Raw genomic sequence first — 72089 nt, 5'->3', positions numbered from 1 at the left:
TATTCGTCTAGGACTCTTGTTATCCTAGGCCTCTGGTACATTATATAAACCGAGGCTAGGCTAGTCGATAGATAGGCTAGATCATTACGACATTACTCATCATACCTCTAGGGTTTATACCACAACATATGATCTTGTGGTAGATCAACTCTTGTAACCCTATATTCATCAAGATCAATCAAGCAGGAAGTAGGGTATTACCTCGATAGAGAGGGCCTGAACCTGGGTAAACATCGTGTCCCCTGTCTCCTGTTACCCATCGATCCATGACACACAGCTTGGGACCCCCTACCCGAGATCTGCCGGTTTTGACACCGACAATGGTGCTTTCATTGAGAGTTCCGCTGTGTGATCGGCAAAGGATCAATGGCTCGACTGCAGATCAACTGTGATGTCGGCTTCTTCGTCACCGGCTCGACTAGTCTCCTTGGCTTGACCGAGGACTACACCCTACCTCTGATCGTCATGTTCAGATGAGGGTCTTCAATAACATCAACTCTGATCTCTATCAAGATCATGGACGAATCATCCATGAAGCTCGGGGGCTCAACGTCAACATTGCCCTCGGGCGTCCGTGCTATTTTTCTGGACAGCAAACTTGTATCCGCCGCCACCGCCTCCTCAAGTGTCGTTTTAACGATTGCTTTGGTGGAATTGTGCGGAATTGAGTCTACAACAACCCTGGGAAATTTCGTCGAGTTCCAATGGAGAAATCTCTGGCAATCTACGATATACCGGAGCCCTGTCAAATCTGGACGGGAATCTGGACGAGTTTAGGGCGTGATCTCCAGAGCCCAGCTCGGAGGTCCTTTGGAATATCCAGCCGTTCATCTACTGCGGAATTCCCATATCTACCACCGCTCAAAATTTCAGCTCGATCCGACCGTCCAAACTCCGGGAACCTTCCAATTAGTGCATCACTTTTCGGATCTGTTTTCTGCGCGAGAACGAATCCGACCCGAATTCATCTTTTTTATAAACGGGATTTCGGACATCCTTTTTGAAGGAAGTTTTGTATGGGGTATTGTGTTTTGTTCCTAAACACATCCTGCTAATTTTAGAGTCTTTTCCAATATTATCTTCACCATCGCGCCGGTGTCAAACCAGCCCGACAACGTTGCTCTACGGCTGCCGACCTGCGCTAGACACGTCGTCACTTTGTTGAGTCGAGGTCAACTTCTTCAGATCATCATCTCGGCAAGCCGAACAAGAGTTCGGCATCGCAAAGGATAAATCGTCGCCAACATCGCCGCCCCACGGATTACACGGATCGGGCACACCGGCATCGCCGCACAGTCACTTCATCAAGCCAACATTGACCACGTCACAAGTTACGACCTGCATCAGCATGGCCGAACCGTTGCTTTATCGAGTCGATGTCCATCACGCCGAACTAATTCAACACCTCGGCTGACGTGGCAGCTGCAACATCTCCTCACCGACCTGCTCTGTCTCCTTGTCTGGACAAGGGGCTTCTATCGGTGTCAAAACCGGCGGATCTCGGGTAGGGGGTCCCGAACTGTGCGTCTAAGGCTAATGATAACAGGAGACGGGGGACACAATGTTTACCCAGGTTCGGGCCCTTTCTATGGAGGTAATACCCTACTTCCTGCTTGATTGATCTCGATGATATGAGTATTACAAGAGTTGATCTGCCACGAGATCGTAGAGGCTAAACACTAGAAGCTAGCCTATGATTATGATCGTTCTCGTCCTACAGACTAAACCCTCCAGTTTATATAGACACTGGAGAGGGCTAGGGTTACAACAGAGTCAGTTACAGAGAAGGAAATCTACATATCCAAATTGCCAAGCTTGCCTTCCACGCAAAGGAGAGTCCCACCCAGACACGGGACGAAGTCTTCAATCTTGTATCTTCATAGTCCAACACTCCGGCATAAGCATATAGTCCGGCTGTCCGAGGACCCCCTAATCCAAGACTCCCTCACTAGCCCCTGAACCAGGCTTCAATGAAGATTTGTCCGGCGCGCAGATTGTCTTCAGCATTGCAAGGCGGGTTCCTTCTCTGAATACTCCAAAGAAGATCTTGAACACAAGGATCGTGTCCGGCTCTTCAAAACAAATTCCACATACCACCGTAGAGAGCACAATATTCCACAAGTCTAATCTGTTGACAACTTTTCCATAGCGTGACATCACGCCCCGGCCCAGTCATTATTCAAACCGTTTTCTCAACCTGCCTCTACACATTTTACGAGGCGGTTATATTGGCACATCTTGTCGAAGCACAGATCGTGTCCCTCTTATTACGGGATTCTCATCAATACGGGTGTGGGTAACCCAACCATCCCATTGGTACAACTCCTTGGTTTAGGCAAGTTCCAAACGGCCGCGCGGAGGATGCTTGATATTCCTCCTCTATATAAAGAGGCCAAGGTCTGTCCTTTTCTTTCCACGCCTGATCCTCCCCCTCCCTCCCCTCGAGTTCCAACACCCTAGGTTCAGTCCAAGTGCTCTGGACCTTCAATCATGTCCGGATCCAACCTTTAAGGTCAGTGGATGGCCTCTTCTGTTACAGAGGAGGACATCAAGAAGCTTAGGGAGGCTAGGTATCTGACCGCCGAAATCCTTCACAGGCTTCCTGCTCCAGGATAGGTTATTCCTACTCCCAAACCCAACGAGAGCGTCGTGTTCATCTCCCACTTCCTCCGAGGGCTAGGCTTTGGTCTTAATCCCTTCGTTAGAGGGCTCATGTTCTATTATGGGCTAGATTTTCACGATCTAGCTCCAGATTCCTTCCTTCACATCTCGACGTTTATCGTTGTGTGCGAGACCTTCCTCCGCATTACCCCACACTTTGGCCTATGGCTCAAGACCTTCAATGTGAACCCGAAGATGATTGACGGGTGACACGCGGAGTGCGGAGGCGCTATAATAAGCAAAGGTGTCGATGCTTCATGGCCAAAGGGCTCTTTCCCGGAAGTTTCTGACTTATGGCAACGAGAGTGGTTTTACATCACCGCGCCTCGAGGGAGTAAGTGGGAGGCCGCCCCGGCCTTCCGCTCTGCCCCTCCGCTGCAGCTTGCATCATGGGTCAACAAGGGGCTGGACTGGGGATCGGTTAATGACGTGCCGATGTTGCAAAGCCGCATTCGGGATCTCCTCAAGAGGGATATTAATATCATCAAAGTAATGCAAGTAATGCTAGTTCGTCGGGTCCTGCCATGCCAACGTTGATCTCTCCGCATGTGGGAGTTTAACCCGGAAGGACCACAAAGCATTCAACACTTCTTCGGCGTAACGCTCGAAGGGATGTATCGATTATTCTTCGGATCACGAATAAAGTGTCCGGACACAACAAAGGATGCGGGCCTCAACTGCAACCATCCAAACACCCAGGTAAGTAACTCCGTGACATAACATGTTGTCATTATATTTGTTACAACATTATTCTGAAAAACCACCCTCGGCCAGGACTGGATAAGAAAGGCGGGAAGGATCAGGTGTTCGGCCCCTCTTCCCGAAGACTCGCCGGATCCTGTACTAACCAGGATGCTGGCTCGCGCACCTTATCAAGTGCCATCAGGGGAGGATGAGGAGAGGAAGGGGAAAGCCAAGAGCGTACTTCATACTAGAGGTACGTTACGCATCCTAACCGGGGAAATTAGCACCCCCCATGTCGGAGGATGAACGGGGAGGATATTTTAGCATCCCCTCTCCCCACGGAAAGAAAAGGACCGGTCCCGAAGACCTGGAAGCAGAGGTCTCCAAACGAGGGAAGAAACCTGCATCAGGGGGCCCTGCCCCAGAGGGCAACATTACTGCACAATGCCCACAGGGGGGCCAGCCGTTAACCGAGCCATAAGTGAACAAAGGTGTCTAGTAAGCATACCCCATTATTTTCTTGAGAATAACGACTGAGACATATGTTTTGTAGTTCGGCTCATAGCCTCCCTCCACAATGTTCGTCATCGGGGGATCTTCTTCCGGAGATGATGGAGAGCGAAACACCTCCTCGCACCTCTCCGCCTGATGAGGCAGATGATCCTGAGGTGTCGTCCCAAAGGATCTCTCCCGATCCACAAAGACCAGATAACTCTTCGGACACCCAAAGCCTGGGGTTTTTGGATCCTAGAGAGACCAACAGGAAAAGCCCCGAACTGTCCGATATACAACCAGACACATTGACAGGTCTTCTGCAGCAGGCAGCTATCTCAGAGGCACATCGTACCTTAATGGGTACGGTGGTTAAGAAGATATCATCCGCAAAAAGCGGGTTGAATGAAGCTTTTATGAGCCTACTAAGAGGCTTTGAGGTACGCAAAGTGATATATTTTTTATTATTGTACTGTACACGCAAGGTGTACATTGTATAGATAGTATCCCCTGAGACTCTGGTTGCCATCCGGACGAGGCGAGCAGAAGATTATATTCTCAGGTAATGATAGCGTTGATTTTGTACGCAGGCGGTTGCAGATCCGGCGGCTGACCGGACTGCTGAATTTGCCGAGCTGAGGCGGCAACTTGACGTGGCGGATGCGGACATCACGCTTGTGAAGAAGCGGCTTGACGAGGCACATGGTATGTATATTTAAGTGGTCAGCAAATATTAATAAGAGCATGATGCTAGGATTTATAATATGCTTTGACTGCAGATGGAGCTGCCGCCGTGGAGACCCTTCGGGCAAAACTTGCCCAGACCAAGAAGCAAGCCAGGAGAAGTGATGCGGCCGCCCTGAAGGCAGCCGAAGCTGCTCATCGCCAAAGTAAGGATAAAATAGCCAACATGGCTCTTGAGCTACAAAATGCCGCGAGCCGATACGAGCTTCTCGAAAGGGAAAACCAAACGAAGATGGCTGACCTAAAGAAGGCCTTGCAAGTAGCAAAGGAAACTCGCTCTGAAATTAGAGCAGCGCAGGAGGAGCTTCGGCAAGCCGGTGATATCGCGGCTAGGAAGCCCTTTTTACTATGAACGAAGTTCGGCGATCCGAAGTATGCCCCTCTTGATCAATTGTGGAGTTCTTCAGACGCATACTTGGATTTAGCAAAGAGTGCTGCTGATGCGACGAAGTATTTCAAAGATCAAGAAGATCATGAAGCAGAAAAATTGTTCTGGTCGCAGTTCAGTAATCCAAGGCGTCCGCTACTGTTGAATGAGCAAATGGCCGAATGGGCCGAGCTCCATAGGTTATCCGGGCTTGCCATGAAGGCCGTCATGGACCACCTGTGGCCAAAGGAACCAAGTCCCGATAGTTATTTTGGTTTGGTGCAACGATTTATTCGTGTTGTGCCACACATCAACGCTGTCAAGAGGTCGGCGTGCATAGAGGGTGCGTGGATGGCCCTTGCCCGTGTTAAGACTTATTGGGCAAAGATGGAGGCCACCGATATTGCAACCGGGGGTCCGCCCGGGGGCCAAGACTCGCTCGAGCACTATTTTGAAGAAGTCTTAGAAGGTGCCCGTTTAATAGAGGCTCAGTGCTCAAAGAATACCATGCTACAGTGACATGTATTTTGATTGTAAAAACAATGCTTTTGATAATAAAGGCTATATTTATACTTTTGTCCATAAAGTATTGTAGTGCCTCTAGTGCGGCCGTTTATGTATATATGTATATAACCTGAAAGTTTGCAGTCGTCAGCTTCAGCTCCCTCGCATATAATGCGGGGGTGTTCGGCAAAGCGCGTAATCACACTTGATCCAACGTCTTGGTCCGTTAAGGAGGTGGTGGCACGCCAAATGAGGCAATCGGACTATATAGCTTTAACACTTTCACTTAGCCATAGGACTTTGACGGTGGGGCTACTATATAGCCCCTGGTATGTCCGCGTTCATCCGAATATGGTGTGTGTCTGTACGTGATTGGAAAACTGGTCCTTCGTTAATGCGGAGGAATCACGAAGATTCCGCTGACTCATCGAGTGGTTGGCCAGTCTCTCGCTTTATCATGACAGTTAGTTTTCGGTTTTCTCTACTGAGGTGCTCATCCAGATGAACCAGGGCACAATCGTAGTAGTTCTCCCGGTGCTGCCTTAGCCGATAGAGCGGAATGTAAGGTAGCAAAACACGGGAGCCGGGAAAACCCAACTATTGACCAAAGACATGATTCGGAGCTGATGCATATAAGGCCAAACTCATGACGCCGAACACTCCCGAAGGTATTCGGACTTTTCAACATATACTGGGCTGAGTACCGCCCTCGATAATGATCCCTGAATTTTCGGGTACATGCATTAATCTGGCGTGACGAAAGAGCGGCTGTGGTGAGGGCATAAAACCCAAAAACACATTAGTTGCTGCCCTTATGACATCGATTTTAGATCGGCGAATCATAAACTTGCCAATAACGCCAATATCCCTCTTGGTTATTTTAAGGGGCCAATTCCAGTTCTGCCCCTAACTCGAACCCACTACTCAGTTTTGCCCCTAATTTTTAGGTATGCTCAGTTTTCCCCCTCCGCCGTTAGTATCACTTATAGAAATGCCCTTTTGCGTCATTACTGTCTGGTCAAAGGACTTTGACCACCCAGAAAAAAATAGCAAAAAATATCAAAAAAAACTGAAATTTTGTGGGATCGAAGATAGTCATGTCCGCAAGGCACGTGCAAATTTGTGTGCCGTTCGGACACCCTACAGCCTTTCATTGAGAGCACTACAGCCTTTCTAATAAGTATATGTGAGTGACATATTGTTGATCAGAAATGATGTAGAATTTTTCTGGAAAGCATAAAGAAGTGTTTGAAAGGAGTTCTTTAAAAGAAAGACCTCAGTAAAGCTACTTACATATTGAGCATCAAGATCTATTGAGATAGATCAAGACGCTTGATAAGATTTTTCAATGAATATATACCTTGGCAGGTTTTGAAATAGTTCAAAATGGATCAGTCAAACAAGGAATTCTTGTCTGTATTACAAGGTGTAAAGTTGAGTAAGACTCAAAACCCGACCATGGCAGAAAATAGAAATAGAATGAAAAGTCATTCCCTATGCCTCAATCATAGGTTCTATAAAGTATGCTATGTTGTGTATCGGACCTATTGTATACCTTGCTTTGAGTTTAGCAAGGGAGTACAATTTTTGATCTAGGAGTAGATCACTGGACAGCGGTCAAGAAAATCCTTAGTGATGACTAAAGGAAATATTTCTTGATTATGGAGGTGATAAAAGAGCCCGTCGTAAAGAGTTACATCGGTGCAAGCTTTTACACCGATCCAGATGACTGAAGTCTCAATCTGGATACATATTGAAAGTGGGAGCAATTAGCTAGAGTAGCTCTGTGCAGAGCATTGTTGACATAGAAATTTGCAAAATACATACGGATCTGAATTTGGCAGACCTGTTGACTAAACTTCTCTCACGAGCAAAACATGATCACACCTTAGTACTCTTTGGGTGTTAATCACATATCAATGTGAACTAGATTATTGACTCTAGTAAACCCTTTGGGCGCTGGTCACATGACGATGTGAACTGTGGGTGTTAATCACATGCAGATGTGAATATTAGTGTTAAATCACATGGTGATGTGAACTAGATTATTCACTCTAGTGCAAGTGGGAGACTTAAGGAAATATGCCCTAGAGGAAATAATAAAGTTATTATTTATTTCCTCATATCATGATAAATGTTTATTATTCATGCTAGAATTGTATTACCCGGAAACATAATACATGTGTGAATACATAGACAAACATAGTGTCACTAGTATGCCTCTAGTTGACTAGCTCGTAAATCAAAGATGGTTAAGTTTCCTAACCATAGACATGAGTTGTCATTTGATTAACGGGATCACATCATTAGGAGAATGATGTGATTGACTTGACCCATTCCGTTAGCTTAGCACTTGATCGTTTAGTATGTTGCTATTGCTTTATTCATGACTTATACATGTTCCTATGACTATGAGATTATGTAACTCCCGTTTACCATAGGAACACTTTGTGTGCTACCAAACGTCACAACGTAACTGGATGATTATAAAGGTGCTCTACAGGTGTCTCCAAAGGTACTTGTTGAGTTGACGTATTTCGAGATTAGGATTTGTCACTCCGATTGTCGGAGAGGTATCTCTGGGCCCTCTCGGTAATGCACATCACTATAAGCCTTGCAAGTAATGTAGCTAATGAGTTAGTTATGGAATGATGCATTACGTAACGAGTAAAGAGACCTGTCGGTAACGAGATTGAACTACGTATTGAGATACCGATGATCGAATCTCGGGCAAGTAACATACCGATGACAAAGGGAACAACGTATGTTGTTATGCGGTTTGACCGATAAAGATATTCGTAGAATATGTAGGAGCCAATATGAGCATCCAGGTTCCACTATTGGTTATTGACCGGAAACGAGTCTTGGTCATGTCTACATAGTTCTCGAACCCATAGGGTCCGCACGCTTAAGGTTTCGTTGACAGTTTTATTATGAGTTTATAAGTTTCGATGTACCGAAGGTTGTTCGGAGTCTCCATATGATCACGGACTTGACGAGGAGTCTTGAAATGGTCGAGACGTAAAGATCGATATATTGGACGACTATATTTGGACACCGGAAAGGTTGCGGGTGAGATCGGGACTATACCGGAGCTCCAGGAGGTTATCGGAACCCCCCGGTAGGTATATGGGCCTTATTGGGCCTTAGTGGAAAGGAAGGAGAAGGAGCAAAGGAGGGCCCCCCCCCCCAAGCCCAATCCGAATTGGGAGGGGGGCCGGCCCCCCCTTTCCTTCTTCCCTCCCACCTCTTCCTTCCCTCTCCCTCTCCTAATAGGAAAGGGGGGAGTCCTACTCCCAGTTGGGGTTGGACTCCCCCCTAGGGCGCGCCACCCTCCCTTGGCCGGCCCCCTCCTCCACTCCTTTATATACGGGGGAGGGGGGCTCCCCATAGACACAACAATTGATCATTGATCTCTTAGCGGTGTGTGGTGCCCCCCTCCACCATAGTTCTCCTTGATAATATTTTAGCGGTGCTTAGACGAAGCCCTGCGATGGTAGAACATCAAGATCGTCACCACACCGTCGTGCTGACGAAACTCTTCCCTGACATTCTGCTGGATCGGAGTACGGGGAACGTCATCGAGCTGAACGTGTGCAAGAACTCAGAGGTGCCGTAGTTTCGGTGCTTGATCGGTCGGGCCGTGAAGACGTACGACTACATCAACCGCGTTGTGCTAACGCTTCCGCTTTCAGTCTACGAGGGTACATGGACACACTCTCCCCTCTCGTTGCTATGCATCACCATGATCTTGTGTGTGCGTAGGAAATTTTTTGAAATTACTATGTTCCCCAACAGATTGAAGGAGCCATCAAGCCTTACCGTGACGACACAGTGGAACTCTCAATGAAAGCACCAATGTCGGTGTCAAAACCAGCGGATCTCGGGTAGAGGGTCCCGAACTGTGCGTCTAAGGCTAATGGTAACAGGAGGCGGGGGACACAATGTTTAGCCAGGTTTGGGCCCTCTCTATGGAGGTAATACCCTACTTCCTGCTTGATTGATCTTGATGATATGAGTATTACAAGAGTTGATCTACCACGAGATCGTAGAGGCTAAATCCTAGAAGATAGCCTATGATTATGATTGTTCTCGTCCTATGGACTAAACCCTCCAGTTTATATAGACACCGGAGGGGGCTAGGGTTACAACAGAGTCGGTTATAGAGAAGGAAATCTACATATCCGAATTGCCAAGCTTGCCTTCCACGCAAAGGAGAGTCCCACCCGGACACGGGACAAAGTCTTCAATCTTGTATCTTCATAGTCCAACAGTCCGGCATAAGCATATAGTCCGGTTGTCTGAGGACCCCCTAATCCAGGACTCCCTCAGCTTCGTCATCCCTTCATCGACCTACTCCGGAGACTTCGGTGCCGTCAACCGACCAACTTCGTCACGTTAGCTGGACCAGGGGCTTTGCCTCGGCTAGCCAACCTTTGCCAGCATCGCCATGCTGCCGCTCCATCACTCACTAGGCAACGAGTGTGCGGATCAAGTCCCAATTTCGGGAGCAACCTTTTTTCAGATTGCTACAATAGATAAACCAGGTGCTATTAATCCTAGTAATTTTTTCTTGCTTGGGTTTATTTTTTTCGAAAAATTATTACTCTAGTCTGTTCCATCATCTATACACAGGTCTGTCAAATGATGGCCACATTAACGATGGTTGCGTGATGGTTCGGTCTGTTTCCCATCTGTAGTTCAGCAAACGCTCCATCTAGAGCCCGGACCGCCCTGCAAATTCAGGCTTTGTCATGCCTTCATTGCGTCACGCCGACGCCCTGCATCGACATTGGCTTCGGCGTCAGGCCACATATCTTTAAATAAATTATTTTTGCGTAAAGCAATTATGCAAGGATTATATATATATTGTGGACCGCACTGTTTTATGTGTGCAGGTAATCGATTTTGACTGCATTATGCGGTCACTACTCCAGAGTGCCGAACTCCTTGCTCCGACACCTCGGGCTTAGGGGCTAGGACCTCGGCCATGCCAAGGACTGCGAACCTTGTCGGATCTGTCACAGATCAATGGGCGTCTTTGTCCCGCCACAAGCCCGAATCGCGTCATCAACACCGAGCACATTAACTAGCTAAGTCGCTTTCATGCTCAAAGACTTTCTGTTTTAAATTTTGTTCGGTTCGACCAAGCATTATACCTTTTTGGCAAAAAGTTGTTTGTGACAAAATTCCTTGTCAGAACTTTGTTTGTGACGCACAAATTCAAACACTCCATTTATTTGGGGGCTTCCTTTATGAAGCCTTTCCTCTTGCATATGATTATACTTGTATGGCTTCGTTCCTTGTTTGTGTATTACGCCACAATATGCACCATGTTGACTTAAGTGTTTCGTAAGATGGGTTGCCTTGTTCCTGTATTTACCCCTACGTTCCTGAATGTTCGGCTAGGGAGTAAAGGAAGCACCTCTGTGATTGTCAGGATCGGGTCATCCGAGCTCGGACCTCAGACTGGGTGAAACCGAAAGCTAGCGCTCTTATTTTTTCAATCATGGTCGGCACACAACGGAACTCATGAGTACAAAAAATCTATTGCACAAGTCTCATAGTAACAATGAGCAATCGAAGAAAGGTATCAGTGGGGGTACTATTTTCTTCGAAGATGCTTCTTACACTTCGTCAGTAATATAGCATAAGTTCCCTGAGCGCGCTCTGTCTGTTACAGCCTTATGGCCTGATTGCCTGGTTATCGGAAACACCATCGATATTCTCGACAGGTGGAGTACATAACACTTTTCGGCCCTTGACCGAAGAGGGAGAAGCCGACGGTCGGTTAAGACGTGTTTAAAGTTCGGGTGAACACAAATATGATATAAGTACTTCGGTACATACAATCATTATACATAAAATTCTTTTACCCAAGTCACTTGGGGGCTCTTAAAATTTATATGATCGGTTTTATAGTAAATGTGTTTTCTTCTTGGTCGTTGCAAAGTCTTTTTCTACTACTCCTTTTTTGACTCGAGTGTATGGTCAATAGCTGGATAGTCTGTCTTCTCTCTAAAAGCTGCTCAAGTTTAGTTCGCTAAACTAACCTCGGAGAAGTACTCTGCCTTTGGGATAAGGAGCTTGAAGCCGTAGGCTGACCCGCGTGAAGTCTTGAGATCGGATGTGTCATGTTAAAGCACGACAGAAGCACAAGTTTTTTCCAATTTTCGGATTGGCACCGAACACTTGGTCTTGTTCGGACGTCAAGTTTTTACTGACATTTTTTGGTTTTCCAATCCTATGGCACTTTTAAACTATTTGTTTGTTTCCAACATAAGTCACGCGGTGCAACGCCGGACACCTTTAGAGATTCGGCAAAAACATTCTTGGATATTGCTATATATGCATCGGTTTCAAATTGTGACCTCGGTCAATAGTTGGGTTGCCCGGCTCCTGTGCTTGCCTCCTACGTTCCGCTTTGTTTGGCTAGGTGTGCAAAGGGAGAACCACTGCAATTCTGCTTCCAGCTCGCATGGTTAAGCACCTCAGTGGAGAAAGCCGAAAACTGACTATCACAATAGGCATAAACTGGTCAGCGATCTGATGACTATGTTAAATGACGGGTCGTTCATAACATTGGTCGAAGTGTTTACGGCTTGACCTCGGCTGTCACCGAACACTAACCGGGGGCCCGTAACTAGCTTCCCCAATTTAAAGCTCCTATGACTAAGTGAAAGTTATAAAGTCCGCATATCTGATTTCCTCATTTCCGCTAACGCAACCGTCTTCGGGCACCGATACGTCAGCTAAGGGTTGTCTTGTTATTGCGGAAACACCCAGCATAGTATCTACAAAGGGGTAGAAGCCGGCGATGGGTCACTTTCAACTGATAAACGATCGCAACGGAGTCAAAATAAACATATCATTGGCATTTCTATTTAATATAGAAGGGCCGCCTTCCGCAATCATCATTATAAAGCCATAAATATGCATCAATTTGACTTAAGATTTTGGCCAAGCTAGGTTGCCTGGCTCCTGTGCTTACCCCTACGTTCCTGATTGTTCGGCTAGGCAGTAAAGGGAGCACCTCTGTGATTGTTACTACCGGGTCATCCCAGTTAGTACCGCAGACTGGGTGAAGCCGAAAGCTAGCAATCTTAAAGGATCACATTGGTCGGCAATGACGAAAGTGAAATTTTTGGTTCATTAATACCATAGAGTTCGGGAACTTTCCCCGAACTAAATCCTCAATATCTTTATCTCGCATGGATTGGAGGTGAGCTTTCATGATCATGCTTAGCATGACAACCCAGCGAAAGGAACCGATAGTGGGACTATTTTCTTTGGAAGATGTTTCTTACGTTAAAACTAATATAACATATCTTTCCGTGTACCTTTGTTTATAAAACCATATGGCCGGATTGCCTTATTTTCCATAAAACTTTGCCCTTATAATGGCTTTATAAAGTAGGAAAACATTCCTCGGCTACTGGCCGAAGAGGTTGAAGCCGATGGTCGGTCAACAAAGTTTTGTACAATACAGATTCGAGCATTAATGATGTAGAGTACTTGGATACATAGAATCATTACACATAATTTGTGACTTTACTATGGATGTCGATCCTTAATTCGGCCACCCGTGCCCACATTAAGGCTCGGGGGCTATTGGTCTTCGGGATTGTTATTTACAAATATTAAAGGGGCACATCGATCCCCTGATCTGGTGTTGCCAACTGACCAGTGTCTCAGGGGCTACTGCGTTACCTGTTCAAAGCAGAAAATTCAAGGTGCTTAGTGTTCGGCTTGACCGAACTATGGGCAAATGCATCTTCGGACAACAATAGGTACCATCTGGACCTATCTGGCGTCAAGCTAATATATTGCGGCAACTTCTCAAGACCCTCTCTCAAGGGCCCGTTCGCCGATCACTATTATCTCTAATATATTATACTACGTTTCTATTCCTATGTATGTTGCCGAGCTAGGAGTTGATCCTCACGCTGATTTCGCGCATCGACCTGAGTCTCAGGGGCTACTAGGATCAGCGATTTCATGTTTTCCTTCAGGTGCATCTCGGGTTTTAGACTGACACACACCTTGAGGGCTACTGGATATGCATATATTGGTTATATATCTCGGCAGAGAATAAATTGCACCAGTCAAAAAGTTTCACAAAAAATTCAGCCCGTGGTCGGGGTGGTGCACCACCTCGGAAGCAGTCCGGCATAAAGCTCGGGCGCCAGTGGCTAGCTCCATAGAGGGCATTTCCGGCATTAAGCTTGGCTAAACTCCTTCAACTTTTTTGAACCAAGGTGACCTATGACACCTCGGATATAGTCCGGCATTGGAGCTCGGATATAGTCCAGCATTGGAGCTTGGACATAGTCCGGCGTTGGAGCTCGGATACATTCCGGCCGTTGGGGCTCGGGAGCAGTCCGAGGTTGGTGCTTGGCTACAAAAGATACCTTGAATGCAGTCCGGCGTTGGGGCTCGGATGCAAGAGTACACCGCCGCACGGGAACAACTTCAAACCCGAGGTATGGCGTAAAAAATAACAAGACATTGATAAAGGCCGAGAACTTAAAGGGGATCCTCAAATACCCGGCATGTAAACTCTTCGGATTCACTTCGGCGATCCTCAAGATCAAAGATGAGATGATTTGTTGAACCAGCTTTCAAGATCGATGACCGAAGACGAAGAACAGTTTGGAAGAATCGAGGAGCGTCCCCAACTTGAAGACCGGTTCAGGGGGCTACTGACGGTGTCCTGGACTAGGGGGTACTCACCACGTCATCTCCCGATCAGTTAGATTGGGCCGAGGGCCCCCATGGCTATATACTCATGGGCCAGTTCGGACAGCTGATGCATACACGAGGAAGTTTCCACAAGACTTGGTGATCAAGACAAGGACTCCTCCCCACTAGCGTATTCGGCTAGGACTCTTGTTATCCTAGGCCTCTGGTACATTATATAAACCGAGCCTAAGCTAGTCGATAGATAGGCTAGATCATTACAACATTACTCATCATACCTCTAGCTAGGGTTTAGACCACAACATATGATCTCGTGGTAGATTAACTCTTGTAACCCTATATTCATCAAGATCAATCAAGCAGGAAGTAGGGTATTACCTCGATAGAGAGGGCCTGAACCTGGGTAAACATCGTGTCCCCTGTCTCCTGTTACCCATCGATCCATGACACACAACTTGGGACCCCCTACCCGAGATCTGCCGGTTTTGACACCGACAACCGTCCATATACCAACAACAATCCTGGGGGAGTCTCGTTTAATTATTTGCAATTTTTGATTTTGGGACTGGGAATCCCTATTACCACCCCTCTCGTGCAAGGACGAGTGAATAAAAACTCATCATGAGAATGACCCGCTTAGCATGAAAGATACCGACTACCCCATGTCGCTCTATGAACAATCGACGCACACAAAAACAGATGTCCATTTGAAATTTTAGAGGTGGCACATGCAAATTTACTTAGAACGGTAGGGTAATACCGTATATGGGTAGGTATGGTGGAATCATCTGGAATAACTTTGGGTTTCAGGATTTTGATGCACAAGTAGTATTTCTGCTTAGTACAGGCAAAGGCTAGCAAATAGGTTGAGAAGTGGCTGGCTAGAGAGCGAAAACAGTCATGAACATGCATTATGCATAATAAACATTGAACACAAGCATGAGTAGGATATGAACACCATGAACGTAAATATCATAGAGGCTATGTTGGTTTTGATTCAACTACATGCATGAACATGTGCCAAGTCAAGCCACTTGAAACATTCAGAGGAGGATACCATATCATCATACTGCATCACAATAATTTTAATGCATGTTGACATCCAAGATAAACCATTATCCACTCCTAGCTACTTAAGCATGGCATGAGAACTATAATCTCTAATTGTCATTGGAAACATGTTTGATCATAATATGCTGAATCATGGATACTAGGTTAAACATATTTACAAAAACAGAACAAGTTGAGTTCATACATGTTTCTCTCTACCACAGTCACTTCATCAAATATAGTCATTATTGCCTTTCACTTGCACGACCGAATGATATGAAAATGATAACAGTGCAATAATGTTGTGGACTAAGCTGGAATCTGCAAACATTTTATTCAAAAGGAGAAGACAAGGTAATTTGGGCTCTTTGTTAGATCAACAATGCATATGAGAGCCACTCAATGTTTTCATTGTGGTCTTCTCCTTGGTACGACTCAATAAAAAGAAAAGAATTTTGAGAGAAACACACTGAAATATTTTTGGAGTTTTTAGTTTTCCTTGAAGAAAGCAAATTAAAGAAAAGTAAAACAAAACAAAAAAACTATTTACATGGGAAAGCTCCCAACAAACAAAAAGAAGAATCGAGAAATCTTTTTGGGTTTTCTTTTTATACAACAACTAATTAAGCTAGAAAGAAAAACAGAACAGAAACAAGAAATATTTTGGGGTGTTCTCAAACTTTTTGAAACACACAAGAAGAAAGCGAGAAAAATAAATCTAGCATGGATAATACAATGAAAAAGTGTGAACACCGACAACTGGAATGAAATGTGTGAACATGAATGTAATATCGGTGGGAAATACGTACTCCCCCAAGCTTAGGCTTTTGTCATAGCTTGGTAATCACCATTCGTAGCTTGCATAGTAGTCAGAGTGATAGCTCACGGAGGCTCTTGGTGCAGCCTCCTCAGGCCGCCGAGCTGCCTTGAACTCCGCCATGTACGAGCGGGCCTCGCTCTCAAGAACATAATATATTTCTTTGTTGTAATAACCAAAGAAAGCAGGCGCAGGCAGAATGATAGGCAGAACAGTTTCTTTATTAAACCTCAAGTTATACGTATAATTAGTGGGCATGCCTGTAAGGAACTTATGACATTTCATGGCATCAAAATCTAAGTACTGAGTAGGTAAGATTGGGTCATCAGGTAGAGGTGTTTGCTACGTCTTGAGCTTGCGTTGGTTTTCCTCGAAGACGAGAGGGTGATGTAGCAAAGTGTAGCGTAAGTATTTCCCTCAGTTTTGAGAACCAAGGTATCAATCCAGTAGGAGGCTCCTCAAAAGTCCCACGCACCTACACAAACAAACTGAGAACTTGCAACCAACACAATAAAGGGGTTGTCAATCCCTTCATGGCCACTTGCGAAAGTGAGATCTAATAAAGATAGTATGATAAGATAGATATATTTTTGGTATTTTATGATATAGATGCAAAAAAGTAAAGATGCAAATAAAAGTAGATTGAAAGCAAGTATGATAAGAGATAGACCCGGGGGCCATAGGTTTCACTAGAGGCTTCTCTCGAGATAGCATAAGTATTATGGTGGGTGAACAAATTACTGTCGAGCAATTGATAGAAAAGCGCATAGTTATGAGATTATCTAGGCATGATCATGTATATAGGCATCACGTCCATAACAAGTAGACCGACTCCTGCCTGCATCTACTACTACTACTCCACACATCGACCGACTCCTGCCTGCATCTAGAGTATTAAGTTCATAAGAACAGAGTAACGCATTAAGCAAGATGACATGATGTAGAGGGATAAACACATGCAATATGATATAAACCCCATCTTGTTATCCTCGATGGCAACAATACAATACGTGCCTTGCAACCCTTTCTATCACTGGGTAAGGACACCACAAGATTGAACCCAAAGCTAAGCACTTCTCCCATGGCAAGAAAGACCAATCTAGTAGGCCAAACCAAACTGATAATTCGAAGAGACTTGCAAAGATAACTCAATCATACATAAAAGAATTCAGAGAAGATTCAAATATTATTCATAGATAAACTTGATCATAAACCCACAATTCATCAGATCTCGACAAACACACCGCAAAAAGAGTTTACATCAAATAGATCTCCACAAGAGAGGGGGAGAACATTGTATTGAGATCCAAAAAGAGAGGAAGCCATCTAGCTAATAACTATGGACCCGTAGGTCTGTGGTAAACTACTCAGAACTCATCGGAGGGGCAAGGATGTTGATGAAGAAGCCCTCCGTGGTTGATTCCCCCTCCGGCAGAGTGCCGGCGAAGGCTCCAAGATGAGATCTCGCGGATACAGAAGGTTACGGCGGTGGAAATTGTGTTTTGTGGTGCTCCTGGATGTTTTTGGGGTACGTAGGTATATATAGGAGGAAGAAGTACGTCGGTGGCCGCCCGAGGGGCCCACGAGACAGGGGGCACGCCCTACAAGGGGGGCGTGGCCCCCTATCTCATGGGGCCCTCGGAAGCTTCTTGACTTGCACTCCAAGCTCTCCGGATCATGTTCGTTCCAAAAATCACGCTCCCGAAGGTTTCATTGCGTTTGGACTCCGTTTGATATTCCTTTTCTTTGAAATACTGAAATAGGCAAAAAAAACAGCAATATGGTATGGGCCTCCGGTTAGTAGGTTAGTCCCAAAAATGATATAAATGTGTAAAATAAAGCCCATAAACATCCAAAAGAGGTAATATAATAGCATGGAACAATAAAAAATTATAGATACGTTGGAGACGTATCAAGCATCCCCAAGCTTAATTCCTGCTCGTCCTCGAGTAGGTAAATGATAAAAAGAGAATTTTTTATGTGGAATGCTACCTACCATAATTCATAATGTAATTTTCTTTATTGTGGCATGAATGTTCATATCCAAATGAATACAAAATAAAAGTTCATATTGATAAAAGAAATAGTAACACTTCAAGCATACTAATCAAAGTAATAATGTCTTCTCAAAATAGCATGGCAAAAGAAAGTTCATCCCTACAAAATCACATAGTTAGGCTATGCTTCATTTTCGTCACACAAAGATGTTCCCAACTTCTATACCCCTGATGACAAGCCAAACAATTGTTTCATACTTAAATAATCTCAAACTTTTTCAACCTTCACGCAATACATGAGCATGAGCCATGGATATAGCACTATGTGTGGAATAAAATATGATGATGGGGATTGTGTGGAGAAGACAAAAAAAGGAGAAAGTCTCACATTGACGAGGATAATCAATGGGCTATGGATATGCCCATAAATTGATGTCAACATGAGGAGTAGGGATTACCATGCAACAGATGCACTAGAGCTATAAATGCTCAACAAAAGAAAACTAGTGGGTGTGCATCCAACTTGCTTGCTCATGAAGACCTAGGGCATTTGAGGAAGCCCATCGTAGGAATATACAAGCCAAGTTCTATAATGAAAAATTCCCACTAGTATGAAAAAGACAACTTATGAGACTCACTATATGAAAAACATGGTGCTACTTTGAAGCACAATATATGAGACTCACTACATGAAGAACAAGGTGCTACTTTGAAGCACAAGTGTGGAAAAAGAGACAGTAACATTGCCCTTTTTATTTATTTTCTTTTTTTTGGCCTTTTTTTTGGCCTTTCTCTTCTTTTTTTATTGGGCAATGCTCTAATAATGATGATCATCACACTTCTATTGATTACAACATATGAATTACAACTCGAAACTAGAACAAGATATGACTATATGAATGCCTCCAGTGGTGTACCGGGATGGTGCAATGAATCAAGAGTGGCATGTATGAAAAATAATGCATGGTGGCTTTGCCACAAATACGATGTCAACTACATGATCATGCAATGGCAATATGACAAAAGTAAAGTATGTCATGATGATGATGAGCGGAACGGTGGAAAGTTGCATGGCAATATATCTCGGAATGGCTATGGAAATGCCATAATAGGTAGGTATGATGGCTGTTTTGAGGAAGATATAGGGAGGTTTATGTGTGATAGAGCGTATCGTATCACGGGGTTTGGATGCACCGGCGAAGTTTGCACCAACTCTCAAGGTGAGAAAGGGAAATGCACGGTACCGACGAGGCTAGCAAAGGTGGAAAGGTAAAAGTGCGTATAATCCATGGACTCAACATTAGTCAAAAGAACTCATATACTTATTGCAAAAATTTAGAAGTCATCAAAAATCAAGTACTATGCGCATGCTCCTAGGGGGATAGATTGGTAGGAAAAGACCATCGCTCGTCCCCGACCGCCACTCATAAGGATGCACAAGCCAAGTACACTTCATGTTTCAAATTTGTTACACAACTTTAACCATACGTGCATGCTACGGGACTTGCTAACGTCAACACAAGCATTCTTTAAATTCATAATCACCCAACTAGCATGACTTTAATATCACTACCTCCATATCTCAAAACAATTATCAAGTATCAAATTGATCATAGCATCCAATTCACTTCCTATGATAGTTTTTATTATACCCAACTTGGATGCCTACCATTCTAAGACCAACTTTATGATAATAGCAAATACCATGCTGTTATAAAAGACTCTCAAAATAATATAAGTGAAGCATGAGAGACTAGCAATTTCTTCAAAATTAAGACACCACCGTGCTCTAAAAGATATAAGTGAAGCACATAGACTAAAAACTATCAAGCTCAAAAGATATAAGTGAAGCACGTAGAATATTCTAGCAAATTCTAATCAAATAGGCTTCTCCCAAAAGGTGTGTACAGCAAGGATGATTGTGGTAAACTAAAAAGCAAATACTAATATAATACAAGACGCTCCAAGCAAAACACATATCATGTGGCGAATAAAAATATGGCTCCAAGTAAAGTTACCAATGAACGAAGACGAAAGAGGGAATGCCTTCCCGGGGCATCCCCAAGCTTAGGCTTTTGGCTATTCTTGAATATCTTGGGGTGCCATGGTCATCCCCAAGCTTAGGCTCTTGCCACCCTTTATTCCATAGTCCATAAAAGCTTTACCCAAAACTTGAAAACTTCACAACACAAAACTCAACAGGAAATCTTATAAGCTCCGTTAGTGAAAGAAAACAAAACCACCACATAAGGTACTGCAATGAACTCATTATTTATTTAATTTGGTGTTAAACCTACTGTATTCCAACTTCTTTATGGTTCATAGACTGAATTACTAGCCATAGATGCATTGAAATAAGCAAACAACACACGAAAAATAGAATCTGTCAAAAACAGAACAGTCTGTAGCAATCTGTAACTAACGCAAACTTATGAAACTCTAAAAATCCTATAAAAATAGGAAGTCCTGGAGAATTTGTTTATTGAACAGAAGCAAAACGAATCAACGCAAAAGCACGTTCCTGTGATTTAACAAAATTATATTCTTGCGCGCAAAGTTTCTGTTTTTCAGCAGAATCAAATCAACTATCATCGTAGGTTATCCTATAGGTTCTACTTGGCACAAACACTAATTAGAAGATAAAAACACATCTAACCAGAAGGTAGAAGCAAGATTTATTACTAAATAGGAGCAAAAACAAAAAACATAAAGAAAAATTGGGTTGCCTCCCAACTAGAGCTATCGTTTAACGCCCCTAGCTAGGCATAAAAGCAAGGACAGATCTAATGAGTGCCATCTTTGGCTGGCAATTTTTCAACGAGGCATCTACCTTCCTTAGAAATTTCTTTCTTTCTAGTAATCATCAATTTTTTAGGCAAAAGATCGAAAAATTCATTCGTAGCAAATGGTTCCTTAATGATAGCAAAATGATTGGGAGGAATACTTATAGATTTAAGATCCGCGGTTTCCTTACTAGAGGATTCACCCTTATTCTTAGGAACATACATGAGCTTAGCAATTTTAGTAGGTGGACTTGGAGTGTTTTTTACGGAAGAAAAAGCGGTTCCCAAGTTGGTAATGATACCCTCAAGTTTATCAATTCTAGAGGAATCTTGATTTATTTTCTCATTAACTATGGGTTCCTTCTCCTTAATATTCATCAAAGTCACTCCTACCTTAGATCCATATTGGGTAATTTGATTGTGGATCTTTTTATCTAGATTTTCAATTTGCATTACATGCTCCAAAGTTAACATAGTCCCATTAACCAAACGAGGTGGAGAGCCAAATAAATCTATCATAGCATTATAAGAATCAAAAGTATGGCTACCCAAGAAATTCCCTCCGGTAATGGTATCGAGGATATATCTATACCAAGGATTAGCACCTACATAAAAATTGCGGAGAAGAACTGAGGTAGATTGCTTCCTGGTGGATCTATTTTGAGCATTGCAAATTCTATACCAAGCGTCTTTTAGATTTTCTTCCTCCCTTTGTTTAAAATTTAGAACTTCATTCTCGGGAGACAACGGAGAAGATATAAGACTAGCCATAATGACAAGCAAGCGAACTAACACACGAGCAAACAGAAAAACGGCAAGCGAAAAAGAGAGGAGGAGATTGGGAAAGAGAGGGCGAATAAAATGGCAAGGGTGAAGTGGGGGAGAGGAAAACGAGAGGAAAATGGCAAATAATGTAAATGCGAGGGAGATGGGTTTGTGATGGGTACTTGGTATGTCTTGACTTGAGCGAAGACCTCCCCGGCAACAACGCCAGAAATCCTTCTTGCTACATCTTGATCTTGCGTTGGTTTTCCTCGAAGAGGAGAGGGTGATGCAGCAAAGTGTAGCGTAAGTATTTCCCTCAGTTTTGAGAACCAAGGTATCAATCCAGTAGGAGGCTCCTCAAAAGTCCCACGCACCTACACAAACAAACTGAGAACTTGCAACCAACACAATAAAGGGGTTGTCCATCCCTTCACGGCCACTTGCGAAAGTGAGATCTAATAAAGATAGTATGATAAGATAGATATATTTTTGATATTTTATGATATAGATGCAAAAAGTAAAGATGCAAATAAAAGTAGATTGAAAGCAAATATGATAACAGATAGACCCGGGGGCCATAGGTTTCACTAGAGGCTTCTCTCGAGATTGCATAAGTATTACGATGAGTGAACAAATTACTGTCGAGCAATTGATAGAAAAGCGCATAGTTATGAGATTATCTAGGCATGATCATGTATATAGGCATCACGTCCATAACAAGTAGACCGACTCCTGCCTGCATCTACTACTATTACTCCACACATCCACCGACTCCTGCCTGCATCTAGAGTATTAAGTTCATAAGAACAGAGTAACACATTAAGCAAGATGACATGATGTAGAGGGATAAACACATGCAATATGATATAAACCCCATCTTGTTATCCTCGATGGCAAAAATACAATACGTGCCTTGCAACCCTTTCTGTCACTGGGTAAGGACACCGCAAGATTGAACCCAAAGGTAAGCACTTCTCCCATGGCAAGAAAGACCAATCTAGTAGGCCAAACCAAACTGATAATTCGAAGAGACTTGCAAAGATAACTCAATCATACATAAAAGAATTCAGAGAAGATTCAAATATTATTCATAAATAAACTTGATCATAAACCCACAGTTCATCGGATCTCGACAAACACATCACAAAAAGAGTTTACATCGAATAGATCTTCACAAGAGAGGGGGAGAACATTGTATTGAGATCCAAAAAGAGAGAAGAATCCATCTAGCTAATAACTATGGACCCGTAGGTCTGTGGTAAACTACTCACAACTCATCGGAGGGGCAAGGATGTTGATGTAGAAGCCCTCCGTGGTTGATTCCCCCTCCGGCAGAGTGCCGGCGAAGGCTCCAAGATGAGATCTCGCGGATACAGAAGGTTACGGCGGTGGAAATTGTGTTTCGTGGTGCTCCTGGATGTTTTTGGGGTACATAGGTATATATAGGAGGAAGAAGTACGTCGGTGGCCGCTCGAGGGGCCCACGAGACAGGGGGTGCCCTACAGGGGGGCGCGGCCCCTATCTCGTGGGGCCCTCGTAAGCTTCTTGACTTGCACTCCAAGCTCTCCAGATCACGTTCGTTCCAAAAATCACGCTCCCAAAGGTTTCATTCCGTTTGGACTCCGTTTGATATTCCTTTTCTTCGAAATACTGAAATAGGCAAAAAAACAGCAATATGGGTTGGGCCTCCGGTTAGTAGGTTAGTCCCAAAAATGATATAAATGTGTAAAATAAAGCCCATAAACATCCAAAAGAGGTAATATAATAGCATGGAACAATCAAAAATTATAGATACGTTGGAGACGTATCAGTGTTACACCAACCTCTCTAGCTAAACGAGAAGCATAAATCCCACCACAGAAATAACCACTAGTGGCGTTGTGCTGCAACCTTCGTGCAACAATTGCTCCAAGATTATAGTGTTTAATTTCGGTCATAGTTGTGTGTATGAAGCTCAAGTCAGGGGAACATAGTGTGCTACAATCCTGCTTGCCAACAATGCATTTGCCATTAAACAGTGCAAAGTAATGAATTGATGGGAAATGAATGCTTTTTATTCTACCTTGTGTCACTCCCCTATGCTCACCGTTGCAAAGACTAGTAAAAAATGACTCATATTCAGATCTTGGTGGCTCTTCTAGCGAACCCCAATATGGAATTCTGCAGCATTACAAAAGAACTCTGAGGCATGATACAAGGACGATCACAGAGACTAAATGAAACTTTCAACACACGTGGATAAAATTTAAAATTCTTACTGAAAGTTTTAGTAAGGTTGAGATGCTAAATGCACTTATCTTCGATGTAGGGACCGAGCTCGGTGTTTTGAATATATCCCTCAAACTCTTCCTTAATACCTGCGCTCACCATGAAATTGTTACACGACCATAAGCACGACTTGATAGCTGCATCCCGCATTTTGCTCGGGGTTGGTACAACATAAGACCGACGTATCGATCCACTACTAGATGATGCCTCGGTAGACCTCCTCCTAGAAGAACTCTTAAATAATTGCAATTTTTTTGTGTACAATTTCTAAAAAAAATGGGATACAAAATTTTGTCAACAAAACTTCGTAAGATTGATAGCAACTACTCATAAGGGTGCATAGAGGCCATATTAAGAATTCAAACTACTTAGAACTCTAAGAATTCAACGTGCAAGCTCATTTACATTAGCACCCAGAGTAGTTAATTATTCAAAATACAATCCACTAAAGCAAAAACTAATTGGAGCAATGGGGGAGTTACATACCAAGTAGCAAATCCCCAAAACAGTTTCGAAAACGGGCTTCGAGCAAAGAGATCGAAATCCACGGGTTTGAGAGTAAGAACACGAGAGAGAGAGAGAGAGAGAGAGAGAGAGAGAGAGAGAGAGCTATGGTGATTTTTCTAGAGGTAGGAGAAGGAATGTGCTGAAGAGATAAGTGAGGGGACCCACATGGGGACCACAATCCACTAGGGCGTGCCTGGGGTTGCTGGCGCGCCCTGGTGTCTTGTGGTCACCAGGTGCACCCCCTCTAATGTTATTTGCACTAAAAATTCAGGAAAAAATCGTATTAAATTTTCAGAGCATTCTGAGAACTTTTATTTTTGGGTCATTATTTATTGCACGGGAAATTCAGAAAACAGACAAATATTGGCATTTTATTTTATTTAACTAAGAAAAATAGAGAACACAAATTGGTAGTAGAAGGTTGTGCTTACTAAATTCATCAACTTCATACCTCTAAAAAATGATCCATTAATAAGGTTGATCAAGTCTTATTAACAACCACTTCCGATTAGCATGAAACTGAAGAACTTTCGTAAAACACTAAGTTACCTCAATAGGGATATGAATGTCCCCAACAATAAGCATTTCATATTTTATTTTTGGCAGTAGGTAGAGTTAGTTGAAAACTTCCAATAGTGAGTGTCGGATATTTGTCAATAACATTAATACCATTCACTTCGAATTGTTTCTTCGGAAAGTGCACTGTATGCTCATTTCCATTGATATGAAAAGTGACCTTGCTTTTATTGCAATCAATAACAGCCCCTACAGTATTCAAGAAGGGTCTACCAAGGATAATCGACATGTTGTCGTCCCCATGCATCTCAAGTATAACAAAGTCAGTTAAGATAGTCACATTTGCAACAACAACGGGCACATCCTCACAAATACTGATAGGTATGGTAGTTGATTTGTCAACCATTTGCAAAGGTATTTCAGTAGGTGAGTTTATTCAAATCAAGTATTTTATATAAGGAGAAAGGCATAACACTAACACCACCTCCTAAATCACATAAAGCAGTTTTGACATAATTTTGTTTGATGGAGCAAGGTATAATTGGTATTCCCGGATCTCCAAGTTTTTTAGGTACTCCATCCTTAAAACAATAATTAGCTAGCATGGTGGAGATTTCAGCTTCAGGTATCTTTCTCTTATTAGACATGATGTCTTTCTTGTATTTCGCATAAGGGGCCATCTTTAAAATATCAGTCAAGCGAGTGCGCAAAAAGACCGGCCTTAGCATTTCAGCAAAGCATTCAAATTCTTCATCATTCTTTTTCTTAGTTAGTTTAGGTGGAAAGGGCATGGGTTTCTGAACCCATGGCTCTCTTTCTTTACCATGTTTTCTAGCAACAAAGTCTCTCTTATCGTATCTTTTATTTTTAAGTTGTGGGTTATCAAGATCAACAACAGGTTCTATTTCAACATCATTATCTGGTTCTTTATCATTGTCTGGTTGAGTGTCTTCATGAACATCACCATTTCCATTTTCATTATCACTAGGTGAATGTTCATTACCAGATTGAGTTTCAGCATCAGAAATAGAGACATCATTGTTATTTTCAGAAGGTTTTTCTATCTCAGGTTCACTAGAGGTATGTAAAGTCCTATCGTTTTTCTTCTACTTTTTCTTTTTAGAAGGACTAGGTGCATAAGTATTACTTCTTTGAGAGTCTTGTGTCATTCTTTTAGGGTGTCCTTCAGGATAAAGTGGTTCCTGAGTCCTTCTACCTCCTCTAGTCACTACTCTAATAGCATGATCATTCATATTATTATTCATTTCGTCAAGCAATTCTCCTAGAGATTTAGCAACTTGTTCTAACTGGGTTTGAACCATAGAGGCATGTTTTCCTACACCTGTAACATCATTGGAGATTCTAAATAATAAGTCACTCAAGCGGGCAATCATATCATAATTATATTTCAATTGTTTCATAACATTTGCATTGAAGTGATCTTGTTTTCTAATGTAGTTATCAAATTCATAAAGGCATTGACTAGGATGTTTATTGTAAGGGATGTCACCTTCATCAAACTTTATTAAAGAATATACCTCTACCACCTGTGGTGGTGGTGTGTCAAGTCCATGTATCTCTTCAATAGGCGGTAAATTCTAAACATCATGTGCTCCAATACCTTTTTCCTTCATACTTTTCTTTGCCTCTTGCATATCTTTTGGACTGAGATATAAGATACCCCTCTTCTTCAGAGTGGGTTTAGGTGGTGGTTCAGGAAGAGTTCAATCATCACATTTTTTCAATATATTATTCAATAATTCCTCAGCTTGTTCAATAGTTTGTTCCCTGAAAACACAACCAGCACAACTATCTAGGAAGTCCCTAGAAGCATCGGTTAGTCCATTATAGAAGATATCAAGTATTTCATTTTTCTTAAGTGGATGATCAGGCAAAGCATCAAGTAATTGGAGAAGCCTCCCCCAAGCTTGTGGGAGACTCTCTTCTTTATTTTTCACAAAGTTAAATATTTCCTGTAAGGCAGCTTGTTTCTTATGAGCAAGAAAATATATTTTTAGAGAAGTAGTAAATCATATCCTGGGGACTACGCACACAACCAGGAGCAAGAGTATTGTACCAAGCTTTAGCATCACCCTTTAATGAGAACGGAAATAACTTGAGACTATAATAGTAGCGAATTTTCTCATCATGAGCAAATATGGTGGCTATATCATTTAATTTAGTAAGGTGTGACACAACAGTTTCAGTTTCATAGCCATGGAAAGGATCAGATTCAACCAAAGTAATTAACTCTAGGTTGATAGAGAATTCATAATCGTTATCAGTAACAACAATAGGTGAAGTAGCAAACTTAGGATCACATTTCATTCTAGCATTCAAAGATTTTTCTTTCAGTTTGCATAGTAGTTTCTTAAGGCCATCTCTATCATTGCAAGCAAGAAATTCTCTAGTTGTCTCCTCACCCATAACATAACCTTCAGGTATTTTAGGCAATTCATATCTCGAAGCTCTAGGTCTAACAGGTGTTTCAAGTACTTCATCAATTTCAGTGACTTCATTAGTTTCAGTAATTTCATTCTCATTATGTTTAGCTCTAGCAATTTGGTCATCAACAAATTCACTTAGTGGCACACTATCATCAAGCAAGGTACTAGCATCATCATGAGTATCATTCATAGCAGAAGTAGCATCATCAATAACTAGCGACATATCAGGATTAATAGCATGTGGTGGTGGTGCAAGTTTACTCAAAATAGAAGGTGAATCAAGTGCAGAGCTAGATGGCAGTTCCTTACCTCCCCTCGTCTTAGAGGGAAAAATCTTAGTCTTGGTATCCTTCAGATTCTTCATGATAATAAATTGATAATAATCCCAAGTGACTCAACAAATATAGCTATGATCCCCAGCAACGGCGCCAGAAAAAGGTCTTGATAACCCACAAGTATAAGGGGTCGCAACAGTTTTCGAGGGTAGAGTATTCAACCCAAATTTATTAATTCGACACAAGGGGAGCCAAATAATATTTGTAAGTATTAGCAGCTGCATTGTCAATTCAGCCACACCTGGAGACTAAATATCTGTAGCAGAGTGATCAATAGCACAGTAATATGATTGTTTGATAGCAGTGGTAGCAGTACCAATACTAACAGCAACAACAACGATGATTTTGTAGCAAGTGTAACAGTAACAGTAGCAGTAGTAACTTAGCAAGAACAATATGTGGAAAACTCGTAGGCATTTTATCGGTGAATTTGTTGGATGATATTCATCATATAAAAGTCATAAACTAGGGTGATACAAAACTAGCTCCAGTTCATAAATATAATGTAGGCATGTATTCCATAAATAGTCATGCGTGCTTATGAAAAGAACTTGTATGGCATCTTTTGTCCTACGCTCCCGTGTCAGCGGGGTCCATAAGGAAACTATGGGATCTTAAGGCCTCCTTTTAATAGAGAACCGGAACAAAGCATTAACACATAGTGAATACATGAACTCCTCAAACTACGGTCATCACCAGAAAGTATCCCGATTATTGTCACCCCGGGGTTTCCGGATCATAACACGTAGCAGGTGCACATAACTTGCAAGATCAGACCTAGAACATAGATATAATGGTGAAAACATAAACGATTCATATCTGAATTCATGACGCTCGGGCCCTAGTGACAAGCATTAAGCATGGCAAAGTCATAGCAACATCAATCTCAGAACATAATGGACACTAGGGATCAAGCCCTAACAAAACTAACTCGATTACATGATGAATCTCATCCAACTCCTCACCGACCAGCGAGCCTACGAAGGAGTTACTCACTCCCAATGGGGCGCATCATGGAATTGGAGATGAAGGAGGGTTGGTGATGACGAAGATCAAAGATTCCCCTCTCTGGAGCCTAGAACGGACTCCGGATCAGGCCTCCCCATGAAGAACAGGAGGTGAAGGCGGCTCTGTCTCGTGAAATTCGATAATTCTTCCTCCCTGATTACTCTCTCCGAAAATAGGTATTTAAGGAGTTGGAATTAAGGTCTGCAGGGCCACTAGGCGGGCACAACCCACCTAGGAGCGCCCTAGTGGGTTGTGCTCAACTAGGTGCCCCCTCAGGTGGTTCTTGGCTCCAGTATTTTTCTTTTATTGTAAAACAATTACCCAAAAAGTTTTGTTCCGTTCCAAGAATTTTATTTCTGCACAAAAAACAACACCATGGTAGTTCTGCTGAAAAGAGCCTCAGCTCGGGTTAGTTTCATTCAAATCATGCAAATTAGAGTCCAAAACAAGAGCAAAAGTGTTAGGAGAAGTAGATACGACAGAGACGTATCAAGCTTGCGTTGGTTTTTCCCTTGAAGAGGAAAGGGTGATGCAGCAAAGTATAGATAAGTATTTCCCTCACTTGAGAACCAAGGTATCAAGCTAGTAGGAGGAACACACAGCTCTTCAATAACTGCACGTACACAAACAAACAAATACTTGCACCCAACGCGATAAATGGGTTTTCAATCCCTTCATGATTACTTGCAAAGATGAGATCTGATAGTGATAGATATAAAAGATAAGTAAAATAAAAAACAAAATAAAAGTAAATAAATTGCAGCAAGTTATTTTTGGGTTTTTGGTTTTGTAGATTTGAAAATAATATGATAAAAAATAGACCCGGGGGCAATAGTTTTCACTAGAGGCTTTTCTCTTGAAAGAAAGCATACGGTGGGTAAACAAATTACCGTTGAGCAATTAATAGAAAAGCGCATAGTTATGACAATATCTAAGGCAATGATCATGTATATAGGCATCATGTCCGTGACAAGTAGACCAACTGTTGCCTCCATCTACTACTATTATTCCACACATCGATCGCTATCAGTGTATTAAGTTAACAAGAACGAAGTAAGGCCTTAAGCAAGATGACATGATGTAGAGGGATAGATCCAATAAATATGAACAAACCCCGTCTTTTTATCCTTAATGGAAACTATACATATACGTGTCATGTCCCCTTCTATCACTGGGAATAAGCACCGCAAGATCGAACCCATTACAAAGCACCTCTCCTATTGCAAGAAAAATCAATCTAGTTAGCCAAACCAAATCAATAGATCAAAGTGAAATACAGAGATTTATAAATCATGCATAAAAGATTTCAAGAGAAGACTCAAATAATATTCATAGATAATCTGATCATAAACCCACAATTCATCGGATCTCAACAAACACACACAAAACAAGATTACATCGAACAAAACTCCAAGAACATCGAGGAGAACATTGCATTGGAGATCATAGAGAGAGAAGAAGCAATCTAGCTACTAGCTATGGACCCATAGGTCTGTAGCAAACTACTCACACATCATCGGAAGGGCAGCAAGGTTGATGTAGAAGCTCCCCGTTGTTGAATCCCCCTCCGACAGAGTACCGGAAAAGGTCCCCAAATGAGATCTCATGAAGACAAAAACCTGCAGAGGTGGAAAAGTATTTTTGGTGTGCCCTCTGGTCTACGGGAAATATTTGGGTATTTATAGAAGAAAAATTAGGGTTGGAAGTGCCACGGGGGGCCCACGAGCTTGGAGGGCGCGCCCTACAAGCTTGTGTCCACCTCGTGACTCTTCTGGCCTCCTCCCGAAGCTTCTAGGGTGTCTTGTGGTCCAAGAAAAATCATTAAAAAGTTTCGTTCCGTTTGGTATTGATTTTCTGTAAAGACAAAAACAAGGAAAAAAACAGCAACTCGCATTGGGCACTAGGTTAATAGGTTAGTCCCAAAAAATGATATAAAATAGCATAATAGCGCATATAAAACATCCAAGATGAATAATATAATAGCATGGAACAATAAAAAATTATAGATACGTTGGAGATGTATCATCCACACGCACACCAACCACCCTCCCGCCTCCTCCCTTGCTCGAACCCTAGCTCGCCACCGCCACCAACCTCTACCGGCCAGCACGTGCCTCCTAGCTAGATAAGTTCCGGCTACCCACCGATCTCCATACCGTCACTGCCTAGTTGACGCTTGCGGTGACCCTTCTCCTAGATCCCCATTCTCATTCCCTACTCTAGAGAGTCATAGCCTAAGCCCGACCACGTATCCCAGGGAGCCCGAGGAGCGTATGGCCAAAAAGAGGTCTACCGCGGCCTCTCTGCCGGACGATGGCGAGGTGGCCACCGTTTATGCTGACCTATCGATCCTGGAGGAACACCTCACCGTGGAAGCTGGCGAGGACGTTGACATTGTTGCTATGTTAAAGGCTTCAAGTTAGAGGGCTCGTGTACTTCTGTATCTCATGGGATCCGACTACGACATCGAGCTCGTCGATAGTGACGGCTTGACGCGGGCTATGTCACGGGTTAAGTGGTCCATTCCCAATGTCTCTATTTCATCCGCCATTAATCTCTTCAAAGGCCCCGCAGGTAATCTCCTCTGCCTCATGGTCGAGGATTTGTGATTCTTTTACGCCATCAAGCCCCTTTTGTCTTTTCTGAAGGACACATTCTATGCATGTGGCTTGGAATTCGCAGCTGCCAAGTTAGATCTCATCAACCACGACCACGAGAATGGCACCCACTATGGATCTTCCAGGGTGAAACAACCCATCTGCGGCATCAGGTAGCGCACCCTAGCTATGTTCTTTTCCAAGTGGAAGGAGCCCATCCATGAGAAGTGAGGCAATATCCTATCAGCAAATCTTACTTTTTCTAGCTAGCTAACTCATACCCATTGTTGTACTAGTTTTTGCCATGCGATGTTTTAACTATGCCGTGTTTAATTATTTTAGTTATGCAAAAATGTAGTGTTAGGGCTATGTGATGTTTAAGTATGAATTGTCCAGTTCAATTTCATGAATGACTTTATTTGGTTATTTATGGTGAGTAGATATCTTGTTTATCTGTATTTGGTTGTTAGGTTGGTTGTAGTGAGCATTTTTTTAGTTTTCAAGCAGATGCCTTGCTTATCTGTATTTGGTTGTTAGGTTGGTTGAAGTGAGCATTTGTCCAGTTTTCAATGGCTATATTTGGTTGTTATAGTGAGCATATATGCCTTTGTTTATTTTAGTTACTCATAATGTGATGTTCATTATGTGCAAATATGAAATGTGCAGTTCAATTTCACCAATAACAGTTTGAACGGCTATATTTGGTTCATGTTATGCCTGGTGTAGTTAACACATGCCCATTATTTCAGTTTTACACATTTATCCAGTGCGATGTTTAAGCATGAGCTACATTCTATTCATTTTCAAAAATGCCAGTATGAATTACAATATTTGGCCGCTATTAAGCCCATTGTAGTTAATATTTCCTTCCATTTTTTATCTGCTTTAATAGCATGCTTAAACTAACACATTACCATGGCTATACTTGGTTGATGTTAGTACTTACCATGCCTTTCCATGTTCTCACACATGACAACAATGGGAATGGCTGAAGTTTTCCACCGAGGTTAGTTTCATCTCTCAGCTGGTACTCCCTTCGTTTCGTAACGTAGTGCATACAGATCCAGGCCTAAACACTTTTTAAGCTTCTAGTATTGACTTCTTGCTTGCAGGTACATATGTCCTCGATAAAGATCCATGCATGGACCCTTTTCATGTATGGGGAAATGAGATATTCATGAACCAGCATCAAGTGAGGAAACTGATAAGGATTGTTAGGAAAAAAGATGAGCGATGCAAAAATCTATTTGTTTACACTCTGATACGTCTCCAACGTATCTATAATTTTTTATTGTTCCATGCTATTATATTACCCGTTTTGGATGAATATGGGCTTTACTTTACACTTTTATATCATTTTTGGGACTAACCTACTAACCGGAGGCCCAGCCCGAATTGCTGTTTTTTTCCTATTTCAGTGTTTCGAAGAACAGGAATATCAAACAGAGTCCAAACGGAATGAAACCTTCGGGAGCGATCTTTTTGGAACAAACGCAATCCAGGAGACTTGGAGTGGACGTCAAGAAGCAGCCGAGGCGGCCACAAGGCAGGAGGGCGCGCCCTAGGGGGGTAGGTGCGCCCCCACCCTCGTGGGCCCCTCGTGGCTCCCTTGACCTACCTCCTTCGCCTATATATATCCACGTACCCCGAAAACATCCAGGAGCACCACGAAACCCTATTTACACCGCCTCAACCTTCTGTACCCGTGAGATCCCATCTTGGGGCCTTTTCTGGCGCTCCGCCGGAGGGGGAATCGATCATGGAGGGCTTCTACATCAACACCATAGCCTCTTCGATGAAGTGTGAGTAGTTTACCACAGACCTTCGGGTCCATAGTTATTAGCTAGATGGCTTCTTCTCTCTCTTTGAATCTCAATAGAAAGTTATCCTTGATCTTCTTGGAGATCTATTTGATGTAACTTTTTTTGTGGTGTGTTTGTCGAGATCCAATGAATTGTGGGTTTATGATCAAGTTTATCTATGAGAAATATTTGAATCTCCTCTGAATTCTTTTATGTGTGATTAGTTATCTTTGCAAGTCTCTTTGAATTATCAGTTTGGTTTGGCCTACTAGATTGATCTTTCTTGCAATGGGAGAAGTGCTTAGCTTTGGGTTTAATCTTGCAGTGTCCTTTCCTAGTGATAGCAGGGGCAGCAAGGCACGTATTGTATTGTTGCCATCGAGGATAAAAAGATGGGTTTATATCATATTGCTTGAGTTTATCCCTCTATCATCTTGCCTAATGTGTTACTCTGTTCTTATGAACTTAATGCTCTAAATGCATGCTGGATAGCGGTCGATGTGTGGAGTAATAGTAGTAGATGCAGAATCATTTCGATCTACTTGTTGCGGACGTGATGCCTATATACATGATCATGCCTAGATACTCTCATAACTATGCACTTTTCTATCAATTTCTTGACAGTAATTTGTTCACCCACCGTAATACTTATCCTATCTTGAGAGAAGCCACTAGTGAAACCTATGGCCACCGGGTCTATCTTTTATCATATAAGTTTTCCATCTACTTTTATTTGCATCTTTTACTTTCCAATCTATATCATAAAAATACCAAAAATAGTTATCTTATCTTATTATTTCTATCAGATCTCACTTTTGCAAGTTACCATGAAGGGATTGACAACCCCTTTATCGCGTTGGTTGCGAGGTTCTTGTTTGTTTGTGTAGGTACGAGGGACTTTTGAGGAGCCTCCTACTGGATTGATACCTTGGTTCTCAAAAACTAAGGGAAATACTTACACTACTTTGTTGCATCACCCTTTCCTCTTCAAGGGAAAACCAACGCGGTGCTCAAGAGGTAGCAAGAAGGATTTCTGGCGCCGTTGCCGGGGAGGTCTTCGCTCAAGTCAGTACATACCAAGTACCCATCACAAACTCATCTTCCTCGCATTACATTATTTGCCATTTGCCTCTCGTTTTCCTCTCCCCCACTTCACCCTTGCCGTTTTATTCGCCCTCTCTTTCCCGTTCGCCTCTCTCTTTCGCTTGCCTCTCGTGTGCCTGTTTGCCCCTATGGTTTGCCTAAGTACGCTGATCTCCATCTTAAAAGGTTGGAAGAGATTGAATTAAATATTAGAAGCTTTATTACTTTACAATTTGAGCATAATAATTTCTTCAGAAAAGAGCTTAAAGAACAAAAAAAACTTTATGGAGTACATGAATAAAGAACTTGATGATATGTCTAAGGAATTTTATGGTTTCAATTCTCAGATTGCTCATCTTGAAAAATCAATAGCCCAAATCTCTGATAAGCAAGCCACCTTAGCTAATAAGATGGCTGCCAAACCAGAAGGGTTAGGGGAAATAATGATGAAGATCTAAAAGTTATTGATGTATCCCCTATTTGTTTTGCAATATGAATCTTGATAATGATGGGACTGGAGAAGACTTAACTTTAGTTAAAAGGCGTCCCAATGATTCGGAGTTTTTAGATCTTGATGCTAAATTTGGTAAAAGTGGGATTGGAGAGGTCAAAACTTTACATAGCATTGAACCCACTATTATGGATTTCAAGGAATTTAATTATGATAATTGTTCTTTAATACTCCCTCTGTAAACTAATATAAGAGCATTTAGATCACTAACTTAGTAATCTAAACGCTCTTATATTAGTTTACGGAGGGAGTAGATTGTATTTCCTTGTTGCAATCCGTGTTGAATTCTCCTCATGCTTATAGTCAAAATAAAGCTTTTACCAAACATATTGTTGATGCCTTGATGCAATCTTATGAGGAAAAACTTGAATTGGAAGTTTCTATACCTAGAAAACTTTATGATGAGTGGGAACCTACTATAAAAATTAAAATTAAAGATCATGAATGCTATGCTTTGTGTGATTTGGGTGCTAGTGTTTCCACGATTCCGAAAACTTTATGTGATGTGCTAGGTTTCCATGAATTTGATGATTGCTCTTTAAACTTGCACCTTGCGGATTCCACTATTAAGAAACCTATGGGAAGGATTAATGATGTTCTTAATGTTGCAAATAGGAATTATATGCCCGTAGATTTCACTGTTCTTGATATAGATTGCAATCTTTCATGTCCTATTATTCTTGGTAGACCTTCCCTTAGAACGATTGGTGCAATTATTGATATGAAGGAAGGGAATATTAGATTCCAATTTACGTTAAGGAAAGGCATGGAACACTTTCCAAGAAATAAAGTCAAATTACCTTATGAGTCTATTATGCGTGCCACTTATGAATTGAATGCCAAAGATGACAATACTTAGATCTATTCTTGCTTTTATGCCTAGCTAGGGGTGTTAAACAATAGCGCTTGTTGGGTGGCAACCAATTTTATTTTTATTCCTTGCTTTTTGCTTATGTTTAGTAATAAATATTTCATCTAGCCGCTGTTTAGATGTGGTTTTATGTTTTAATTAGTGTTTGTGCCAAGTAGAACCTATAGGATAACCTACAGTAATAGTTAATTTGATTCTGCTGAAAAATAGAAACTTTTGCACGCACGAGAATAATTTTAATAAATAACAGGAATGTGATTTTGCGTTGATTCTTTTTGCAGTATATCAATAGACAAATTTCCCAAGACTTCCTATTTTGGTAGGAATTTTAGAGTTCCATAAGTATTCGAAAGTTACAGATTTCTACAAACTGTTCTGTTTTTGACATATTCTGTTTTTCGTGTGTTGTTTGCTTATTTTGATGCATCTATGGCTAGTATCGGGGTTATGAACCATAGAGAAGTTGGAATACATTAGGTTTAACACCAATATAAATAAATAATGAGTTCATTACAATACCTTGTGTGGTAGTTTTTCTTTCTTGCACTAACAGAGCTTATGAGATTTCCTGTTGAGTTTTGTGTTGTGAAATTTTCAAGTTTTGGGTAAAGATTTGATGGACTATGGAATAAGGAGTGACAAGAGCCTAAGCTTGGGGATGCCCATGGCACCCCAAGATATTCAAGGACAACTAAAAGCCTAAGCTTGGGGATGCCCCGGAAGGCATCCCCTCTTTCATCTTTGTCTATCGGTAACTTTATTTGGAGCTATATTTTTATTCGCCACATGATATGTGTTTTGCTTCGAGTGTCTTGTATGATATGAGTCTTTGCCTTTTAGTTTACCACAATCATCCTTGTTGTACACACCTTTTGGGAGAGACACACTTGATTCGGAATTTATTAGAATACTCTATGTGCTTCACTTTTATCTTTTGAGCTAGACAAGTTTTGCTCTAGTGCTTCACTTATATCTTTTAGAGCACGGCGGTAGCTTTATTTTGTAGAAATTGTTGATCTCTCATGTTTCACTTATATCATTTTGAGAGTCTTTTAGAACAGCATGGTATTTTCTATGGTTATAAAATTGGTCCTAGAATGATGGGCATCCAAGTTGGGTATAATAAAAACTATCATAGAAAGTGCATTAAACACTATGATCAATTTGATGCTTGATAATTGTTTTGAGATATAAAGGTGGTAATGTTAGAGTCATGCTATTTGGGTAATTATGAAATTGAGAAATACTTGTGTTAAGGTTGGCAAGTCCCGTAGCATGCACGTATGGTAAAAGTTGTGTGACAAATTTGCTGCATGGGGTGCTCTTTTAATAGTCTTCCTTATGTGTGGAGATCGGGATCGCGCGATGGTTAACTCCTACCAACCCTTCCCCTAGGAGCATGCATAGTAGTACTTTGCTTCGAGGGCAAGTAGACTTTTGCAATAAGTATATGAGTTCTTTATGACTAATGTGAGTCCATGGATTATACGCACTCTCACCCTTCCACCATTGCTAGTCTCTATTATACCGCGCAACTTTTGCCGGTATCATGCAACCACCATTTACCTTCCTCAAAACAGCCACCATACCTACCTATTATGGCATTTTCATAGCCATTCCGAGATATATTGCCATGCAACTTTCCACCGTTCCGTTTATTATGACACGCCCCATGATTGTCATATTGCTCTTTGCATGATCATGTAGTTGACATCGTATTTGTGGCAAGGCCACCTTCATAATTTTTCATACATGTCACTCTTGGTTCAATGCATATCTGGTACACCGCCGGAGGCATTCACGTAGAGTCATATTTTGTTCTAAGTATTGAGTTGTAATTCTTGAGTTGTAAATCAATAAAAGTGTGATGATCTTCATTATTAGAGCATTGTCCCAAGTGAGGAAAGGATGATGAAGACTATGATCCCCCCATAAGTCGGGATGAGACTTCGGACTTTAAAAAAATAAAAGAGGCCAAAGAAGCCCAATAAATAAAAAAATATAAGAAAAAAAAGAGGCCAAATAAGCCCACCAAATAAAAAAAGAAAAAAATGAAAAAAATGAGAGAAAAAGAGAGAAGGGACAATGTTACTATCTTTTTTTCCACACTTGTGCTTCCAGTAGCACCATGATCTTCATGATAGAGAGTCTCCTATGTTGTCACTTTCATATACTAGTGGGAATTTTTCATTATAGAACTTGGCTTGTATATTCCAATGATGGGCTTCCTCAAAATGCCCTAGGTCTTCGTGAGCAAGCAAGTTGGATGCACACCCACTTAGTTTGTTTTGTTGAGCTTTCATATATTTATAGCTCTAGTGCATCTGTTGCATGGCAATCCCTACTCACTCACATTGATATCTATTAATGGGCATCTCCATAGCACGTTGATACGCGTAGTTGATGTGAGACTATCTTCTCCCTTTTTGTCTTCACAACCACCACCCTATTCCACATATAGTGATATGTCCATGGCTTGCGCTTATGTATTGCGTAAGAGTTGAAAAAGCCGAAGCGCGTTAAAAAGTATGAACCAATTGCTTGGCTGAAACCGGGGTTGTGCATGATGGGAGTATTTTGTGTGATGAAAATGAAGCATGGACTAACTATATGATTTTGTAGGGATAAGCTTTCTTGGGCTATGTTATTTTGATAAGACATGATTATTTGTTAGTATGCTTGAAGTATTACTATTTTTTATGTTTTATGGACTTTTATCTTGAATCATTTGGATCTGAACAATCATGCCACAATAAAGAAAATTACATTGAGAATTATGCTAGGTAGCATTCCACATAAAAAATTCTGTTTTTATCATTTACCTACTCGAGGACGAGCAGGAATTAAGCTTGGGGATGCTTGATACGTCTCCAACGTATCTATAATTTTTTATTGTTCCATGCTATTATATTACCCGTTTTGGATGTTTATGGTCTTTACTTTACACTTTTATATCATTTTTGGGACTAACCTACTAACCGGAGGCCCAGCCCGTATTGCTATTTTTTTGCCTATTCCAGTGTTTCGAAGAAAAGGAATATCAAACGGAGTCCAAACGGAATGAAACATTCGGGAGCGATCTTTTTGGAACAAACGCAATCCAGGAGACTTGGAGTGGACGTCAAGAAGCAGCTAAGGCGGCCACGAGGCAGGAGGGTGCACCCCCCACCCTCGTGGGCCCCTCGTGGCTCCCCTAACCTACCTCCTTCGCTGATATATATCCACGTACCCCGAAAACATCCAGGAGCACCACGAAACCCTATTTCCACCGCCTCAACCTTCTGTACCCGTGAGATCCCATCTTGGGGCCTTTTCCGGCGCTCCACCGGAGGGGGAATCGATCACGGAGGGTTTCTACATCAACACCATAGCCTCTCCGATGAAGTGTGAGTAGTTTACCACAAACCTTCGGGTCCATAGTTATTAGCTAGATGGCTTCTTCTCTCTCTTTGAATCTCAATATAAAGTTCTCCTTGATCTTCTTAGAGATCTATTTGATGTAACTGTTTTTGCGGTGTGTTTGTCGAGATCCGATGAATTGTGGGTTTATGATCAAGTTTATCTATGAGAAATATTTGAATCTCCTCTGAATTATTTTATGTGTGATTAGTTATCTTTGCAAGTCTCTTCGAATTATCAGTTTGGTTTGGCCTACTAGATTGATCTTTCTTGCAATGGGAGAAGTGCTTAACTTTGGGTTCAATCTTGTGGTGTCCTTTCCCAGTGACAGCGGGGGCAGCAAGGCACATATTGTATTGTTGCCATCGAGGATAAAAAGATGGGGTTTATATCATATTGCTTGAGTTTATCCCTCTACATCATGTCATCTTGCCTAATGCGTTACTCTGTTCTTATGAACTTAATACTCTAGATGCATACTGGATAGCGGTTGATGTGTGGAGTAATAGTAGTAGATGCAGAATCGTTTCGATCTACTTGTTGCGGACGTGATGCCTATATACATGATCATGCCTAGATACTCTCATAACTATGCACTTTTCTATCAATTTCTCGATAGTAATTTGTTCGCCCACCATAATACTTATGCTATCTTGAGAGAAGCCACTAGTGAAACCTATGGCCCCCGGGTCTATCTTTTATCATATGTGTTTTCCATCTACTTTTATTTGCATCTTTTACTTTCCAATCTATATCATAAAAATACCAAAAATATTTATCTTATCTTATTATCTCTGTCAGATCTCACTTTCGCAAGTTACCATGAAGGGTTTGACAACCCCTTTATCGTGTTGGTTGCGAGGTTTTTGTTTATTTGTGTAGGTACGAGGGATTTTTGAGGAGCCTCCTACTGGATTGATACCTTGGTTCTCAAAAACTGAGGGAAATATGTATGCTACTTTGTTGCATCACCCTTTCCTCTTCAAGGGAAAACCAACGCAGTGCTCAAGAGGTAGCACGCTCTATCCAACACAATAGTGAGTTGGAGGATGGTATGTATAAACTCTGTAGCTTCTCTTTTTACTGCTCATAATGAGTTGTTAGACAATAATGTCTGAATCTTTTCCGTTTGCAATGGTTCCCAAAGCAGATTACTCAATATTACCTCACAAAGTACATAATTGGTGGACATGCAATGAAGGTTAAAGTATTTCATCAAAACTCTAATTAGCATCGAGAAGTCCTAATGAAGACAGTGAAGGATGGGCGGGCGGCTATCACAAGGGGTTGGCCTAGATTCGTGCATGCGTTAGGCATGTAGGAGGGCACAATATGGGCATTCCGCATCACCTTCTCGAGCAACCAGAATGTCTTTTGTCTCTCTTTACCGTCTTTAATACAATTGTGGTTCATAATTCTTTACTTGGTGCTTCTGTAGTTCAATATATGTACCTGTGAATCGAATTATGCATTCGTTCTTGAACCTACATTTGTAATAAACATGATTCGATATGAAATAAGTGATTGCCTACTTTCAAATTCAAAATTTGTTTCAAGTTCAAATTCTATGAATTTTAAATACAAGGATTAAATTAGGGATAAATTATGCGCTGCAGGGCATTACACTTCACAATTGGCGAAAGCAAAACATCTGTGATAAACATCAAGATCAGACACGTTTCTTAGATCATGACGTGTGTGATGAATATCTACTACACACGCGATTAACCAAGAAAGGACGTGTGAGATTAACAACAGTAGTGCACACAGTTCCTTCCTATTAAATGTTTCCGATAGTTTCCTTATCACATACGCTTTGCAATCATGAACTGTATATGATGTCGTGTGCATCATAAAACATTGGTCACAGAAGAACGCGTGCGACAGGCCTTCATCCGACACGAGTACTATAGATGAATCATTCGGGACATTTTATATACACAAACATTTATCGACATAGCAACGTGTGGGATGGATTCAAGTTTTGCATACAGTTTTATAGGGACAACTGTATGCACTCTTACATTCAATCACCAACAACATTGTATAACTAAATGTTTATGCTAGACGGCTTATCATACACAGTTTACAATCATTAACTATTTTATGATGTGGCGTGCATGGTAAATGTTGCATCACAGAATAGCGTGTACGATGGTAATGCCATCCCACATGAGCATCTCATACGCTTAGTTCTGCCAAACTCATGCATTCTTACTCCCTATCGCCGATGATTTCCTGGGTTGTGTGGGATGGACCTCCCCTATCACACACACAGGCAACACGACTGTTTAAAACTATGTCACGGAAAGGGGGTAAAAACTATCTGTATAGGATGTCGATGCACCAGTGGGTGGCCCCCTGGCCCCTCCCAGTACTTTTTGGAATCTTCATGTCTTCGAAAAAATCAACGTAAATCCCATTAGTATTTTGAGCTCCGTAGATATTGATTTTCTAAAAAGCTAAAAACATGCAAAAAAAAAACAACCATCTCTGGGCACTAAATTAATAGTGAGTCCAAAATAATAATAATAATAATTGCTCTAAAAATTATACGAAAATGATACTATAAATAGCATGAAACAATTAAAAATATAATTATGCTTGAGACGTATCAAGGCTACATGCTAGGCCCAAAGGGGCTACAGCCCAAGACGTCATATACCAAAAGGATACTCACCAAAGGACCAAGTGACTACAGTTGGATAGTAGGGCCCCCAGACGGATGAGACCCAGTAATCGGTCATCTGGAGGGCAAAAACGGTCGGACGACCTACAGTCGGTTGTATCCTAGTATACAAGCATTCAGCAGTGTCGTCACCCAATCATAAAGTAATCTAGTTAAATAGTGTAGTTACCATCAGTGATAGCCTTGAAGAGTCATTCGTGCATATGGCCATCAATAGCATTAATATGGGCCCGTTATGAGACCCCCTCCTAGTGCACTCTATATAAGCCGAGAGGAGGGCACCGAGCTGGAGGCTGAACTCTCTCACATTGTAACCTACGCTAGAGAGAAGAGCACCACAAGAGTAGGGTATTACCTCGATCGAATACGATTTGAATCACTACTAGGGAAAACCTTATACACAAAAACGTACCAATAGCGCGTGTCAAAAAGAATCGCTACTACTACTTACCACTAGCGCACGGAAAATAAACACGCTGCAGCTAAGATTATAACAGTAGCGCGCCAGGCGAAAGAAGCGCTACTACATATTTTGGACACTGTTCTCCGCAGGCTAGCAATAGTAGCAGCGAGCTCACGGAAAGCGTGCTGCTGCTAAGATGGTTGTAGCAGCGTGTTTTGTGCGGAAAGCGCTACTGGTAATGAAAATAAAATAAAATAAAATAACATACACAAAAGTAAATGAAAATGAAATAAATAGAAAAAAGGGGGAAGGAAAAAAATAAAATGTGAAGGAAAATAAAAGAAAAATAAAAATAAAGGAGAAAGACATAGCAGCAGCGTGCTTTTAGTACAAGCGCTATAGCTAACATATCAGTAGCGCGTTCGGTTAGCCCGCGCTATAGCTATATTAGCTATAGCTAATGTAGCAGTAGCGCTTTTCCGCAAATGCTCTACTGCTATTTTTGACTTAACCGCGCGGTTCTTCTCCCCCCCGGCCACTTCCCCCAAATCCCACCTCGATCTGTTGTCGCCGCCATTGTCGCCCTGCATCGCCCTCGGCCGCCGCACGCTCTCCCGTCGCCCCCCGCATGCCGTCAACTGCCCTCGACCCCGACCCCGACCCCGACCTCGACCTCGACGTTGACCCCGTCCCTGACCTCGACCTCGACACCGACCCCGACCCCGACCTCGACGCCGCGTGCCCTTCCCTAACTCCGCCGGCGCCCGAGGTGAGCACGCCTACACCTCCTCCTCCTCCTCCTCCTCCTCCTCCTCCTCCCCTACCTCTGCCTAGCTAGGGTTCCTAGGGTTCATCTAATTAGTTAGGGTTCATCAAATTAGCTACTACTTGTAGATGCTTAAGTAGTTATATAGTTGTTGTGCACCCAATGTAGTTAAGTAAATATAATTATAAACTAGATGTTAATTAGGGTAGTGGTTGTAGATGCTTAAGTAGTTTTTAGGACGAATTCCTAGGGTTCATCAATGGTGCTTAAGTAGTTGTAGATGGTTAAGTACCTGGCTAGGGCAGTAGGGTTTAACTAGATGCTAATTAGGGCAGTAGTGTTTAGTTTAAAGAAAAAAAGAATATAGTTTTTTTATTGTTTTAGTAAGTGTTTAATAGAATTAGTAAGAAAATTAATAGAACTAGTTGAACTAGTTTACTTTTAGTAAGAACTGGTTGAATTAATAGAACTGGTTTATTTTTAGTAAGAAAATTAATAAAACTAGTTGAACTAGTTTATTTTTAGTAAGAACTAGTTGAATTAATAGAACTAGTTTTTTTAGTAAGAAAATTAGTAGAGCTAGTTGAACTAGTTTATTTTTAGTAAGAACTAGTTGAATTAATAGAACTAGTTTTTTTAGTAAGAAAATTAATAGAACTAGTTGAACTAGTTTATTTTTAGTAAGAACTAGTTTATTTTTATTTATAGTAAGTGCTTAGTTGAACTAGTTGAATTGATACAACTATTTTATTTTTAGTACGAAAAAATAGAACTAGTTTTTTTAGTTAAAGCAATCATTCTCACTTCGGCGTCGACGATGCCTATCCCGCATCCTCGTCGTCGACTCAGCGGAGGAGGCATGCTTGATCAGAGGGGCCATGTTCGGGATTGGGCTCCGCCGGGCTGGTACTGGGATGTGCTACTTTCTGGGAGGCACAGCTTGGTGAGGAGCCAGCTCGTCATTGACACAAACCTTCTTTGGTGGCGGTCGCGTGGGCCAGTGACGGTGCAGAGGCTTGAGGACCCCGTGGAGGTGGTACGTCACCGTGTCAGCGAGGAGGACGAGCACGTTCGTCGCTACATGGTTGCGTTGGAGGGCAGGTTCTCCAATACCTGGCAGGTTCTTCAGGGATCTCACTGAAGCTATGATCATGTGATGGTTCCTTCTCTTTGGCTGTCCACCGCCCAGGCCGATACCTGTCATTTGCTAGGGTTTTAGCTGTATTAGTGAGGTTATATGTATGATACTATTCGAGATGTATTAGTGATAATATTCGACGATGTACGGACGCAAGAGACGATTTAGTTTTGCTTATTGAATGCATGCTAATTTGAATACTAATTTATTTTATGATTTAGTTTTGCTTATTGAATGCTCAAATTTGAGAACTACTCCTATTTTGAATGCTCAAATTGGAGAGCACTATGCAAGGCGTGTGCATTTGATTGGTTGATAGCTTATAGGGTTTCACTAAGCCATAATATGAGGATAATAATGTTTTTATTTATATTTTGTTTTTGCAGCCAAACCTCCATGTCGTCGCCACTGTCATCGCCGTCACGGACCCCCTCCGACCTCGAGGTGAGACCAGCCAAATCTCCATGTCAATATGAGTCCTATAAGATATTTTGAAATGTTTTTGTTCATATATTCAACCATTGAAATGCAATGACAATCAAGTTTGAATGCAATGACCATCAAGTTTGAATGCAAATAGGATATGTGCTTGCCCAAGTGGCCATGTTTGCAGGTAACACCTCCGAGTGGCCTATGTTTTGCCGGAGTGTTGATTAATTTCCGTTCCGGCAAATTTCAGGCGCTCGATATATCATTTTTAGTAAAGGTCATGTCGGACTTTTCCCTGAGTTTTGGCATGACTTGTGCTAGAATATGTAGGAATTATCCAGTGGCCTGGATTTTCTAGAAAGATAACTAAACGACATTTCGGGTTGACTTTAAGTCTGTTGAGGCTCCATACATGACAATCCCGACTATTGTCGTGGGGTTTGTTTCTCCATCTTCTCCTTGTGCTAGACCTTTGTTATGCACTAGGGGAAGGAGGAGTAACGACCATCACCAACGGTAGAAAAATCAGTGCGGGAGTGTGTCCACCATATATGAGAGAAGAAGAATGCCGACTGTTGTCGTGCGGGTCGCTTCTCCTTCGTTCCCGTGTGCTAGACATTTTGGTTTAATGCACTCGGGGACGAAGGGAGGAGCGACCATCACCAATGGTCGAATATATATATACACCACGTGAGCTGAGAGTTCTCAAAAAAAGACTCGATGGACCGACAGTCAACCCGTGCTGAATAATAATGATCTAATTTAGTTTTTGTAGTACATATATTGAATTTTAGAAGAAAATCTTTGAATTATGAACATAGAAATATCGTCGGATGAAAATCTCGCGGAGTGCTCCGGTGCGGCGACAACCGGGGTTTCTGCGATAGGCCTCACTTAGTAGAAGGTCGGCGCTTCAGCATTAAGCTCCAGGAGACCTTCGATGTTGAAACGGTACGCTACGACACAAAGTGTTTTTTTCGTAATTAAGCTCGACTTCTACTACTTCAACGTGTAATTTCCGTCTTTTACAATTCGACTAGCTTATCTCATGCCATGCAAGACGCTATGTCTTGGAGAGGATGGATTTTGAAGATCATGAAAGTATGGAAACAAATAAAACTAAGGACCCATCATGGTATGGATTTTGAGGTAAATCTATACAATTCTGAGAGCGTATCCCATTTTGGTTACCCGAATTGGGAAGCACTTTGCAAGATGTATGATTTTCATGAGGGTATGCTTGTCACCATGGATCTTGGTGATCCTGACATCGCTGAAGACAATTTGGACATTTGGGTCCTTATTGATACGCTTCCAATTCTATCGCTATGTGAGTTTCTCAAACATAGTTATTAAGTAATTTATATTGTTTATTTCAAAATAGTTGGCAGCTTATTTTCATTGATAGCTTATTTTCATTCTTCAGAGAATGTGCGGAAGATGGTAGACAGAACCTACTACACCGATGGCTCAGAATTAACTTATCAGGAGAAAAATCATTTGATCACATTTATTACTGATCTTGAGAATTACAATATGTATTATCAAACTCCTCCACATTATGGTCAATACGTGCCACTAGTGCACGTGTTGAACTATGGTAACATCCATGGAGATGTCATGGTAAGATTTTTTACTATTACGACATCTATACAACTTTTGCATAAATTCTTCTAAAATTGAACTACATTGCTAACTACGAAGTTATTGTTGGAAATATGAGCAATTTACCGAGTGATTTTATTAACAGAAATACTAGATAAAGCATGACTAGTGTAGCAGTGATAAAACAAGCCATGCAATTTGACAAAGAGAAGGTAAACAACATGTTCATATATGAACCATAACTAAACATATCTAAAGCAGACAGTATAGCAGGTTGCATATATGAAATAGGGTCTAACATATCTAGGGCAAAAACTAGAACAAGGAGCTGTAGCAGAACCTCCAATAGAAAGGGTAGAAACACGTATGTGACAGTAGCAGGAGCAGAGGCACTGGACTTGGGGTCGGTGTTCTCCATGTCGTCGAGGAGGTAGTCGATGTCAGGGAAGTAGTCATCGTCGGGGAAGTAGTCGTCGGCGACCGGATCGTCCGTGATGAAGCAACCAGTAGTCGTGCTAAGCGCTTCCCAAAAACCTTATCATCCTTCTCCTGTACAGGACTCAAAAGGTGCGGTCTCGGAGGCCTACTGTCCCGACCTGCGGTGCACGCCGCAAGCCGGGATGAGGAAGAATGTAGCAGCAGCGCAGTGCTCAGGAACTTGTGGTGAGAGGAGGAAGAGATTCTGGTGTGTGTCTCTGGGAGGAGCGACCTCCCTTTTATAGGCGCAAGAGAAGAAGGCGAGAGGCTGCGCTGGGAGCTGAAGAGAACGAGGGAGACGAAATGAACAGGCAGCAGGCGAAGAGGTGCGCCGTTCGTATTCAATCTCCACTACAGCAAAACGTTTCAGCTTTTGCGTGCCCTTTCGTATACCCGTAGTGTGTGGCAAAAATTTACATCGGCTCGGCTCATTCCCGCAACCCGCGGCGCATCGTGACGAGGCGTGGCGTGGCGAGGCGGGCGGCGGAGGAGGAGCGTGCGTGGATGTCCCTCTTGTTCTCATGCTCATACAAGTGGGGAAGGAGCCTCCCTTATAAAGAGGTCCAACTCCCTCTAAACTAGCAAGGTGGGACTAAACTTTAGTTCCACCTCTTGCCTTGCACGAATGGGCTGCATGGGCCTCTAGGATTTATTAGGAATTTCTGAAACTACTATTGGGCTAGGCCCAAATAGACAAAATTCCAGCAGTTATTACTATGGTTTTCAAGAGATAATCCCGCAGGAGTGTGTGCCTCATCTGATGTTTCGAAAAGGTCACCTTATGTTTTGAATATACGGCCAGGTCATCCTACGAATCACTCCTGTTCATATCGGATTTCTAAAACCAATGAAGACATGACAATCAAAGATTGGAAAAAATGTATGGTCACTCGTAGGGAGCTACTTGGAAGCAACATTGTGCGAAGGGCAAGAATTGAAGATAGGATAATCTCTATTCTCCATAATGGAGAGTCAGGGCCTATCTTGTTTTATGCTATTTTACTTAAGAGAAGGTAGTAGGTCCTATGAGAGAGAAGTAGGTCCTAGGTACAATGTGTTATTATGTGTTACAATGTGTTAGAGTTGGTGATGATGAGGAGGAGTTGTGATTATGACTAGTGACCAACTTGCTACATGATGTCTCATTGATGAAAATGATGATCATGAGGAGGTGTTATATGACAATGATGTATTATGATGATAAGTTGTTAATGATATGATGATGATGATGATATTTATTATATCATTGGGTGAAAGAACCACAGATTAGTTTCAAGTGGATGTCCATCCACTTGAAACTAGTTCACGGTTCTTTCACACAATGATGTAATAACTCATTATGATGTAAAAACAATCTCTAAATTGCTACTGTATGAAAACTTGTATAAAAGTGTATGAATACAACATGAAATAAAAAAGAAATAGAATACAAAATAACAGTAGTAGCGCGGGCTGCCAGAAGCGCTACTAGTAATTACCAGTAGCGCTCTTCCTAGGAAGCGCTACTACTAAGTGGATATAGCAGTAGCGCGGGTGGAGAAACGCTACTGATAACTTTAGCTGTAGCACCGTATCAGTAGCGCGGTTACCCGCGCTACGGATAGGCCAAAATCACGCGCTACTGCTAGGCTTTTCCCTAGTAGTAAACCCGTATAAACCTTATGCATACTCCCATTCATACTGTTTGATAGATACTGTTTGTCAGGGTTATATCCACGACACCAAGAACTCCGGGGATCTGGTCCGTGAACCTTAGGGAGCCAAGCAAGTCAGTGTACGATTTGTACCCCAAAAAGTATTTGGCACAGTGGGGAGGCTTAATGTGTATGGTACGTATGATCCCTAACTTCCTCAAACATCTCGACCCCTCTTAACAGTGCAATTGGCCTATGACTCAAATAAACCAAAGAACATTCCAGTCTTCGAAAACCGAGTTCTTTTGTCTTTTTTGAAATAGGGGGTCAAGCAAGTTTGTAGACAATCACCGAAAGACCAATGTCCTGAGATAAACTTGATAACCGACTTCAATCATCACTAACCCTATTGTCATCGACACCAAAGTACCATTGAGAAAACAATACACTTTCAATAGGTCCTTCATGGTGAAGTCATAGTCGCTTGCTCGGGAAGAGATGGTGATGATGACATCGCAGGCAACCTCGATGGTTTGCTATCCTTGACGATGGGCGTGTTGTAACCTTTTTCGCCAAAGTTTAAATAAATTAACCAGCCAACTTTTTTTAATGAACCGAAGACTCAAGATACATGACTTAAAAAACCCATCTAAGCATAGTACTCCGTGCGATCCTTTTTTAGCTTCGCATATAGTATTTGTCTGAAGTCAAACTTCGTAAAGTTCGATCAACTTTATAAAAATAGTTTTGCTAAAGCATATCTAGATGTGCTTTAAGTATTGCACACCTAAGTCCTATGTCATTGATTTTACGCTAAGATTCGTGCAATCATTTTCTTTTGTCTTTCCTCTTTTACTTTCTAGTTTGATTGAGCCACCTATGCCAACTCCAATGCTAGACCCCAAAGATACATTCGTTTCATCCGGATTTCATCTGTTTGGGGTGGCAATGGGTGACAAAACGGACAAGCGCGTACGGCTTTTGTTGGAGGCGCCCAACACGACCGACCATCTCAAAACGTCTGCCAGTGCCGCCTTTCCGCTCGCCTGCCGCCCAGCCCTCCCCGTCTCCCCGCGAGCGTGCACACGGTCCACGCCAGCCCTCGCCCTCGCCATCCCCGCCCCACGTGCCATCCCCGCCTCACTGCCCGCCCTGCCCTAGCAGCGCCAGCCCTCGCCCACATGCTCGCCAGCTACGCCAGCCCTCGCTTGCGCGCTCGCCGCCGTGCCCGCTCGCCTGCCGCCGTGCCCTTCCCGTGAGCAGACATGGACGATGCAGAACGCGTCCGGTTTTGTCCGCTTTGGCCACAAATCCAACACAAATTTGATCTCGCAATGGGGTGAGACGGACACAAAACAGACAAAATTATGGGATGGGGATGCGCGTTGGGTCTGACAATTTGTCCGTTAGCTCCATACGGACGCTGGCGGACGATATGTGGTATGTGTTGGAGTTGCCCTTAGATGTGCCATAACTAAGGCACATCTAGATGCGCCAACATTCACAATACAAAATCAATATCATTAGAAGGGTCATGAACATAATTTTATTTTCTAACTTTAGTATTGTAGATGTTGATACTCTTTTATATAAATATGGCCAAACTTTACGAAGTTTGACTCTAGACAATTCTTATGTGGAGAGTGAAAAAGATCGGAGAAGTACTTATGCCCTGTTCTGAAGTCCTCCAGCTCCACACTTCACAAACTTCTCTGATGAAAAAGTCCCGAACGGTTGGCTCTGAGAAGCTGGATTCTCGAAGTTATGCCGATGGCAGTGCAAAATCCTGGAGGAGCGTCGGCGAGCTCCACGGATACGAAAAGCTGGAGTTAGCCAATATTACAACTGAATTGCCACCGCCAAGTGAAGCTAAGCGAATCAATACGCTCGCTCGAACACATCGCTTGATCGAATCGGTATAGGGGCTCGTTACCTCCATGTCTAGCCCAAACTGGGCTGCCTCCTAGCGGCCCAAACTCGTGCCCAACCAGCCCAGCAACCGCCCAGTTGGGCTTTAGCGCTGGGAGAAGCTACGTAGGACGCCGAACGCTTGAGAATCGACAGGTGAAGCAAAGAAGCTGGCTAGGGAAGCTGGATTTGTGAAGTTTTGTGAAGTCGGAGGAGTTCAGAACACATCCTTAGGCTGGTTGTAATGGGGAGTATCATATACTAGTATCATGCATAGTATCATATGTTGGTACCATATGTTGGCATATGATACAAGTATATGATACTACGTCCGTAATGCATAGTATCATATGTTGGTATCATAGAGGACTATATTTATTGCCATGCATGACACAAAGTAGCACATCATTTAATATGATACAGTATCATGATATGATACTCAAGCCTCTTTTTCTTCATTTAATTCTATACCACCTCATCAAAATGGCTTAGTTGGTATGCATGATACTACTACCTATGATACTGATACTCCCATTACAGGCAGCCTTAGAGGGTGCTTGGATCCAAGGAACTTATTTTAGTCCGACTAAAAATAGTCTCTTTAAGAGGCTAAAGTTCCAAGCACCCCTGACTAAGGAGGGGCTAAAACTAGTCTTGAGATTATTTTTTTTAGTCAGGGGTACCCTACTAAAATATGGATTAGTCCCCTCTCTCCTCATTTGACTCCTCTCCTTTAACACGGTCGAGTTCTGGATTGAAGGGTTTGGAGGATAATAAATGCTCATTAACTTGATTTTAGTCTCTTTAGTATTTGGATCCAAGTATGAGTGAGGTTAGCAAGTTTAGTCCCACTACTTTTAGTCATGGGACTAAAACGTATCCAAGCACCCTCTTAGACCCTGTTTGGTTCATAAGTCCTAGGACTTTTTCTAGTCCCAACTAAAAAGTCCCTAGTCCCTAAAAAGTCCCTCCCTGTTTGTTTCCAGAGACTAAAAAGTCCATAGTCCCTCCCTAAAGGTTATTAAATGACCATGTTGCCCCTAGTATATAGAAAAATAACAATCAAACAACATCATGGGGTGACGAGCCAATGGATGCATGGAGGGGCATTGTTTGAAAAGTCTCAAAAAGTCCCAAAAAAGACTCTCAAGGAGAGTCTTCTTCATTTAGTCCCAAATGCCTAGTTTAGTCCCTAAAAAGTCTCTCCCTTTGATAAAAAAGTCTTTAAGAGAGACTTTTTCTAGTCCCTACACAAAAAAGTCTCTGGAAACAAACACCCCCTTAGTCATGTGTCTATGTGTGTCTCGAATTCTTTAGAAATGGAAAATTGAATTAATGAATTAATGTTGCGAGCTACTAGGAGCATGTGCTACCGCAACTGGCATCAATTTCCCTTAACCTTGCTATTTTGGGAGACATTAGTTGATTAAAGTCTTACCGCAACATGCTGTATGAGTGAGCTCATTTATTTCCACTGCTTCTTTTTTATGGTACAGTAACACCACTTCCGTCAGTTACACTTGAGGCGTCTGTAAAAAAATTTGCAGATCAATCCGGGGTGCATGATTAGTTTCACTATGCCAGCAGCAGCATAAAGCCGCGGTCCACAGCCCATCAATGAAAAGTCAACCGGAGAAGAGATGAAAAAGAGGCGAGATCGAGGATGGAGAATGTACTGTAGCAAAAGCTGAGGTGAAAGAAGGATCACTTTAGAAGGGAGAGAGAGAGGGGGGGAGAACCGAAGCAGAGTGCAGCCCAACCACATCCTCCGTACCATACGCTCGTGGTAACTGGTAGTAGTAGTAACTTCCTCGCCCATGGCGATCTCCGGCGACGACAGGTACGCGCCCGCCGCCGACTCCGGCGGCGGGAAGCTCTGGAACCTCTGCCGCATGCCCTTCAGGCAGGCCAGCGGCGCGCCGGCGCCAGCGTCGTCCTCCTCCTCGTCCGGGATCCACCACTCGGCCGGCCGCTACGGCCATGAGGCGCCCGTCGCCGGAGACGGCGGCACCCCTGCCGCGCCGGCCGGGATCTCGACGGTCGCCAAATCTCTGCTGCCGGCGCGGCGCCGCCTCCGGCTCGATCCGTCAAACAAGCTCTACTTCCCATGTGAGCGCTCGACGAAGTCATGTCTTCTTTGAGCCAGTCTTTCTTGTTTAATTGTGGGTTGTGGTCGTGAGGAACTCCGAAAGCTGCAGATTTGCGGGTGCAGCGTGACTAGCACCGTTCGATTGCGTTAAGTTCCGGGATTGAATTTTTGGTTCGAAATCGCTCGATCTCCGCTGTCTTGAAGCGGGAATCTGTGGGTGGCCGAGGAAGTCACGATCTTGTGGCGCGATTTGCCATCCGAATTTCTTGATCTTGTTGCAGGAGGTAAACCGTAGTGGAATTTCCGTTTGTAGAGTTTCCTACAGGGTTTGCCAACGCTTAGATCTCGAATGGAACTTCCAAGATTCGCGAGCCACGATTTTGGTAGGGTAGTTATAACATGTCTGTATCCTTAAATGCAGTATTAGGGTCGAGGCAACTTTCTATTGCTGGCAGCTTTTTGCTATACTCATTACTGAGTGCTTAGATGGAAACAGTGGAATCATAGGATGAAAACCAATTTTACGCATCAGCTTGTTGATTGGTTGCTTTTGAGGGTTCAGTATCTATATTTGTTGCCGTGAAGTGGTGGTAAAAAGATCGGTGTTCTTTCTTACAGCCATACCTTACATAAAAAACTGACTCTTCTAGTTGAGTTGAAACCTGAAAACAAAATTGGAAGTATATGTCTTCTTGCTGCACTTAGCACGTTGTTGCCTAGGTGCACGCCTATGGTCTCCAGGGCGAGGGAGTCTGCCTTTACTGGGTTAAGGATGTTTTGTGGTGTCTAAATTTAGTATCTACTCCCTCCATCCGAAAATACTTGTCATCAAAATAGATAAAAAGGGATGTATCTAGAACTAAAATACGTCTAGATACATCTCCTTTTATCCATTTTGATGACAAGTATTTCCGGACGGAGGGAGTATCTATCTAAAGCGATCAACAAATAGGCAAGCATCCCATGACGGTTTGTGAAGGGAAGTCTTGTGGGATGCCCTCCCATAATGCCGAATGGACTATTTGATTTTGTGATGCATAGGCAAAATATTTGGTATCTACATTGATGTTTAAATGTAAGCAACACTGGAGTCTTCTACATAATTACGTAGTTATTTGCTCCGCAACTCCGACCCTGTCTTCAGTAGGTGCTGCGTGAGTGTGAGTGTGTGCGTGTACGTTGTCTTTGGTGTTTCTAAAAAAACATAGTTATTCAATTGACAGGACTGATTGTTAAATCACTTAGCTGTAGACATGTGGTTAGCATGTACTCCCTCCGTCCGGAAATACTTGTCATCAAAATGGATAAAAGGAGATGTATCTAGACCTATTTTAGTTTTAGATACATCTCTTTTTATCCATTTTGATGACAAGTATTTTCGGACGGAAGGAGTAACATGGTAATAGGAGGCAAAATCAAGAAATAGACTTCAGTTTTGCTCGGTTTTTCTCTTACATGTTCTCTTCTTTATAGAGATGCTAATAAGCCTTCCGGCTTGCCTTGTGTAGATGAACCAGGCAAGCAGGTCAAGAGTGCAATTAGGATAAAGAATACAAGCAAGTCACATGTAGCATTCAAGGTTAGTATTGATTATTGCTTTGCAGCTTATCCAATGGCAGATGGGCTGAATTTGCATTTAAAGATCCAGTGCTTAACAATAACTCTGTTCATAACTATATTTTTCTGACTGTTATCATCCTTTTGAATTTCTAGTTTCAAACAACTGCACCCAAGAGTTGCTTTATGCGTCCTCCTGGAGCCATACTTGCCCCTGGCGAGACTATCATAGCGACTGGTAATGTACTGGTCACATTGTATCCTTTCTTAGCAACAGCAAGGTTACTCAGTATGTCCATATTTGGTGCTTACTACTGTCCCCTTTCGACATGCCAGTTTTCAAGTTTGTCGAGCACCCAGAGAATAATGAGAATGTTCTGCAGAAGTGCAAGGTCAAGTTCAAGATTTTGAGCTTGAAGGTCAAAGGACCCATGGAATATGCACCAGAATTGGTTTGTGACATTTCTATTTTATCCTTCTACTTTCACGCATGCTTGTTATTTCTAGTAAGTTCGGCGAACATTTTCCAATTGCCGGCATATACCTACAGGTACTATAGTTATTGGAGTGCCTGAGACATAGAGGGGAGGAGATTGATGTCAGTGTACTTCTGGTGTTGAATTGCTTGGGTGGAAGCTCATTTTTTAACCATACGAGTACTCCTGCCTAATTGGCTACCTAATTTCGCGATTAAGGACTGTTGAGGTAGATGTAGGTTATTAACTGAACATTAAGGGTAAACTTCCTAACACCAGCTGCAATTTCATTGTTGTCAGACTAGGCCAGACATTTCATTCCAAGTCCATATCATCACTCTACCATTAGTTTATATCCTAAATCTCACGAGGAAATGGGTAAATCCCAGTCGTGATCTTGCCCCCTAACTCTCCAAGGGTTGACAGAGCACAAATCAACCCCGACCCTAACTCTCCTTTGTGAGGGGATATAAACAAGACATCTCATCTTCTGCTGTTGTCATACTGAGAGGCTTGACAGACATACACATAACATAGATAAGGAGAAAAGTTCATTCCCGTTTGATGCTGTTGCACGATTTTTATCAACGGAGACAATCGAAGGGTCAACCGTGTCCCTATTCACCTCCAGTTTGGCCAGTGTGTTCTTGCCCTCTTGAGCACCCATACTTCACTGAGATAGGAGGAAGGGGGCATGGCGGTAAGATGGGGGGAGTTGCAGGGATCGACTGTTTTGTGATGGCAGCTCCAGGGGGACATGGGATGAGTGGGTGTAACATCAAAACAGATCCCATTAACTACGACAGAGCTGATCCTAGAGAAGCGACTTGACCTCTCTCCTCGCCATGTCTCCTTCACATAATGTAAATGCTGACGTGTAATGTCCTCTGTAACAACATAGGTGGGTTGTTGGAGGTGCTCGAGTGAAGAACAAACTGACAAATTTATAGGCGAGTTCAACCATGTTTGACTCCCGGATAATATAATTAACGAAGACTACAGGAGTACGTGAACTGGAATAGAGCCTCTTCTTTTCCTTCTCGTTTCTTGCTCCTCTCGAGTTTTGCTTAGTGTTTTTGTACTTGAGGGCTAGGATTTTGCTCATCTCCACTTACAAAAGGAGGCTTCTCGACCCTTCATTGCCTTCTTTACAGGCATGTTGAGGGTGGACCTATGTTTTCATATGCAAGAATGCTAACTCAATCCTCTCCGTACACTTGAATAGTTAGGATGTCCAAATTGAATGAGTTAAAATTCTTTCCTGAGGGAGGCTTGGGGGGATTCAACTAGAAGAATATGCTGTTAATTCATAGAATGGAACTTGATAGGGTAAATGTTGATGGAGTAATCCTAGTGCTAGGTAGTTTACTGCTGTAGTCCATTTTGCCCTGGTCTGCTTTCAGTAGTTTAGTTGGATACGAGGCAGTGCTCATGCTGTTGGTCCCCCATTTGTGGTATAAATTGAAAGAGGCGCATATGTTTGGTTCAAACCTTACCTTCATAACGAACAGTAACATACTTGTGATTCATATCCCTGCCGTTTGGAAGGATGACTTCTTTTGTTGGTTGCAGTTCGACGAGCAGAAAGATCAGGCAGTGGTTGAGAAGATACTGAGGGTTGTTTTCTTGGATGTTCAAAACCCAGGCCCTGTAAGTAAATCATACAAACACCGTTACTTATAAGAACTTTCTTCCATGGACAGAATCGCAATAATATGTCTCATGTTCCATTTGTTTCCAAAGCAACTGGAAAAGCTGAACACTCAGTTAGCCGAGGCAGAGGCTGCACTTGAGGCGCGGAAGAAACCTCCGGAAGAGAATGGTCCTAAAATTGTTGGTGAAGGGCTCGTCATTGATGAATGGGTATGTATATCTCTTCAGATCTCCTACGGTGTTCTAGTTCATTGTTTTCTTGTGGAATCCCTTTTCCAGTGCTAAAATTCATGCTCCATGTGTTGGTCGCAGAAAGAGAGGAGGGAAAGATACCTCGCACAACAACAGGTTGAAGCGGTCGACTCGGTGTAAATTGTACCTTCTTCTGCTAGAGCGGCATATGGCTTGAGCAATGTGTTGTGATAATTCTTATAAACTGCTAGGTTCTGCTAGTTTAGTGTGCGGTAGTTTAGAGTTGTGCTTGAAGGATCGGTCTCCAGTGAACAGGCTAACCTTTGGTTGTTTCAGTACTCGCTGTGTAACAGATAAATTAATTGGCTTGTCAGAACAATAAAGTGCATATCCGTAGCTTGTGTTTATCTCTTGCGAGAGCTGACCTTGCTTATGATGTGTTCATTTTTGGTGTCCATTCTTTTGCTGCTCCCAAATTGCGCTGTTGTTTTGTCGAGAAAGAGAAAGTACTTGAACCTGTCAATTTGCAAGAGCTCGAGGCCCCCTTCACTTGGGAAGAGGTGGCAAATATAGTGCGCCGGCTGCCCAACAATAAGAGCCCGGGGCCTGATGGTTTCACCAATGAATTCTACTCCCTCCGTTCCAAAATATAGCGCGCCCACGCTTTTCGAGGTTCAACTTTGACCATAAATTTAACCCACGAGACCGACTGCGGCGGGATCAAAAATTATATAATTAAAATTTTTTTTTGAATACGAATTTATTGGTATAATTTTTTCGCCCGCCGCAGTCGGTCTTGTTGATTAAATTAATGGTCAAAGTTGAAGCACGGAAACCGAGGACGCGCTATATTTTGGAACGGAGGGAGTATAAAGCCTTCATGTCTATTCTCAAGGATGATCTGATGCTCCTCTTCCAGGATTTCTATGACCAAGTGTCAGAGCTAGACGGAGTAAACTCAGCGAATATAGTTTTCATACCCAAGAAAGACAGCCCTGTGGATCTCCGGGATTTTAGGCCCATTTCCTTGGTGCACACCTTACCAAAGTTGGTCTCCAAAGTTCTTGCTTCCCGCCTACAGAGAGTGATACCGGAGTTAGTGCATCAACTACAATCTGGTTTCTTGCCGGGAAGGTGTATAGCAGAAAACTTTGCACTCGCGGCTGAACTCGTGCAGCAGGCAAAGATACGGCGTAAACCGATGGTGGCTCTAAAGTTGGACTTCCGCAAAGTTTTCGATAGTGTCAGTTGGGAAGCACTTACAAAAATTCTCTTCGTCAGGGGCTTTGGAGATCGCTGGATTCGTTGGATTTCGGCTATGCTGAAGTCAAGTACTGCCAAAATCTTGATAAATGGTTCACTGGGACGCACCATCAAGTCTAAGTGGCCTAAGATAGGGTGACGCCCTCTCGCCATATCTTTTCATTTTGGTGGCAGATGTTTTGCAGCAGCTCTGTCGTCTGGAATACAGTGCAGGGAGATTAAAGCACCTGCTGGAAGCGGATGCTTTCTTTCCGATTCTTCAGTACGGAGATGACACACTAATTCTGTTTCGGGGGGATGTTGAACAGGCACAAATCATCAAGCAGATCTTGCAGGACTTCTCCAGTTTCACAGGACTGCAAATAAATTTCTCAAAGAGCACTCTAGTTACTTTGATAAATTCAGTTCTAGCATCCATTCCCAACTACTATATGGCCTGCTTCTTGTGGCTGAAACAGTCGATTGAAAAGCTGGAACAAATCTTAAGAGCCTTTCTTTGGTAAGGTAAAAACTCAGCTAAGGGGGGGCACTGCTTGGTTGCATGGGACACTGTGATTACACCCAGGATGAATGGTGGCTTGGGTGTTAGAGACCTCAAGGCACATAACATGGCGATGATATGCAAGCTCATGTCCAACATTCTACAACACAGTAATGTCCCATGCTTCAATTGGTTCATCACACAGTATGGTCATAGGGAGATTTCAACCCTCCGGCATAGCAGAGATACCAACATGTGGAAATGCTTAAAATCATCAATGCACCTTGTTCTTCACTCAACACAGTGTAAGCTGGGAGATGGAACCCGAATCTCCTTCTGGTTCGACCACTGGCTTCAATGCAGCAGGCTACGGTTCGCTTTTCCGGTACTATTTTCCTTTGCTTCCTCCAAGCATTGCACGGTGGCTTCACAATTCAGAGACGCACAGTGGGCACTTCATCTGCGCCCCAATCTATCCAACACCGCCTCTCGGGAACTCGGGGACTTGCTTGATATTTTGCAATACAGCCAGACCCTGTTCAGGGAGATACCAGAGCTCCCACAGCGACGAACGGAAAGCTCTCGACCAGATACTTCTATAAGCTAGCATTTGGGATCCTATCATACCCCGCAAACACAGAGTGTTCCTTTGGATCGCCCTCAAGAGCAGACTAAACACCAGGGACAACATGATAAGCAAGCATTGGACGACCGTTGCGCCACATAATGATTGTGACGTCTGCCCAGCAGCGGAAAGCATTGATCATATCGTGCTGAGATGTAAGCTCGCGGACCACGTCTGGGGCAAAGTGGGACTTCTTGCAACGGCAGCTTCAGCATCTTCAATGAAGGATTTCCTATGTTGTCGTGCATCACTGGATTCCTATGGGAGGCTTTGGAATGTTTTGCTCGCAGCAGGTGCTGTTGGGTTATGGAGAGCACGAAACACCCGGGTCTTCAACAAGGACTGCTGGCAGGTGACGTGAACGGTGCATGAAGCTTCTGAGCTACTGAGATTGTGGAGCTCGCGTGCCAAAGCGGCAGGTGATCGCTGCACAATTTTACGATGGGCTTATGTAATCTCTCATAACTGGCTTGGCGGTGGCCTGCTGCACTCTCTAGTGCACGTTTACACCGCCTTCATGTAATCGGCCTTTGGCCATCCGGGTTTATCCCGCCTTCATGTAATCGGCCTTTGGCCATCCGGGTTTATCCCTATCCCGTTTTGAATGTATAAGGTAGACTATTTCTACTTTTACTTTCAAAAAAAAAACCATATAACTTCTGCTGCCTATTCGCAAAAAAAAACTTCTGCTGCCTGGGTCTTTTAGGATTGTACTACCTATCTCTTTTTACTCGTTACTACTTAGATCTAGAACAGTCCACAAAGTATTAAAATACGTGGAAACACAACATATCTTGTTTTATCTTGCAAAAATTATAAATCTTTCAAGAAATATTGCAGTGAAGTTGATTTTACCTTGACACTGCAATAACTTACATTATTTCTTATGCAAGATAAAGAATTGCTAGTGATTTTCTTTTCATTATTGTTCACATCAGAGATTTTGTCAAGTTCAAATAAGCTGTAGTCCTATGCAAAATGGAGGAAGAGAAAGGTAAAGCTTACGTTCTCACATGAGAAATATCCTGCATCCACCGCAAAAAAATAAAAATAAAAATAAAAATAAAAATCCTACACGTACCTGTGGACACACATCACTTGCTGGAACTACTCTGCTAGGTCTAGTTTAATCCTTTCACCAGTTTCTTCAACTACTCCCTCTGTAAACTAATATAAGAGTGTTTAAATTACTAAAATAGTAATCTAAACACTCTTATATTAGTTTACAGAGGGAGTACTCTGTTACTAGCTTAGAGTCTGTTCGGAACCTCTCCAGTCTCGAAACGCTGCTCCTCGCGAGGAGCTCGGTTTAAGCCGCTCCCTGAAATTGTGCCGCCGCTCCGAGGGTTGCAGTTGTGGAGTGGAGAGGATCCGAACAGGGCCTAATTAACCACTTGATCATATCATGATGCTGCCATGAATTACCCCCTTCCCCCTCCAAGAGGCAGCCCGGGCAGGCATCCCAGGTAGCTCCGCCGCTGGCCCCCCCACCCCATGTCGCCACCGGTAAACATTGTCGAGCAAACCTCGCTGATGGCTGGCTGTAGCGATCAGCGGCAGCGTGAATTTCTCTCTCGCCTAGGGCGTTGGGGATCGGTCAGTCAAGCGAGGCATGGTGTCGCGACGACGACAAGGTGGCCTAGGCCATCGGCGGCCCTCCTTCCAAGCGGCGGCTTTTGCCTGGTGGCACTGTGCAACACCTGACAGTGTACTGTGGATCGCGACTGCAGCGCTTCGGAGCCCGGCGACACGACACCGTCCCTGGTTTGCGGCATCTCTTAGGCAACGGCTTCCGGCTTATTGCATGGTTGTACCGCGCAACGCCGATAGGGCTGTGTGGATCGTCACGACAACGGCTTCGGATCCCGATGGCATGATATTAGGCATGCTCTGTGGCGTCTCCCAAGCGATGCATGTCGGGAGGGCCGACGGCGGGCGGGCTCGACGCGGGCACAATGCTCCGGTCGGTAGGCGCGGCGCCGATCTAGCAGATGTGCGCTCTTGATCTAGCAATGGTGATCAGCCTTTCGTGCTCCTGTTCTGGCCTTGTCGGCCCCTAGGGCGATGGGCCTGAGCAGAGCTTTATCTGGTGAGGTGGTAATCGGCGGTGTTGTGCTATGTCGTCTGTGTTCCCGTGGCGGTTAGCCACACTGTGGATTGCTGTGGCCACCGAGAGATCTTCATGAAGGTTCCTCCCTCCAGATCCGGTGGTTCTCATTTCGACGGTGAAATGCAAATTATGTACGACGGCTTGACGTGGAGGGATGGTTGTCTAACAATAGTGGTCACACATCGCACGTAGCTGACAGAATTGTGAAAAAGTGATGGTGACAACACATGCGTGATGTCGATGGTGATGCTACTCGAGCAACCGGTCTCGAGCTCCACGGTGAAAGCCAAGGTCAGACATGAGATTTCTTATGCCTAGCAGTGGCGATGTTTTTACGTCGTTACCTTGTTTAAGGCATTGTTCGGATATGCTCGGACTGGTTCTTCATCAGAGTGAAAACATAGATTTTGGCTGGATATGATGACGACGGCGCTTGAGCGTCGCTCTATTTTTAAAGGCGTTGTTGTTGAAAAATCTCGTCGTTCGTGTGGTGTCATCAGATTGTTGGTGCTGATATGATCATTGTTGTACTTTGCCAATCGCGAATCTAATAGCTTTGTTTTTTTTTTCACACACATAGTTTTCGTATTGTATGATTTTACTATTTGATGGTGTATTTTTGTGTGTGTGCGTCTATGTTGACTGTGTGCATCCTAAATCCTAACTATGCAGAGATCGGGTGTGTGCGTCTATGTTGACTGTGCATCCTAAATTCTAACTATGCAGAGATCGGGTGTGTGCTTATTGTGTATTGTATCATTAATGCTCTATTTTTTAGCCAATAAAATTCACCTTTGTTGGAGTACATGAATTACCTTGTAGTGTACTTTCACTATGTAGAGATGTACTTCCTCCGTTCCTAAATATATGTCTTTTTGAAGATTCCAATAAAGGACTACATATGGAGCAAAATGATTGAATCTACACTCTAAAATATATCTATATACATTTATATGTAGATTTTATTGAAATCTCTAAAAAGACTTGTATTTAGAAACGGAGGAGTATATTCTTGTGAACATGTACAAATCCTATGGCATGCATTTTTTACCTTTAAATTTGATCACAGGAGATTGCCAATATGTTGTGAAGAAAAAGGTTATTAGATTATTACTTTTAAAAGTTTGGCTATCACGACAAACCATTTAGTGTTAACTTTTAGTTAATCAACATAGATAGCTTTAGTTATATTAGTTGTCAAAGGTTGAAAGTTTGCATTAATGCAAACCGACATAAATTTACAAACAAAAACATACATATACTAAGTCCAAAGGATAACAAGCTTTTTTTCTTTTTGAGGGGGATAACAAACTTTCTGACGGTGACATCCCCACTTGTACAAAAATGTAAGCACCTGACCAGAAAGCAACGATAATGATGTTACAAGATGAGATTCGGAAGATCTGTAATCCATATAATATAGAAGTACACGACGTACCTGATAATCTATGCGGCTATCTTCAACCCGTGCCACTTTAATTACTGGTAATAAGCAAGTTTGACCCAGCAACTAATCGCAGTTAATGAACAATATGAACTGCACATGACGTCCAAAATTATGCCTGATGGATATGGACGATGTTGATTCTTTGGCCGGTTAATATAGCCAGTGACGCTAGTTTTGTCAACTATGCATTGGCATCCGAGAGAGCTCCAAAACACTGAAAGGGACGGCATAACTAGTACATACAGTATGTATGAACATAAACTGTTTTCCCTTTAGTTTTGAAAGTAGCAAAGCTCCTGTCATATGTTTAAAAAAGAGGTGTCTGCTACACATATCCGTTGGCGATTGATGCTTATCTCACTTGTTTAACTAGCCAATGGCAAACTAGTACGAAGAGTTGCACCCATCATGATGGTTTACTTTGACAATGTCAGAGGAAAAGAAAGGAGCGGCACATGCAGCAACAAGCTCGGATTAGGATGAAGTTCCAGGTCAGCACGGTTAGAACTTATCCACACCAGTAACAGTATCTGCATGCGATTTTCATGGATCAACCATCAACTGGATGCTGCAGAGAAGACAAGCGACCATAACGGCAGGTCCATATCCAAACCAGGCACCGGCCTCAGGACCAGGAGCCACTCCAGAAACGTCACAGTTGAGAGACAGACTCCTCGCATCGGAACTTTGAGTTGTAGGTAGTGGAAGTAGAACTAGCACGTATCTTTTTCAGGGCAAGGAAATGAGGTTTGCAATGGCGAACAAGGCGTACATGGCGGTGACTCTGGGCGCGGCCATGGAGCTCAAGGAGCAGGTGGCCAAGCCGTGCTCGGCGGCGGCGAAGCGGGGCCTGCCGGTGGTGGCTGTCCGGTCGTCGGCCGTCAAGGTCGACGGCGTCCCGGTTGCCGCCGAGGAGTCGCTGAGGATGGTCATGTATCTCAGCTGTTGGGGCCCATGTTAGGCTAGGTTGACAAGCTGTAAATACATGGCTTTTCTTTTGAGACGGGTAAATACATGATTTGGACTTCTGGCCGAAAGTATCTCGTGATTCTGAGTATCGATCTAAGGCCTTCCACTATGTACTTGGTGCCAAATTTCAGAAAAGCAGGCCACGTATACAATGATACCAAGTGAAAATGTTTTGGCACCGCTTCCACAACGTACTCCCTCCGTTTTTTTTAGTTTGCATATACGATTTGGTCAAAGTCAAACAATGCAAAGTTTGACCAAATATATATCAAAAGATATCAACATCTACAATACTAAATCTATATGCTATGAAAAATAATATCATGATGCATGTAGTAAAATTGATTTCATATTATGAACGTTGATATTTTGTTCTATAAAGTTAGTCAAAGTTTATGAAGTTTGACTTTGATCAAAATTTATATACGGATTAAAAAGAAACGGAGGGAGTACATAGTTTGGCATCGATGGAAAGACTGGGCCCACATGTATATAAAAATCAATTGACTCAACACATGCAGCACACTCAGCGGAGTAGAGTTGTTGGTTTGTGCGCCAGAACAGCGAGATACACATTGTTTATTGCCTCAGACTAATTTGGCATCGGAGCAAGTTCGTGCTTCGAGGCCTGAAATTTTTTCTTCGGCACCGATCAGGCAATGTAGGGCATCGATGCCAAATACCCCAAAAGTGGATTTGGCACCCATTTTGGCCTACATAATGGAGGGCCTAACTATTACTATTGAATTCATGCTCCAGCAATTACTCTAAAAGCCTAAACTGATGAAGAGAGATTCGCAATATATTTCAATATTTCATCTCACATCTAAGCTTCTTTAGTCGTTAAACGTGAGAACAATGTAGACCGTAAAATCTTTTTTAGTACCGTGTTGGCAGAATTTTGAACTCAAAACCTCTTGTTCGGATACCGTATATTGAATTCATGCACTCAAAAATCCGAGCTAATGAAAGAAGGCGGATAATAAATGTCAACACTAGTTACGTTCTCTTGGCATGGAATCCAATCCTCTGATCTTTTATTTGTGACTTGTGAGGGGCTCAAAGAAGAAAGAGGTCAAGCAAGAGAAACCACATCAAGGTTTTGCTTTCTGGTAGAGCCACAACGAGTTAGTACCTCCAGTAGAGGTCAAACAAAAGAAACTACATTTCAGCATTTTCATTTTGGAGTAGGGTGTTCTAGAGGACGAGCTCCATGGAGCTCCTTTTAAAAAAAAATCAAGTCACATTTTCCTAAAATAAATCTACAAGTTCATTAAACGTACTTTACATGTGTATAAAGTTTGGCGATGAAACATTTTGGTGAGAGCTGCACTAAAAAGACAAAATTATTATTTCCAAAATGGTGAACAGTAATCTATATCATTTTCAAAGTTTAGACACATGTAGTGTACTATTCCATTCGTCCCAAAATAAGTGATTCAACTTTGTATTAACTTTAGTACAAAGTTAGTACAAAGTTGAGTCACTAGGGAGTACATCCGTATGAAGGTGTGTGGTTTTTTCAGATTTTTCTGAAACTTCAAAATATGATTTTTCAAAGTTTTTTTTAAAAAAAGAGCTTTATGGAGCTCACCCTCCATTTAGCATTTTTATTCAGTACTTGGTTATATATTTCTCATAAGATTTTCGATGCACTAGTTCTTCGATACACATGTGAGATGTAGCGGCCCAACTTAGTCCATAAGTTCAGCACTTGTGGACCATTGATATCTTAGCTGAAATGTTGAACAATTGGTTGAGATGGCTCCCCGGAAGAAGAGCCAAACCATTTTAAGAAGGGAAACACGACTCCAAGGTCCCCCAAAATGCGCGAACCAACATGTGCTTAATGGTTAAGAGGACACTGGTATCCCCTGCCCATCAAAGATCAAGTCCCAGACTTGACATTGGTGCTTGCATTTTTCTGGATTTGTTTCAGGCCTTGCGGCGATGTGCGTTCGTTGGTAGAAGACGTTCGCGTCGACTACGAAGACATCTGTGATGACTTCGTCAATCTCAAGATGATGTGCTGGCTCTGTCTCTCGGAGGTGCTCATTGGGATAGGGTGTGCGTGCGCGTGTTCATATGAATGAGTGCATGTGCGTATATATGAGCATTTGTGTCTGTGATGTGTTTAAAAAAAGAGTTCCCCAAGATGTGTTGCTATGTCAAAAGTGATACACCATTTCAAAGAGGACTCTGAAAAAAATTACATTTATGTCCTCCTTTTTTACAAGAATAACCCTATAGATAGAAACTAGATTACAATACAACCAACACCTCGCGAGAGTTGCTTCACCATCGACTCGGGTGTAATCCTCGCCATCAACATAAGTCTCGCTTTCCTTCTTGTTCAGTTGCTTAGTGGCTAATGCAGGAGGGCAAAAAAGACCCACAAACAACCAAACGACAAGGGGGGATGATAACCAAGATGCAAATGGCCTCGTCTGGTCCAAACCTGGTGTTGAAATGTTGGACCTATTGGAAAATTTTAGGTGCAAGGTTGGATCCACACCTAAAGTGAGGTTTATCAGCTAATATATTAAGGCATGTACAATGGTTGATTAGACGGTCTTTTCTTATGTGTTGCACATTATTTAGTGAAGGCAATAAAATATGCATGTTGTAGAATGTTTCTTTAGAAATACAGTACAAACGTAGGCGCATGCTCATCCATGAACACGTACACAGACATTGCCCTTATGAGAACCTTCGAGAAACTGAGTCGAAATATTTTAAGGTTGATATAGTCCCCACATACGCCTATAGTTGACGGACACGCCATACCTATGGAAGAATAGTGTTGAAAAGTCTGAAATATATACAGTAAAATGCAACCACACGTATCCAATCTAGGACTTGAATCAAGCTGGGTAGGTTCAACCACAAGGAACCTAGTCATATGAGTTATATTCAATTTGCTTAAACAATGCATTATCTGTTAGAGTTATCTCTACCATTTAATGCTACGACATCCTAAAATTAAGGGGCATGTAAAATTAAAATTAAAAACATGTAAATAAGATAAGAAAACGTGTACAACGGAGACAAATGTCTTATGTTTCTTCATAAGATATCATCTCGTAGCTAAGAGAAGGCAAGGCCTTTCTCTCTTCTCTCTTTTCTCTCTCTCTCCCTCTCTCTCTCTCTCTCTCTCACACACACACACACACCTACTAATTAGTGTAATTAGTGCATCTAGTGCTCCTTGAGGGTTTTGAATGATTTCATGGACAAAACAACTAAGGAACTAATATGTTTGTGAATACAAACCAGTGATAGTCTTTGAGAATTTGGTTCAACAAAGAGTTATGGCCCCTAAAAATGGTGTGGATACATTGAAGAACATGAAATTCCCATTTGACGTTGACATAGTGTTGGGAAACGTAGCATGCAATTTCAAAAAAGTTCCTACGCTCACGCAAGATCTATCTAGGAGATGCATAGCAACAAGAGGGGGAGAGTGTGTCCACGTACCCTCGTAGACCGCAAGCGGAAGCATTAACTTAACGCGGTTGATGTAGTCGAACGTCTTCTCGAGTCAACCAATCAAGTACCGAACGTACGACACCTCCGAGTTCTGCACACGTTCAGCTCGATAACGTCCCTCGAACTCTTGATTGAGCAGAGTGTCGATGGAGTCGACGAGTTCCGTCAGCACGACGGCGTGATGACGGTGTTGGTGATATGATCCGCGCAGGGCTTCGCCTAAGCACTATGATGATACTATCGGAGGAGTAAACGGTGGAGGGGGGCACCGCACACGGCTAAGAGAATAATTGTTGTGTCTTTGGGGTGACCCCCGCTCCCGTATATAAAGGAGGGGGGAGGAGGCCAGCCACCAGGGGCGCGCCATGGAGGGGGATTCCCACTAGGACTCCACTCCTAGTAGGATTCGCCCCCCCTCTTTTTCCTTCTTACGAAGGGGGAAAAGGGGAAAGAGGTGGAGAGGGAGAAGGAAAGGGGGGTCGCGCCACCACCCCTTTTCCAATTCGGATTGGCAAGGAGGGGGGGTGTGCGCCACCTCCTGTGGCCTTCCCTCTCCTCTCCACTAAGGCCCATGTGGCCCATTAACTTTCTCAGGGGGTTCCGGTAACCTCCCGGTACTCTGAAAAATCCCCGAACCTATTCAGAACAATTCCGGTGTCCATATATAACCTTCCAATACATCAATGTTTACCTCTCGACCATTTCGAGACTCCTCGTCATGTCCATGATCTCATCCGGGAATACGAACAACCTTCGGTTGCCAAAACACATAACTCATATAATATCAATCGTCATTGAACGTTAAGCGTGCGGACCCTACGGGTTCGAGAACTAGGTAGACATGACCGAGACACCTCTCTGGTCAATAACCAATAAAGGAACCTGGATGCTCATATTGGTTCCCACATATTCTATGAAGATCTTTACCGGTCAAACCGCAATGTCAATATAGTTATTCCCTTTGTCATCGGTATGTTACTTGCCCGAGATTCGATCGTCTGTATCTTCATACCTAGTTCAATCTAGTTACTGGCAAGTCTCTTTACTCATTCCGTAGTGCATCATCCCGTAACTAACTCATTAGTCACATTGCTTGCAAGGCTTCATATGATGTGCATTACCGAGAGGGCCTAGAGATACCTCTCCGATACTCGGAGTGACAAATCCTAATCTCGATCTATGCCAACCCAACAAATACCTTTGGAGGTACCTGTAGAGCATCTTTATAATCACCTAGTTACGTTGTGACGTTTGATAGCACACAAGGCATTCCTCCGGTGTTCGGGAGTTGCATAATCTCATAGTCGGAGGAATATATATTTGACACGAAGAAAGCAGTAGCAATAAACCTGAACGATCATTATGCTAAGCTAACGGATGGGTCTTGTCCATCACATCATTCTACTAATGATGTGATCCCGTTATCAAATGACAACTCATGTCCATGGCTAGGAAACTTAACCATCTTTTGATCAACGAGCTAGTCTAGTAGAGGCATACTAGGGACACGTTGTTTTGTCTATGTATCCACACATGTATCAAGTTTCCAGTTAATACAATTCTAGCATGAATAATAAACATTTATCATGAATAAGGAAATATAAAATAACAACTTTATTATTGCCTCTAGGGCATATTTCCTTCAGTCTCCCACTTGCACTCGAGTCAATAATCTAGATTACATTGTAATGAATCTAACACCCATGGAGTCTTGGTGCTGATCATGTTTTGCTCATGGAAGAGGCTTAGTCAACGGGTCTGCAACATTCCGATCCGTATGTATTTTGCAAATCTCTATGTCTCTCTCCTTGACCAAATCTCGGATGGAGTTGAAGCGTCTCTTGATGTGTTTGGTCTTTTTGTGAAATCTGGATTCCTCCGCCAAGGCAATTGCTCGAGTATTGTCACAAAAGATTTTCATTGGACCCGATGCACTAGGTATTATACCTAGACCGGATATGAACTCCTTTATCCAGACTCCTTCGTTTGCTGCTTCCGAAGCAGCTATGTACTCCGCTTCACACATAGATCCCGCCACGATGCTCTGCTTGGAACTGCACCAATTGACAGCTCCCATTCAATAAAAATACGTATCTGGATTGTGACTTAGAGTCATCCGGATCAGTGTCAAAGCTAGCATCGACGTAACCATTTACGACAAGCTCTTTGTCACCTCCATAAACGAGAAACATATCCCTGGTCCTTTTCAGGTACTTCAGGATGTTATTGACCGCTGTCCAGTGATCCACACCTGGATTACTTTGGTACCTCCCTGCTAAACTTATAGCAAGGCACACATCAGGTGTGGTACATAGCATAGCATACATGATAGAACCTATTGTTGAAGCATAGGGAATGAGTTTCATTTTCTCTCTATCTTCTGCAGTGATCAGGCATTGAGTCTGACTCAACTTCACACCTTGTAACACAGGCAAGAACCCTTTCTTTGACTGATCCATTTTGAACTTCTTCAAAACTTTATCAAGGTATGTGCTTTGTGAAAGTCCTATCAAGCGTCTTTATCTATCTCTATAGATCTTGATGCCCAATATGTAAGCAGCTTCACCGAGGTCTTTCATTGGAAAACTCTTGTTCAGGTATCCTTTTATGCTATCCAGAAATTCTATATCATTTCCAATCAACAATATGTGATCCACATATAATATTAGAAATGCTATAGAGATCCCACTCACTTTATTGTAAATACAGGCTTTCGGAAGTCTGTATAAAACCATATGCTTTGATCACCTCATCAAAGCGTATATTCCAACTCCGAGATGCTTGCACCAGTCCATAAATGGATCGCTAGAGCTTGCACACTTTGTTAGCACCTTTAGGATCGACAAAACCTTCTGGTTGCATCATATACAACTCTTATTTAATAAATCCATTAAGGAATGTGATAACCCACAAGTGTAGGGGATCGCAACAGCTTTCGAGGGTAAAGTATTCAACCCAAATTTATTGATTCGACACAAGGGGAGCCAAAGAATATTCTTGAGTATTAACAGTTGAGTTGTCAATTCAACCACACCTGGATAACTTAGTATCTGCAGCAAAGTATTTAGTAGCAAAAGTGGTATGATAATAAAGGTAACAGTAGTAAAAGTAATGTTTTGGGGTTTTGTAGTACTTGTAACAGTAGCAACGAAAAAGTAAATAAGCGAAGAACAGTATGTGAAAAGCTCGTAGGCAATGGATCAGTGATGGATAATTATGCCGGATGCAATTCCTCATGTAATAGCTATAACATAGGGTGACACAGAACTAGTTCCAATTCATCAATGTAATGTATGCATGTATTCCGTAAATAGTCATCCGTGCTTATGGAAAAGAACTTGCATGACATCTTTTGTCCTACCCTCCCGTGGCAGCGGGGTCCTAGCGAAAACTAAGGGATATTAAGGCCTCATTTTAATAGAGAACCAGAACAAAGCATTAGCACATAGTGAATACATGAACTCCTCAAACTATGGTCATCACCGAGAAGTATCCCGATTATTGTCACTTCGGGGTTGTCGGATCATAACACATAATAGGTGACTATAGACTTGCAAGATAGGATCAAGAACACACATATATTCATGAAAACATAATAGGTTCAGATCTGAAATCATGGCACTCGGGCCCTAGTGACAAGCATTAAGCATAGCAAAGTCATAGCGACATCAATCTCAGAACATAGTGGATACTAGGGATCAAACCCTAACAAAACTAACTTGATTACATGGTAAATCTCATCCAACCCATCACCGTCTAGCAAGTCTACGATGGAATTATTCACGCACGGCGGTGAGCATCATGAAATTGGTGATGGAGGATGGTTGATGATGACGACGGCGACAAATCCCCCTCTCCGGAGTCCCGAGCGGACTCCAGATCAGCCCTCCCAAGAGAGATTAGGGCTTGGCGGCAGCTCCGTGTCGTAAAACGCGATGAAACTTTCTCTCCGATTTTTCTCTCTCCGAACATGAATATATGGAGTTGGAGTTGAGGTCGGTGGAGGTCCAGGGGGCCCACGAGATAGGGGGGCGCGCCCTACAGGGGGGGTGCCCCCCTGTCTCGTGGACATGCCCTGAGCCCCCTGGTGTATTTCTTTCGCCCAGAAATTCTTATTAATTCCAAAAAGTGCCTCCGTGGATTTTCAGGACATTCCGAGAACTTTTCTTTTCTACACATAAAACAACATCATGGCAGTTCTGCTGAAAACAGCGTCAGTGCGGGTTAGTTTCATTCAAATCATGCAAGTTAGAGTCCAAAACAAGGGCAAAAGTGTTTGGAAAAGTAGATACGTTCGAGACGTATCAGAATGCAGTTTTGACATCCATTTGCTAGATTTCATAATCATAAAATGCGGCAAATGCTAACATGATTCGGACAGACTTAAGCATCGCTACGGGCGAGAACGTCTCATCGTAGTCAACTCCTTGAACTTGTCGAAAACCCTTTGCAACAAGTCGAGCTTTATAGATAGTAACATTACCGTCAGTGTCAGTCTTCTTCTTGAAGATCCATTTATTCTCTATGGGTAGCCGATCATCGGGCAGATCCACCAAAGTCCACACTTTGTTCTCATACATGGATCCTATCTCAGATTTCATGGCCTCAAGCCATTTATCGGAATCTGGTCTCATCATAGCTTCTTCATAGTACGTAGGTTCGTCATGGTCAAGTAACATGACTTCCAGAATATGATTAACGTACCACTTTGGTGTTGATCATGCTCTAGCAGACCTACGAGGTTCTGTGGTAACTTGATCTGAAGTTTCACGATCTCTATCGTTAGCTTCCTCTCCAATTGGTGTAGGCATCACGGGAATATATTTCTCGGATGAACTACCTTCCAAATTGAGAGCAGGTACAATTACCTCATCAAGTTCTACTTTCCTCCCATTCATTTGTTTCAAGAGAAACTCCTTCCGTAGAAAGGTTCCATTCTTAGCAACAAAAATCTTGCCTTCAGACTTGTGGTAGAAGGTGTACCCAATTGTTTCCTTAGGGTATCCTATGAAGACACATTTCTCCGATTTGGGTTCGAGCTTATCGGGCTGAAGCCTTTTGACATAAGCATCGCATCCCCAAACTTTAAGAAACGACAGCATAGGTTTGCTACCAAACCATAGTTCATATGGTGCCATCTCAACGGATTTTGACGGTGCCCTGTTTAAAGTGAATGCAGTTGTCTCTAATCCATAACCCCAAAACAATAGTGATAAATCGACAAGAGACATCATAGATCGCACCATATCTAATAAAGTGCGGTTACGGTGTTCGGACACACCATTACGTTGTGGTGTTCCAGGTGGCGTGAGCTGTGAAACTATTCCACATTGTTTTAAATGAAGGCCAAACTCGTAACTCAAATATTCTCCTCCACTATCAGATCATAGAAATTTTATTTTATTGTTACGATGATTCTCCACTTCACTCTGAAATTCTTTGAACTTCTCAAACGTTTCAGACTTGTGTTTCATTAAATAGATATACCCATATCTGCTCAAATCATCTGTGAAGGTCAGAAAATAACGATACCCGCCACGAGCATCAACACTCACTGGACCGCATACATCGGTATGTATTATTTCCAATAAGTCACTAGCTCATTCCATTATTCCGGAGAACGGAGTTTTAGTCATCTTGCCCATAAGGCACAGTTCGCAAGTATCAAATGATTCATAATCAAGTGATTCCAAAAGTCCATCTTCATGAAGTTTCTTCATGCGCTTTATACCGATATGACCCAAATGGCAGTTCCACAAATAAGTTGCACTATCATTATCA

At 42.6% G+C, this 72089-nt stretch overlaps 1 protein-coding gene across 1 annotated transcript; it reads left to right on the top strand.

The window, feature by feature from the left end:
* Positions 1-51631: 51631 nt before the first annotated feature.
* On the top strand, positions 51632-56368 carry LOC119363335 (vesicle-associated protein 4-2-like). The gene is made up of 7 exons (XM_037628675.1): positions 51632-52066; positions 53555-53625; positions 53760-53841; positions 53940-54055; positions 55652-55729; positions 55823-55942; positions 56045-56368. The coding sequence occupies exons 1-7, from the start codon at positions 51775-51777 to the stop codon at positions 56102-56104; spliced, it is 819 nt and encodes a 272-aa protein (XP_037484572.1). The 5' UTR covers positions 51632-51774; the 3' UTR covers positions 56105-56368.
* The last annotated feature ends 15721 nt before the right edge of the window (positions 56369-72089 follow it).

The sequence above is a fragment of the Triticum dicoccoides genome, chromosome 2B (assembly GCF_002162155.2).
Source record: "Triticum dicoccoides isolate Atlit2015 ecotype Zavitan chromosome 2B, WEW_v2.0, whole genome shotgun sequence".
Taxonomy (NCBI): Eukaryota; Viridiplantae; Streptophyta; class Magnoliopsida; order Poales; family Poaceae; genus Triticum; species Triticum dicoccoides.
Note: the sequence above shows the minus strand (reverse complement) of the source record. Positions and strands in the feature narration are given on the sequence as shown.

Bases quoted from the DNA above. Each gene is read 5' to 3' on its own strand.
- LOC119363335 (XM_037628675.1), top strand. From the start codon at position 51,775: ATGGCGATCTCCGGCGACGACAGGTACGCGCCCGCCGCCGACTCCGGC. The intron at 53,842-53,939 runs GTAATGTACTGG...TCGACATGCCAG, and splicing joins CGAGACTATCATAGCGACTG to TTTTCAAGTTTGTCGAGCAC. The intron at 55,943-56,044 runs GTATGTATATCT...TGTTGGTCGCAG, and splicing joins GGCTCGTCATTGATGAATGG to AAAGAGAGGAGGGAAAGATA.